Here is a 65613-nt window from a genome sequence, read left to right as displayed (position 1 = left end):
CTTCTTCAGCTCGTTTTTCACAAAAGTGACAATGTTTTCCTCCAGCAGCTGGAACAGAATAATAGATGAAGGAAACATCAGACTGAAATCATGGAGCCAAACACCAGATGGATGTTGGACAGACTGACAGTCCTCTGGTCTACAAAGTGCAGCATGGAGACGACTGTGAACAGAACCATGGAAAAGTAGTTGTTGTTCATGTACAGACCATAAATATGGAGTCCAGCTGTGTTTGATGCTGCTGGGCAGACGGACCACTGGGAACCTCTGAGCTCTGCTGGTCCACTCTGTGGAGGAACCAGGAACAATCAGGAAGGCAGGAAATATTCATCCAGCAATATTTACTAATAAAATAACTAAGAGTGTCACATTAAAGCAGAAAACAGAGCATCACATGAACACAATACAAAGAAGTTAGAAAGAGGAAGATGAACTACAAGGATGAAGACCAGTAACACCAGAATCACCAGTAGACATTTTAAAAAGTTGGTGCTGAACTTGGACTTCAAACTGTCCACACTGTCAGCAGATCTGATGCTGGTGGAGACAGAGTCCCAGAGCTTGGGGACAGTGGAAGTGAAGGCTCTGTCCACACAGGTCTTCAGGACAGTGTGGGACATCCATCAGGTTCTGATGACTGGATCTGAGGTGATGTGGACATGGAGGAGCTCTGAGATATGTGGGTGTGTCCATGTGGGATCCTCTCCTGGATGTTCTAGAGGATTTAAAATGGATCCTGTAGATCCTGGAAGCCAGTGAGCTCACATTATATCTGTCCACGCAGAGACAATCAGAAGGTAAAGGTCCATGAAGTGATATCTGGATGTGAGCAGTGAACCAGATGATCCAAGTAAAGATTTAATGTTCCTGCTGATCCACTAAGAACCAGCAGAACCTCTGATGGTCCACATCAGCTCAGTCTGGTTGAGTTCCAGCAGATCTCACCAACCACATCATGAAGCTTTCCTTCCTGCTGAACTGATCTCACAATGCACACAGGAACCAAGTCCTGATGAACCAGACTGGTTTACCAGGTATTTCCCAGTGGGTGGTGGAAATGTGTCCCACTGTTAGTCTGACATGGAGCCAGGAAGCAGCAGAACATCATCATCATCACCCAGAGATGAAGATATGAAGGTGTTTTCATTAGAACAGAGCAGCTGGTTTAGATAATGGATCAAAACTCTGTAAATATAACTGGGAACATCTGAAACTTACTGGTTCAGTTTACAGCAGTTAGAAACAGCTCACCTCTCTGATGGTGGAGATCCAGGAGATTTAAAGGTAATGGGCTCAGTCTTTGAAATGTTGCTCTTAAAGGACACACAGCTGGGTTCTCGTTCTGCTTCTGATTTGACCCTCTGATGAATCCTGATGAGAAAAATTCTCAATAAAATATTTCTGTGTATTTTTTCTGTAAAGTTTATTTTGAATGTGGAACATTTTAAAATACTGAGCTATGAGACCCAACAGAACCAGACAGGTCATCAACTTGATGCTCTAAATGATTCCCATCAGAACCGGTCCAATCCTCCAACATGTTCCTGATCATTGATCCTCCTGAATAAATTCCAGCCTTGTTTAAAGAGCAGAAAGATCTGATTCTCAGACAAACATGCTGGTTTAAATGACTGAGAGAAGTTTGATGATCTTAGTGTTGAGCTCTGACATGGAGAAGAACCAGGAGTCGTTTCCACTCTGACCATCCAAGGAGGATCTGATGGAGCTTCATTAAGAACCAGAAGGTCCAATAGAGACCATCTGGTTCTGAATTAGATCCAAATGAGATATAATTTAGATTAAATGCAGAAATGGTTGATAATCCTTGATGTTTGAACCGCAGAGTTGAAACTGGAATCATATAATTTTTTAATGGAGGTCTAATCGTCCACCGTTAATCTGTTTATTGTCAGATGCTCAAAATCTGATTTATTGATTCATTGATTTTGAGAACAATCCAAATATCAACCTAGAAATGAAATTCACTTATGGATTTGTGTATCTGTATTAATATTAATATTAATATTGGACCAAGTGCATGATTTTGTTTCATTTGGAAACATTAAGTTGATGCAGAACTTGGTATCGTCACATGGCCACAATGACAAAGAGATCAGCAGTTAGAAACAGCTCACCTCTCTGATGGTGGAGATCCAGGAGATTTAAAGCCAAGTATGCCATGTTTTGACCTGTCGCTCTTAAAGGTCACACAGCTGGGTTCTGGTTCTGGTTCTGGTCTGAGTCTCTGATGGATCCTGACAGAAACATGATGATTAAAACTGAATCTGTTCAGTCTGGATGAAGCAGCAAAGAGGAGCAGCAGCAGCTTCATCACCACGTCTGTTTTGGCCTGATATAGTGAACGCTGTGTGAAAAGGGCTGTGGACAGTTAGAGATGGTGACCTCACCTCTGACCTTTGCTCTGGCTCTCATCTTCCCCACACAGAGTGGTTTTAGAGGGAGGGACTCCCTCCTCTCTGTCCTCACACTGATCCATGCTGCTGAATTCACATCAGCTCACACACACTTTCTAGCTTCACCTGCAGAGGAAACACACATCATTCATCTGCACATCAACTCTGATCATCCTTTACATCATTAGTGCTGGAAAAAGATCAGCTGCTCCTCCTCTGATTGGCTCTTCTTCTCTGCTTCATATCAGTGTCAGGTGAATGCAGTCAGACAGCAGAGAGGCAGAGGAAGCTGCATCAGCTGCTGCACTTCTACTATCAGTCCACTAGATGGAGACATGGAGCAACATTTACATTCACTGGTTCAACCTGCACTTCTACTATCAGTCCACTAGATGGAGACATGGAGCAACATTTACATTCACTGATTCAACCTGAACAACAGGAAGGATTTTAGTTCATTATCTCTACAAGTGGATTATCTGCTTTAACTATTGACTATTTAATAATATGACTCAATCGAAGACAATTTAAGAAAAAAGTCATTTCATTTAGAAACGAAGCAGCAGGAAATTGTTGTGATTGAAGTTGATGGTTAAGAACAAAGTTTGATTCCTGGAAATAAAATCATGTATCAATTTGTTTAGAGAAAGAAAATAAAGAAACATCATCTGTTCATGTTTTTTCTTCCAATTGATCAATATTTTAATAATCCTGTATATTAGCTTTCAAACAGCAGGGAGATGAAACTTTCAGCTGAATTTAGAAGTGAACATTTTCTCCAAACAGAATCAAGTCAAATAGTTTCTGTTCACAAAGTTCAATAGGAAACAAATCAAACTTACAGTTTGTTCAGACGATCCAAAGAGTTGAAGAAGAACATCTGAACAGCAGACTGAGACCCAACAGAACCACAGCAGTGGTGCCACACCTGAACAGAACAAACTGAAAGTGTTATGAGAGGAAATGCGCTCAAACTGGTCTGACTGGTCAGACTGACTGGGAGTAAGAGGAAAGTTTATCTGTTGACGTCTGAAGACATAAATCTTCTCATGACTCCCAGTCCAATCACAAACAATCTACTGCTGTTATTCTGCCGATCCAGGTTCTGTTCAGATCTAATGGAACCAGAACCTGTTTTAACTTTGAACCAACTGAACTAACTGGTGGGGATTTGTCTCCCTCTGCTGGTGAAACTACAACTTGCCTGATGTCTGATTATTAAACCCAGATGAAATGTTATTCAAATATGTCAGTGATGGTCAAAGTTATCAGAACCAGAACCAGTTCTACTGTTTCATTTATCAGGACATGAATAAAGATCATTTGTTCCTCAGCAGCTTTTAAAATGAGTTCAATACAACAGCATCACAGATTATATTGAATCATTATTTATTGACCAGAATCAGAACCAAGATGCTGAAGCAGTGAGTAAAAAACTAAGTCCATCTTTTCTGCTTCCACAGCAGGTCAAAGGTCAGCAGGTCAAAGGTCAGCAGAGAAGCTGCTGGCCAGATGAAAATCTGAACTTTAACTATTTTTGAACAACAAATAAAGATCCAACAACCTGATCAGAGCCGCACCTTAACGGTGTAATTCAAACTGAAAGTAAATGTGACGGATGTTGCATAACCAATGACGTCACAGCTCACCTGGGTTGTAGTTTTTTCTTTCAGAGCAGCAGAACCAGGAAGTAGAAGGTCTGCAGTGAAATCAGAGGCAGGTTGATAAAACCTTCATGAGGATTTACTTTGTTTAGACCATGATGAATGTAGTGAATATTATAAAAAAATTAACATCAATATTTTAGTTTATCATTTCACACAGAGAAAAATGTGGAAATGCCTTTGGTATAAAACATTTACTAATTCATATTTAACTTCAAAATAAACATTTATTTTGCAAATGTAATATTTTCTAAATTAACATTTGATTTTCAAATTAAATATTTATTGTCCAAACTAGATATTTAATTATCTATTTCTGGACTAGATATTAATGTCTAGTTGTTCAGTCAGACGCTCCATCATGTTGTCATGTTTTAGTTTCTCCTCCATTCATCAACAGTTGGTGAACAGGTTTAATCCAGTTTAGTGTAATGTGAACAGTTTAATCCAGCTTGGTGTATGTAATGTGAACAGTTAAATCCAGTTCAGTGTAATGTGAACAGGTTTAATCCAGTTTAGTGTAATGTGAACAGGTTTGATCCAGTTTAGTGTAATTGTCTTTCTTGCTACTAGCAGCAGAATGTGCATCAATATGTAACATTGATCTTTAGTGAGTAAATCCTTGGTGTTTCTGTCCAGCAGAGACAGAAGAGGCTCCATGGGGACATCTGTCCTTAGAATGTCCTCAATCTGCTGCTTCATTTCCTCCAGAAGGTCTTTATTTGTGCTCAGTCCCAGAAGACGTGTGTGATGACCGACCATTCCTCAGATTCCTCCAACATCTATTTGTGGTTGGATCCTAGAAATGAAGGTTTTAAAGGAGTTCTGCTTAAAGGTTTGTCTAACCAGATTTATTTCCTCCAGTTCATTTTGTTGACTCTTTATTCTGCAAGCATAAACGTTTCATTTCAGCTGTTTGGTTCCTGTTGCCCCCAAGCTGAACGTTGATCCACATGAATGTTTTCCTCCAGTCCCATGAACCTGAGCAGAGACATTTATGACCTTCATGTTGAGTCCGAGCCTGAAGAGGAGAGGCTGCTGCTGTCGCCGTTCTGATGTCTCCAACCAAACACTTGACCCTCAACATCAACGCTGGAGAAACGATAGTTTTAAAAACACTGAAGGAAAAATGTTTACCTACTTTCACACTGGAAACAACTGATGAAACTATTATCATTAATATTATTATTGTAATAACAGTGATAGTAATAACAGTGTTATTGTAATAACAGTGATAGTAATAACAGTGTTATTGTAATAACAGTGATAGTAATAACAGTGTTATTGTAATAACAGTGATAGTAATAACAGTGTTATTGTCATTCCAAGCTGCTGGTTCATATAATCAACGTTTCTCTGTCAGACTCCCTCAGGTCTCCACAGCAGAGAGATGAATCACGGCTCTTCCTCGTCATCCTCCACCACCTCCACTGAGTTCTGATGGGTCGGTTCAGATCGTCTCTGAAGATCAGACACCAGAACAGAGGCGGATCAGAACCAAAGCCAGCAGCTCTGCTGAAGCTCAGGAGAACTCTGAGTCCAGATGTGGACCCTGGTCTCCTCTAGAACCTCCTCTGTTCTGCTGTGGAGGAGGAACTGTGTGGCTTCAGTTCTGCAGCAGGACCTTCTCAGCTGCAGCAGAAGAAGAAAGGATTTCCTGTGTTCAGGTTGATAGAAACCTGGATCTTTTTCTAGCTTGTGGCTCTGCTTCCAGCGTAGATGTTCTCCAGGTTCTGGTCTGGATCTAGTGGACTGTAGAGCTCATCAGGTTTCCTCTCATCACTCTGAGATCTTCAGCTTCTTTAGATTCAACCTGAAGCTTCTTCTGACAGCTGCAGCTAATATTTAGCATGATGTTTATTATTCTAGCCTCAGTGTTTCTGCTCTTCATGTGACTCCACTGAATCCAACTCTGATGTCGTCACTTCACAAGTGATGAAGATCCATTTTTCTTTCACTTCCTGCTCATTTCTTTCCAAAGCTCCATGTTTTCCAGGAGGAGCTTCAATGTTCTCCAGCTCTTTAGATGATGAAGGAACTCAGACTGACTCCACCCGGCTGGAGCTCCAGGTGAGCAGAAACAAACAAACCCTAAAGTCGTCCCTGCAGACCAGCTTTAGATTTGGATCAACTGAACATCAAGCTTCAGTAACATCTCAGTTAAAGTTTGTTTTCCAGATCTGAGGTCATTTTTCAGTTTTCCCTAAAGCTGAAAGTTTTTACATTGTCCAACCAGCTCCAAGAGTTGCTCCAACATGGTGAATTGTTTTGTTACCTTTAAAATGATCTGCAGCTTTTGCTCCTTGGTCCTAATGATGCCACCTGTTCACCAACGTTCACTAACTAATACACTTCTAGTTGCTGATCAGCTCCATTACCAAAGCTTATAAATGATCAATGCAAATCTTCTGTATGTGTTAAAAAGGATCATATAGTCAGATTAAGTAAAATATCAATAAACTCAAATCAAAAATATTTATATTTTCTCTAACAAGTAATTTCTCCTTTTCAGCCTAAACCGTATGAACAGAATGATTGAAATAAACTATGAAAATATTTAATTTACAGAATCCTGATGATAAACTTCAGTTGTGAACTGAATGATTAGATTGACCCCTCAGGTTCTGGTTCTGGTTCTGCTCTGCATCCCCAGAACCAGAACCAAACGAGGAGAAGCAGCATTCATCTTCTATGCACCACAAATCTGGAACAAACTTCCAGAAAACTGTAAACCAGCTGAAACACTGAGAGCCTTTAAATCTGGACTAAAAACCACCTGTTTAGAGTTGAAACATAATTAATTAGTTTTGACTTAATGTGATGTTTCTGATTGTTGATTCTCAGCTGCATGACTTTGTGTTTTGTGTTCAAAGATGTAAAGCTCTTTGAAATGCCTTGCTGCTGAAATGTACAAATAACATTTGGTTTGATTCTGCACTGAGAGTCCAGAGTTTATTCTGAGGGAACAGACAAAGTGTCATCTTTTAATTTTACCACAATGTTTCTTCTGATTGGAAGTGATGTTAGTGAATCTGATGGATTCAGCTAAAGATGAGGCTGAGCTCAAAGATTTGAAGCTTAAAGATTCAAAATATCAACAACATGGAAAATCTGGACAGCTACTATAAGAAGGTTTTGATGGTTTTCATATAAAAGAAAGAAGTGATTACTGAGAAGGATATAAAATGTTCAACATGGCTGTTGAATAAAACCTAAATAAAAGCCACTAATCTGGTTTTTATTTAGTTGATAATCTGTAAAACTCTCCAGTGTTTCCAGATTTCAGGAACCGTTGGGAGTTTTTTCTATTTTTGGTTTAAGTTCCTCTTTAAAACCTGATAAACTTTGAATTTTAACTGTAAACTGTGAATTTTATCAGCCTGTCATCAGATGTGAACCAGTGAACTGATGTATTAAAAATGTGATTTTATTGAATGTGAGCAAAATTAATCCCATCAATGTGTTCAGTTTACAAACAAAACATTAAATTTTAAAGTAAATATTTATTATCCAGACTAAATATCTACCTTTGAATTAAACATTTAGTTTGTAACTTTGACATTTATAAATAAATGAATAACATGGTGAAATTATGACTCTGAAAAATGAACATATATAAAAATATTGCTGTTATTTTTGTATTTTTACAAATGAGGCTCCATAAATCTACAGCTTGTTAATGATTAACTCCACACTTAATATTTAGTTTTATTTGGGATGATTTTATTATTTTTTGTTGCGTATATTAATTATTTAGTCACATTTAGTTAAATGTCTCCTGCTCTTCAGGCCAAACAGAGTTTTAGACTCTAAATGTGAGTTTGTGAAAGAAAAACTGAATGTTTGTTCTGATGAAAGTGGAGGAAAATGTTCTGTTCACACTAAATGTTTCTGAGCTCAATTCATTGTCATGTTTAATAAAATTCATCATCACATCAGACATTTTATTCATTCAATTTCAAACAAGAATTAAATGAATCTAAAGTAAAATAAACTTATTTTAACTTGATATTTTGACTGAAACAATAGAGAAATGTTTGCTCTTCCACCAGGTGACGACAGTTTTTTCTTACATATTGTGAAAAAATTATTTGGTTTAAATTGCAGCATTAAGTTAAAACTGAAAATTCAAGATTAATGAACTTAAAAACAATGTTTAGACAACTTGTCTCTAGTTGTTGAATCAACTTCATGAACTTGAGTTAAAACCAAAACTAATTTCTTGTCGACTTAAATTTCATTTTCAAGGCAGCAGGTGGATTTTTATTTTCAAGTTAAACCACCTTCAAATGTTTTACAGTGCAGCTGGTTGGTTGGTTTGATGTTGATGAAACTTAATGAGACATTTTCCATGTAATCCAGTTTGTTACTGGTTTGACCTGCTTATAGAAACTGGGATCTGTTATATTCATTCATCTCTATGCTCTCTAAACCTTGACAAGTTGACTTTACTTAAAAACTGTGGAAACCGATTGAACTGAAAAATGTGAGTAAGTTTAACTACTATTCTTATGTTTTGTTTCCTTAACAGATTCTTGTTCAGTTTACTTAACACCTTGTTGTGTGAACTTAATTGTGTCGAGTTAATTTAACTTAGTTTAGTGAATTTGTTTCAACTTAGAAATAGAAAGTAAATTATCCTCTTCTTAACTCGACTACATCAAGTTGGTCCATCTTACATGAACAGTTCAGTTTACTGAGCAGAATCTAGGAAACCAGTTGCCTTAATAAGTTAAGTCACCACAACAAAAGACTTTAAGTTCACAAGATTCAACATTTTATTTGAACAAAATGATGAACTTAACATAACAGTCAGTAACCCCACAGGAACCAGGATGAAGTCGCCATGGCATCTGGATCCTGTGGATAATAAGAAAAGCACAAATTAAAAACAGATGAAAGTTTAGATTTTTGACAAACAGAAAAGCAAAACATAGCAGAGACATTGTAGAAGTCTGTCCTCATCCTGGAGGACAACTGAGAGACATGGCAGGACAGCAGGCGTCATGGCAACAGCATCTTTGGTCTACAAGTAGAAAAACAATAAAAGCTCAAGCATATTCTGAAGAAATCACTTTTTCACAATAAGTGGCCTAAAATAATTGTTCACCATTATTTGTTGTCTCAGCCTGATTAGACTGTTGATGTTTGTCCAGTTAAAGGAGAAACAGCAACGATCCAACCTGCTATCAGCTGATTATTAAAGCCACAGGCTGTTGCTCAATCATTCATTATTTCAACAACTAACTGTGTTTTTTCTAGTCTCAATCACCCAAATATCATCGATACAAATTCCCCCCAAACAAAGTGACTCAATGTCCCTTTAATGCAGCATCAAACTGGCTGGTTATTGCAAATGACAGGATGTGAAGAGGAGTCATGTGCATGTGAGCGCGTCCAACTGAACAACATATGAATTAAAAACATGCAGGATTTTCTTCACCTGGAACAAAATCCTTCATGAAGCTCATCCTTGGTTCAACCTGGACACGAATCTTGGGAAGTGTGTCGTCAACGACTCGTTTCCAGAGCTGAAAGCAGCTCAGGAGATCCCAGCATGCACTCTGGTGAACTCTGCAGAAACAGGAACCATCACATCCAGCTCCACAGGACTTTACATCACTTTGGGAAGGCATTTGGTTTAATATGGATACATAAACAACCTTCAAATCAAATGCTGATTTTGCTTATTAATATAAAAACTAATGAAGTAAAAACTCACATACAGAAAATGCTGATCAATGTTTCTGCTCAGATTTGCATAAACATTTGCTGATAAGTTGCAGAAGTCTAAGAATCTCATGTTTCCAATCACTGAAGTCTATTTCTTTATACAAAGTCAATCTACTCTAGTATCAATAGTTCCTAATATTATTAAAACTACTATTAGTAAAAGTGAAAAGTTCACTTCCCCCAGTAAATGACTCATGTAAATGTTTCCACTAGCTTGAAGAAAACCAACAAAATGAGTCGCCTGTTCTTAACGAGCTTCACCTGATAAATTGTAGATAACATTGTTTGCCCAGCAGCTTTACTCTACTTCCTCGGTTTGTTTAGAAAAAAGCTGCAGTGCAAAGATTTTAGTCTTTTAACCATGACTTATGAAATACTCTTATTAAAATCTTCATTTGGGTTTCAGACGGTGTTCTGAAAAGAAACCAAGAATAATCCATCACTCTAATGATTTGATGCCAAAGTTACAGTTACTTGTTTTACTTGTAGGTTTTCCCACAAAGTCAGTTTTCTTCTCAGTAAACCTGCTCTGATTCTTGTCCATGCTGTGTTCAGCTCTCATCCAGCTCACCTGCCACCCTGATTGCTCACCTGTTCCACCTTAAACTCGTCTCAGTCTCTGCCTCGTTGCCAGATTATCTACAAAGTCCCTGATGTTGCGTTTTGGATCTCCTGGTGCAGATCTTCATTGCTCCCACTGAAGCCTGTTCCTCTGGTTTCCTGCATCTCCCTGTTGTCAGACCCTCAGCTCCTCTGCTCCACCCGACTGCTGCTCTACAGGCCCGTTGAGATGAACATTTCAAAGATACCCTCCGTTATCTGAGCATCACCAGCTTCTCCCCTCTCTCCTCAGTGCTGTGTTTGACAAACTCTTCCTGAACCAGAGTCTGAATATTAACTAAACTTGTTTTTTCACTGCTTACTCCTGTGTGTGGTTGAATTTCCGGGTCCCACTGAGTGTCCTTACAAAACCAATATTAATGTAAGTATTTCACTTTAGGTCTTATTCAATTACTCAAAATGTTTAGACTTCATTCTTTAAAGCTTTTATGCTTTGAAATAAGGAATAGTTTCAACTATTTCTATGAATCTATGAGCTGGAAACTTCCTCTTCTCTCAGGAAACCTGCTGTTCCTGTTTCATGACTCTCTTTCTGCCTGACTTTGTTTTTATGATTAGATAGAAAAAAGAAAGTAGAATTAAAGCAAAGTTTGCAGGAGACAAAACGACAGACAACCTGATTGATTTGATTAAAGTTTGACTGTTGGGTCTAAATGTTACTTGTGTGATTAACTTTAAAGGAAACTTTATTTATTTATTACTATTAAACTAAATCTCCAGCTTGGGGAAGTGGGATGATCTCGGCTTTTGCTGTTGCTAGAATAAATTAAACTACAGGGAGCGTGATCTGACAGTAGCACGTTACCATGGCAACAATCAGTTACATTTGAGAGAAATTTGATTGGAATCAATAAATAGTCAAATATGTTCTTCATTGTGTCAAGATCTGTGTTTTTGTGTGTTTATTTTTGAGTTTTCTGTGTTCAGTCCTGTTTCTCTGTGAGTCTCTGTCCTGTCCTCCCCGTTGATTGCTCCCCAGGTGTGTCTCATTCCCTTTATTACCCCGTGTGTATTTAAACCCACCTGTAGTCTGTGTTCCTGGTCGGATCCTCGTCGTATGTGTCGTAGTCAGTGTCTAAGTCACGTCTTGTGTTCGCTCCAGTAGAACTGTGAAGTCCTGGAAATCGTTAGCTCTCGTTTCAGTCCGGTGTTTCAGTTGCTACCGGTATTTGGCTGTGTGCCTGTCTTTCTGCCGTGCTGCCTGTTTTGGACTGTGAGCATCATCATTAAATTCATCATCTTCACCATAACCTGGGTCTCAGCGTCATCTCACCACCACCTACCACACACCTCATGACAGATTGTCATGAGTAGATTATTTCAGCTGGTTCTAAATGTCTCCAGATATCTACCAGATTTAATTCTCTCATAAAATCTCGGACTGTTTCCCTACTTCAGCTCAGTGTTTGGTCAGATCCTGATCCCAGTCCAGACTGGGTCCAGAACTCGGTTCCAGTCGCCACAGAACGGATTTTCCTGTCAGCCATGAAAAGGCAAGTGTAACGCCTCGGGTTATATGGCTCTTTTCTCCTACACACCTTATTCTTAAATACAATGCATTGTAGGCCTTTTTACTTTAAACAGTAATAATCGCCTGTTATTTAACCTGGTTAATGTTTTACACTCACATATTGGAGGTTTTACCCGCTGTAAAAGTCCTCAACATTATAGTCCGCACAAGTATTTTCAGTTGGCTTAAAACACGCAGTAAATGTAGCTTTTCGTCAGTAACTGTTATTTACTACCGCCAGTAAATGCATCGTTTTTACTTGTCTACCACCTTACTGGTCAGTCAAGGGCAAAATCAAGTTTAAGCGATTTGATTGGTTGTGATGGGCTGAGAACGGGACTGGAGCTGCACGTGCCGCTGCTACGTACTGGCAGTTGGTCGGCAGCCGTTCATGGACGAGGTTGGATCTGTGCTGCTGTGGACTTTTATTAGTTAGCTAACCAGTTGGAGCTACGAACTTTTCCCTGGACGTTTTTTGGAGCCACAGAACCGGACCACACTCGTGAACCGGAAAGGACTGTTGGACTGGAGTTGGAGCCATTTTATTGCCGTTCGTTTAAAACTGGTAATCCATGGTGGGGTGAGTAACCCATTCCTTGTAGTTGTTCTGGGAGCCGCCATCTTTGGAACTAGGACGAATGCTAACTGAGTCCCTTCAGGCCTCCAACGTTTGTAAAGCTAACGGACTGCTTTACTAATTCAGGAGACTGAATAGTGTGGTTGATACATTCAGCCTTGTTTGCTTATTTCTTATGTATTCACTTTAAAGGGTTGTTTTATACAGTTCTGAGACAGCGCGGTTGCACTAAGTGTGCTAAATGCTGAAAGTTAACTGTGCTCTGTTAATGTGTATTTCCCTTGGTTTAGTACTGACCAGTACGGTTTATTAAACTGGTCAGTTCAGTGAAACACAAATTTAAATGTGTGAACATAACTTGACAATCTGAGTTTTAAAATGGTAACCGGATCTTATAAAAACTGATCACCACTGGCAATATTAATGCGAGATCCAAATAGTGCCGGAAATTCGCTCTTTATCTGATAAGGGACTAAATATGATGTAAGATTTAGTAAGACTTTATAAAGTTCTCCATCCCAGTTAGAATTGCATATTAAATGAAGAAGAGGAACACCACCTGACCAGATTAAGGACGTCGAAAGCAAAGTCGCGGATGAATACCATTTTTTCCACGACCTGGATCCCAAAGACGGTATTTTTTCGAAATACGAAGCAGTTGGAGCCATAGAAGTAAGGTAAGCTGCATTTGTCGTTTTTTATAATGCCATCCATTTTTAAAATATGTTAAGAGCTAAAAGTTCGTGTCTCTGTTACATGTTTAAACACAGGACATAAAACAACAGCTTGCTAACTGTCGAGGGCAGGAGTTAGCAGCTAGCTAAACGCAGTATGCTACTTGGTTGCGCTTATTGAACTTTTCTTAAGAGAAAATACAAGCAGCTACCACGATTTTTGTATTGTACACTTCCTCAGAATCACATATGTGGCGCTTGGTCAAAGTTTTGCATCAACGTACTGACTGCAGGCTAAAATCTATAATTTGTTGGAACTAAGGTGGAAAAATGAATATGGACATTATAGATGGTCAGTTAACTTGATAAAACATTAGGTAAAGTTCTTAATTGCCTTTAAAGTGCATTTGTTTAGTGAGATATATCTAAAGATTGTTTCTGTTATTTGTCAAAAAATGTATTTCTGTTTTTATTTCGGTCCTCCAATCAATGTCAACACTTCTGCTTCTTGGACAAATGTTTTCTTTTACCCCGCATTGGCTGCTCTGGCGCAGGAAATATGGCGGCCATCTTGGATGGGTCGTCCCTCCTACTTTGCTCAATCAAAACAGCAGAAAATGCCTCAACACTGAGGAACATTGTTGTTCGAATCGACGAACTATTGATGTGAGGGCTGGACAGACAACATTTCACAAGTAAGATGGACATGTTATTGTGTATATATTGTGATTACAATATTACTTTACTGTATTTACTTCCACTGGCGGGATACCAGCTAATATTAGCTACAGTGCTGCGCTACACCAACATGGTATTTAGCACTAGCTAATGCTACAGCACAATACCAACATAGTACTTATTATATTTAGTGGAAACAAATGTTAACATGCTGCACAAACATGGTATTTAGCAGTAGCTAACACTAAAACGCTACACTAAGGCATTTATCTTAATCTAATACTAAAGCACTACAATAACATAGTACTTAACAGGAGCTAATGCTAACGGGGTACACCAACCTGGTGTATTTCTTCAAACCTCAATAGCAGCTCAGGGAGGAGTTTGATCTATTCACATTTCATCTGTCTGATGCCATACAGTCATGACACGGTAACATTTTTCACAAATATGTAAAAAATATATTTTTAATAAAAGTTACGCACTGCAGCTATAAATGCCTGAATTTATTCAGCCAAGCTACTAATTCTGAACTGAGAGTCCAGAGTTTATTCTGAGGGAATAGACAAAGTGTCATCTTTTAATTTTACAAACAATGTTTCTTATGATTGGAAGTGATGTTAGTGAATCTGATGGATTCAGCTAAAGATGAGGCTGGCCTCAAATATTTGAAGCTTAAAGATTCAAAATATCAACAACATGCAAAAAGCTGGTTTTGACGGCTTTAAATTAGAGGTGTGCCGATCGATCGGTCACCGATCATAATCGGCCCGATTTCCGTGAAATCGGTGATGATCGGCGATCATTGTCTCTTTTACCGATCATCTCATTTCGCAACCTGCCTGTGCAGCTGGTCTCCTCTTTCCTTCACACTGCGCAAACGCGCAACAACAAATCCTAAGCGATGTGTAACTATAACGCACTGAGTGAATAGGGAAGTTTGCGTGTTGCGGCGGAAAATTGAAGCACGTCAAAATGCATCAACACAACGAAGCTAATACGACATAAAAACAGTGCCATACTTGACTGAGTTTGGCTACATCGAGGCTCACTGCAGTAAAAGACATACGGAGGATCAGATAGCAGGTAAAGCAGCGCACAGCTATTGACAGCTAGCGTGGATTAGCATGACGGTCAGAAAGCTAAACAAATAACCCGCAAAATTATTGAAGTCTTCGAGCTGCGATGTAAGATGCTGGTTCTGCTCTCGCTGTTGAACCGCTGCTACGCTACAGGTAGTAATATTTGACAGACGAAGCGTCGCTTCTGCTCCACCTGGTAGTGACTCTCACACCGAACCTCTGCTTAAAGCTGCAGCATCCAACCTAAAAAAAATACATTTTACCTACGTATTAAAACTTACGCTGTCCTAACATGAGACAGATAATCTCTAAAAAAATAATCGATCTCCTCCCTGTTCTGCATAATTACTCCGCTCAGTCAGAAACAGCCAATCAGAACTAGCAGTAATCAGCTAGCCGCCATGCTATCAGGAAGTTTTCATTCAGTAATTCTGGATTGTTTATTGTAATGGAACCTGTTTTTGCCTTTGAATGTTAAGTTTTATACTTGAACTTTTTGGCAATGTTGAGAGGTTTTATTTTGGCTCTTTGCTTTATTTAGCCTCTTCAGAGCCTTCATATGTTTTCAGTCTGTTAAAGATAGTATTATCAATAGCAGTACAATTTGCAGAATGCCTGCTTTGTTTAGTTTTCTACTTGGAAAAAGTTATTAAAAACAAGTTTTTGTCTAAATTAAGGTGAATTCATGGTTCCTTTTTCCACATAATGTAACCAGTAGTGTTTATGATAAAAAATAAATAATTATGTGATCGGTATCGGTGATCGGTATTGGTGTATCGGCCCTCATGGGTGATCGGTATCGGCAGGAAAAAACCTGATCAGCACATCTCTACTTTAAATGATTCTCTGTAAAACACTCCAGTATCTTCCATATTTCAGGAACGGTTGGGAGTTTTTTCCTGGTGTTTTTAGTTTAAGTTCCTCTAAAACTTGATAAACTATTGAATTTTGACTCTGTAACCTCAGGACTTTATCAGCCTGTCATCAGATTGTACTGAATTTTAATCCTGCATGTTTTCTGTCTTCCTCAGACGTTTCACCAACATCTTTAACCACAATATTGTGAAACTTTGAGCCAAAACACAAAAACTGAAGGCAAGAAAAGTGTCACTTGTTCTTGTTTTTAAAAACTAACAGCATATCCCTACTTAGGCCCTTGGCCCGAAAATCAGCCATCGGGGTGCATTTTGGGCCCACTTTGAAAAATCGTACCGGCCGAACCGGACCTCGTGGGGCCGCGGGACCCGGGGCGCTCGAAAGAGCACGACCCGGAGAACTCCGTTCCAACCAGACCCGATTTTTAGCGAGCGCGGCCGCCGCGTGACGGCCGCGCGAAAATCGCAAAGTCGCTCAAAAACACTTTGAACATTTTTCGAGTGCTTCCGTATGGCGGCTAAAACGGCACTTGCTGGCAACAGACACCAGGTGGCGCAGGACGGTTGGGTGCATGGCTCCCTGCTGCACGGTGGCTAACGTCCCCGAACGGCAGGGAGGCCTCCCGGTGGCGAATGCTGCCGAAACGCGCGGGGACGCCGCCCGTTGTCGCCCCGACGCCATCTGGCAGCAGCACCTCATGCCTCCGAGTGTCTATCGGTCCCCCTCCGCACTCATAACCCCTCCTTTGCCCCGCCTGTCTTTATCTCGGTTCGCAAAGTGGTCCGGTAGCCGCGCTCCTGCCCGGGATGCACGGGTTCGCGGCCCGCTTGCGCCGGTAACCCTTTTCTGTCTTTTTGGCTGACATAAAGGCTCGCTCACTCATGATCCCCTATGGCAACCACCCACCCTATTTCTATTAGTCTACAAAAAGACTTTTCGTCTGGGAATTTTAAAATGGCACAAGTCCCGTTCCACCAAATGGCTGGACCGTTCCAGCAGATGGCTGAACCCCTGCCGGGGACGGGGCAGAGGCCCAGACATTCGGCGGAGCCCCTGGGCGTCTCCTTATGTCTCGTGCCTCTGGTAAGGCAGAAATTTGGCAGCATCACCTCCTGCTTCCGCATGTCCGGACCCGGATGATGATCCCAGACGTCTACATTACTTGCTATGAGGTCATAAGCGCTATGAGCCGAGGAAACCCGTATGGCTCGAGTAGTCTTGTGGTTAATCTACTGCGGCGCCCCCCCCAGCGACCTGGGTACGATTCCCACAAGCTGCTCAGGCCTATTCTATCTTTTTGGCCGACCACAGACATAAGGAGGCGGGTGATTCTCACGAACCCAGTCATTTGAATGTCTAAGAAGATTTTAAAGTCATACTCATGAAAATTAAAAATAATTCACTTTTATTTGAACAATCATCATTTCTAATATTTGGCACAGTTAATTGTTAGTTACCAAAATATTTTTTAAAATGTTTTTTAACTAATTTTAGAGTCAGAAATTCATTACCGTAATGCGTCCACAGTAAAAAAAAATGCTTTCACCTCAATTTATCATTGTAATTATTCAAGCTGGTTTATAAAAAAATACTACCAACTTGTGTAAAATAATGTAAACTAGCTCAATATTGTAATATCTAATGATTTCCTATTAAATAATAAAATATATTTTAATAAAAGTGAGTGTCCAGAGGTGCAAAACTCATTACCGTAGCACCTTGTTCGAAGTCCTGTTAAATTTATAGAATTTTTTAAAATTGAGTTATTTTGACCCATAATGTACCACAAAGAAGAGAAGACAAAATATGGCTAAAAAACAAGATTGTTTGACATATTTTGATTATGATAATTGTTATGTTTCTCCTTGCATACGCCTATTCGCACACCATAGGCGATCATTACCGTAATGTGCATTACCTCATGTGCTTAAAAAGTAAATGATTAGATATTTTTCTGTAGAGAAGATATCAGGGAATTTGTATTGTAGGTGAAAAAATTTTAGCTGACTCACCATGGCATGCTACCATTTTAAGCTATCTCATGCGATTGTCACTCATTACCGTAATGCACAACTTTCATTACCGCGTAATTTTAGACCTGTTGTGGTAATGAAAAACAAGATTACGGTGATGAAACAGTGTCTTTTTGAAATGAAAACATAGATAAATACATAGTGCATTTAAACTTTAATGCTCCTTCTTATTGTTTTTTTTACACAATTACAGCAGTTTTTTATTTACTTCCTACTTATGAAAAATGGTTATACTATTTTATGGCAACAAATATTAATTACCTAATGTGAAGGGCAAAAGGAAGTAGTGCTGGATATCAATTAAAATTTCCAAAAATGCTTAGATTCAGAGGGACCCATTTCAACTCATGATCCAATTTGATGGTTTTTCGATTCAGTTAAGGATATTCCACTATCAAAATTTTACTTGGAAGGTGAATGAGTGAAAGAAGATGTATACTGGGGGCAGTTCTCCTGGACTGGCAGCCCGGGGGGGTGGTCCACCTACAGAGTATGCTCCAACTACAGAGGGTTCTTAGGCCTCCCTGGTAATGTCTATTCTGTGGTTCTGGATTAGTCGAATCTAAGCTTCAGGAAGAGCAGTGTGGGTTTTGTCTTGGTCGTGGAACACTAGACCAGCTCTACACCCTCAGCAGGTCCTGGAGGGTCCGTGGAAGTTCGCCCAATCAATCTACATGCGTATTGTGAACTTGGAAAAGGTGTTCGACCATGTCCTTCAGGGAGCCCTGTAGGGGCTGACAGTAAGTCGGGCTGGTTTCCGGTGAGAGTTGGACTCCGCCAAGGCTGCCCTTTGTCATCGATTCTGTTCATTACTTTCATGGACAGAATTTCTAAACGCAGCCAAGATGTGGACAGGGTCCGTTTTGGTGGCCTTCGCATCTCTGCTTTTTGCAGATGATGTGGTCCTGTTGGCTTCATCAGGTCATGATCTACAGGTTTAGTTCCCAGTATATCTGTAGTCATGGATGGGAAAATGGAGTGAGAAATTGACAGGTGGATTGGTGCAGCGTCCACAGTGAAGGATATACTGCTTTTCATTGTAAGCAGTAATGGCTTTCCATTATGGTTCAGCAATATGCAACATTTTCTCAGTTGCACTGGTCTGCCCTGGTGAAGAGAGAGCTGAGTCAAAAGACAAAGCTCTCAATTTACTGGCCAATCTACAACCCTTCCCTCATTTATGGGATGAGATTTGGGTCATCACCAAAAGAACAAGATCACAGCTACAAGAGGCTAAAATGTTTTTTCTCTGAGCTCTCCTGTAGAGCTCTCCTGTAGAGACAAGGTGAGGAGCTTGGTCATCTGGGAGGGACTCAGAGTAGAGCCACTGCTCCTCCACATTGAGAGGAGCCAGTTGAGGTGGCTTGGGCATCTGGTGAGGATGCCCGAGCCACCTCAATAAATAAATCACCCTTACATAAGAATAAATGAATAAAAATAAATAAAAAAAACACCCAGTGAAGGACATAGCCTATTATCCAGGTCTGTGTAATATCGATTTTTGCGATATATATCAATATTTTCTTTCCTAGAAAAAAATCGATATAGTAATGCAAGTATTGTAACATCCAACTGTCATCTTGTTCACTCATTGCTTGCTTCGCCGGGAGAGTGATTAGGTCATCAGGCTTAGAGTGATTCCTTCAGATGTTAAGTGTCAAGGTTAAAAAGGTATCAAACTATTCAGAGCAGGTACTTGGTGCACTTTATTTACTTCACAAATGCATGTAAGCTACAGTTTGTACTGTTTCAATTAAAAGAAACATGTTTTCTCACCACTTCTTTGATTCATTTTGTCCAGCTGTCGACTTTAAGTCTGTGTCCATGTCCAACTAGAGCCAGGTGTTGTGTAGTTGGTGCTTTTAATCAGTTTTCAGTTAAATTAATTCAATCCAACTCTAAGTCACAAAATGTCACCAAAATCACTCTGTCCCTCTAAAATCTTTCAGAAAATTGCAAAAGTGTATTGAATTGTATTGTTTGCTGAATATCGCAATATATATGGTATCGTGAGCAGAATATCGTGTATTGTATTGTATCGTGAGATTATTGAATCACTACAGCCCTACTATTCCTGAGGATTGATGAATTCGTCCAATTGCCCAACCTTACATTCCAAGCAATAAGCAGAGATGAAAAAAAGTCAGTTGTGGGTTTGTTTCCATGGCTCAACGTTGGTAAAATGTTTAATTTGCAGATGTATGTTTTGTTACATGCCATTTTATCATTTATGTGTAGTTAAATGTTAGTGTAATTATAAAGTGTTCATTACCGAAACATTCTTATTCATTACCGACATACGTTTTTTCATTACCGCTATGCTCATTTTATGATAATTTATTTAGATTAGATAAAAGAATTACATGAACTTAATTCCTCAATGAAATGGTCAGACTCTTTTATATTATGGTTGTGTTGTTTTTTCAATTTAATGATTTAACACAAAATTAGAACAAAAATAGATTTTAAAAATGTATTCATGTTACGGTAATGAAATAATTGTTTACATTAAAATAATAAATTTTGTTATTAATGACTATTCTTTGTTGGTACCTTATCCTTTGTGGACACTGAAGTCCATGGTGTCCAAAAAAAGTGGAAAAATGTTTTTGTGGTTTCATATTTCTTCATCAAAATTGTGTTACGGTAATGAATTTATTTCTTCAAAGTCAGACTAAAATGTCTAAAAATACCTTTAAAAATATGCATAGAGGTTATAATTTTACATTGAAAGATAAAATTAGATTCTATTTTATAAAGAAGGTGTGTTTTTGTGTGCATACAATGCATTTTTATTTTTGTTGTAAGTTGTACCATGTTCGTGAGAATTACCCAGGCGCTTCGGACATAGGGAAGGCTCTAGACATCCGGACATCCTTTTCCATGGGGCCTCTGCCGTTCGTTGCGACGACCAGGTCCTGCTGCGGGATGGTGAACATCCGGCAGCAGGGCCTGCTGCTCGCTAATGGCAGACTCCCTGCCTGCCGTTTGCGAGCAGCAGGCCCTGCTGCCGGATGTTCACCATCCGGCAGCAGGGCCTGCTGCGCCGTTCCGGACGTCTCCTTATGTCTCGTGCCTCTGGTAAGGCAGCAGCCGTTTGGGAGCACCACCTCCTGCTGCGCCGTTCCAGACATATCCTTATGGCCCGTGCTCCTGGTAAGGCAGACATGTGGAAGCATGGCCTCATGCTTCCAAATGTCCAAAGAAGGGTTTGGTTTTATTCGATTCCAGCTTTGGTTGTCAATCGCGTGGCTCCTTTAGCTTGGTGGAATAGCAAAAACTGCGACATCATTGGGCAGGCGGCAATTTATTAAACGTGTCTCCTGTAGTCTGGCGATTTATTTTCTCGGTTTCCACAAATGAGGAAGCAGGACGGGGAAGAGGACGAGGAGCACGAGGAGGAGGAGATGCTGCTGCTGATGATGCTCCATCTCAAAAAGCACCACGGGTACTTCTTCAACATCAGCTGGTGTTACGAGCGCAAGGGAGGGACTATGTGAGAACGTCCGTCTCCGTAGCTCGCTCTGCTTCTCCTTCTCCCCCTCCCTTTTCTCGAAACCGCTGAAGTACAGGATCCACTCAGTTCACCCTTTTCCAGAACCGCTAAACTACAGGATGCAGCGAGTGCCTGCCAGACGCAAAGGGCGCCTTTGGCACATCTTCCCTCCCGTTGGGTAGGGTCAGATCACGCTCTGCTTTGGGTGATGCGGCCGCAAGACTAACCGAGCCCGGCGCACCCGCGGAGGTTCGGGCGGGCGTGCGCGTTCGCTTGCTCGCCCGAGAACCCCCGGGGAACGAAAAACCCTAGCCCCCGAAGCTAACCCTAGCCCCAGCCCCGATAACCCTATGTCGAGTACCCGTCCGGCAGAATGGAAGCACCACCCCGTGCTTCCTTTTCCTGGCACCTATGCTTCAGCAGGTGGTCGGTGCAGTCCGCCGGCGACTGGTCGGAGATGTGTATATCGCAAGACTAATCGGGCCACTGCCGGAGCCAGATGGACGCCATCCCACAGCGGGAGTCGCTGCTGCAGGATGACAGCCCCATCTTCTTTTTTAATATTGTGTCATCCAGATAGAGCAAGCAGGTCTGGTGGTCTGGAAGTCTATTTACACGCCCTTGTTGAATCGGCACAAGTCCCGTTCCACCGCATGGCTGAACCGTTCCGGCTAATGGCTGGACCCTGCCCCCGGAACCCTGGCAGAGGCTCAGACATTCGGTGGGACCCCTGGAAGTCTCCTTACGTACCGTGCCCCTGGTAAGGCAGACAGACATTTGGGTGCACCACCCCATGATTCCCTATGTCCGGGTCCGGTTCTACGGAACCGGGACCGCTCAAGGAGGTTCCGTTCCCGGGGTTCCGTCACCGGGACCCCGCTTTACCCTGGTCAAAAAAACCCGTGGCTCTGGGACCTCCAGGGAGCTCAACCCTAACCCTAGCCTGGAAAACCCTAGGTCAAGTCCCCGTTCCACCAAACGGCTGGACCGTTCCGGCAAATGGCCGGAAGCCCTCCCCGGACCCGGGCATAGGCTCGCACATTCAGTGGGACCCATGGAAGTATCATTATGGCCGGGGACTTTGAAACGGCACCAAGACCCGTTCCACCAAATGGCTGGACCGTTCCAGCTAATGGCTGGACCCTCCCCGGGATTCGGACACTCTCAGCCCCGCTACAAGTTGTCAAAAATGCCCCTGCACGGTTCTACGGAACCGGGGGCCGGTCCCCGCACCTCCGCCGGGCCGGCACCTGTCCTGGAGAACCGGGGGGGGAGTTCCGGAGCTTCTTTACCCGGGATCGGGGCACCGGAACCCGGGCAGGGGCTCAGACATTCGGTGGGACTCCTGGACGTCTCCTTATGGCCGGGCACTTTGTTGAAATGGCACAAGTCCCCGTTCCACCGAATGGCTGGACCGTTCCAGCAAACGGCTGGAACCCGTCCCCGGGACGGGGCACCGAGCCCAGGCATAGGGTCAGACATTCGGCGGGACCCCTGGAAGTCTCCTTATGGCTCGTGCCCCTGGTAAGGCAGACATTTGGCAGCAGCACCCTATGATTCTGTATGTCAAGAGGCCCTCACACCCAAGACAGACAATACCGCCGCTCAACAGGTCGAGGCCATTTGGCAGCATCACCTCATGCTTCCGTATGACTCGCAGACATCCAGCAGCACCCCCTTCGGATCCCTCGTGGCGGGCCTATAGCTCCTTAACCAAAGGCTTCCGGATGGCAAAAGCGCTCCCCTTTTATTCCCGGGACCCTCCCCCACCGGCCCGAACGCCACCCGCCCCCGACCTGAGCTCCAAAAGAGTTTTGAGGGGCCCGACACACTCCCAGACATAGGGCAGCACCCACCCCATGACGGCTTATGGCAGGGCTCAGACATTCGGTGGGAACCCTGGGCTTCTCCTTATGGCCAGGGACTTTAAAATGGCACAAGTCCCGTTCCACCGAATGGCTGGACCGTTCCAGCAAACGGCTGGACCCCTACACGGGATCGGAGCACCGAACCCGGGCAGGGGCTCAGACATTCGGTGGGACCCCTGGACGTCTCCTTATGTCCCGTGCCCCTGGTAAGGCAGACATTTGGCAGCAGCACCCTATGATTCCGTATGTCAAGAGGCCCTCACAGCCAAGACAGAGAATACCGCCGCTCGACAGGTCGAGGCCATTTGGGAGCATCACCTCGTGCTTCCGTATGTGGAGGAGCCGTCGACATACGGAGGGCCCCTCGACCCTCCGTTTGTCCTCACTGCTAATATCAGTCCATGAATACTTTTCTTTTCTAATAACGGTGGAAAACATTCACAAATACTAACATCCGTCCCTACTAATAACGTATTTACCTCTTCGTCATCGTTTGGTGTACCATTTTGGCCTCTACCCCCCCCCTCCGCCCCAAAATGGTAGGTGGAGGCCAATTGGCAGCATCACCTCATGCTTCCGTGTGTCCGTATCCCACTCGCAGACATCCGGAAGCACCACCGTAGGGTCCCTTTTGGCACACCTATAGCTCCTCGACCGAAGGGTTCTGAATGGAAAAAGCGCTCCCCCTTGCTTCCAGGGAACCTCCCCAACCGGCCCAAATGACACACGCACCCGACCTGAGCTCCAAAAGATTTTTTGGGCCCCCGACACACTCGCAGACATAGGGCAGCACCGCACCATGTCGACTTATGGCGACCCGGTTCTACCGAACCGGGCCGCTCCAGGCGCTGACGGACCCCGGGCTTTTGTAACCGGGAACCCGTCCGACATCCGCCCCGAACCCCGCGTCTCTGGGACCTCCGGGGACCCCGAACCCGACCCTACCATCCTTTGGGGTTCCCTATAGTTCTCGCCACGCTCTGTCGTCAGAGTAACGCCTCCCGCCGGGTCCCTACCTGCGGGGTACCGTCGCCCGACCGCCCGGAGGGCGGCCGGACGGCGGGACGCCCGCCCGCGACCCTCCTGCCCACCCGTGACCCCTGGAGCTTGACCTTTGGGGCCTGCAGACGCACGACATCCGGCAGCACACCCTTCGGCTCCCTCGTGGCGGCCCTATGGCTCCTCAACAAAAGGCTTCAGGATGGCAAATGCGCTCCCCTTTTATTCCCGGGACCCTCCCCCACAGGCCCGAACGCCACCCGCCCCGGACCTGAGCTCCAAAAGAGTTTTGAGGGCCCCGAAACACTTGCAGACATAGGGCAGCACCAGCCCATGTCGACTTATGGCTGCAACCACACACCCACGGGGTCACGGATCGACCCCAAACCCGTATTTCTACAAATAACCAAATGTCCCCATATGGCTAGCGCAGCACCATTACATTATAACTTCCGACATATGGGGACATATGGGGACATATGGGGCCCTAACTAATTTAGGGCCCTCACCCTAACCCTATCCCCACATCAGACCCTTTCCTAACAGATTTTACCTAAATATTTTGAAGATGTTGCTTCTTTCAAAACAGAAAATATTCATTGAACTTCTAAACCTTCATGTTCCTCCTGCACTGTAAAAAGAAATGAGTTGAACCAACTGAATTGAATCGTTTCAACTGGTAACAAGTAATTCAATTGTTTATCCAGCCTCATTTATTAAGTTTATTCAACTCTGTATATTGTGATCATCTGACTCAATGTTTTTAGCTTTTAAAATCTGAATTCATTAAGATGGTTTAAAAACAAAATGTTTATATTTATTAAACTTTCTAACTTGTTTCCTGCAGTTCCAGGGTGAGTCTTTCTTCATGACTCTTTAAGGAACGAGAAGCTCAATGTTTTTATCCAACCTTGTTATTAATCAGTGAAATAAATTGGAGGAGAGACGTTTGGTTCCTGCTGCAGCTCAGTGTTAATCTGGTTAATCTGAGAGATGAGCTCCAGTCTAACACTGCAGTGAGGATTAAAAGCGGCCAGACAAGGTGAGGGACGGAGGAGAGGTCACCATCAGGAAGTTTGAACCTCTGCAACAAACTGCATTTTAATCACAACCAGCTGCTGATTTTACTGAGTTTTGGGATTTCCAGTTAAATCCTTTATTTTCTGGTTTGGGTTGAATCAGGTGTGGCCCACGTTGGGCTGTGGCGGGTCATATCCATGTTGGTTTATTCTCAGCTAAAATACGTTTACTGTTGTTATCAAATGTAAAAAATGTCAGAGATGCAGCGATCAGAGCTTTTCTGTCCATCACTGATCTCCAGTTTTCATTCTGCTCTGATCTTCCAGTTCCTGGATTTTTTTCTCCAGAGAGAAAAATCTTCTGCAGTAGGGCTGAAACGATTCCTCGAATGATTCGAGTACCTCGATTACTAAAATTCCTCGAGGAAAATTTACCTGCCTCGAAGCTTCGTTAATTGATGTTTTATTAGTTAGCGCACCGTGTTCCGGCCGGGACTTCATTTGCGTTGCGCGGAGCTCTCACTTCCGCCTCTTAGTTGTTGACAAAAGCTAAGTCTCAGCGGCATAAAGTCCAATCTTCAAGATTGGCCCGTGGGGATTTTATTGATTGATGATAATGCCCAACTTTTTATCGTTTTTTGGGGAACCAATAGGCATCCTTAAAATGACTGGGGGAATGCCTGGAGTACGGCAGCATTTCTCCTTCGGGGCTGCTGGTTGAAAGCGAACGGCGGGAAGAGCGCTGAGGTGAGCAGATAGACTGAACAGGGCGGGCGGCTGAGTAGCTGATGTTTACCATGTAAATGTAGCTTTACCGACGAACCGCACAATAAATTTCATATCCCGGTCTGAAGAAACGGGTGGTGGAGCGCATCGTACATGGCTGGTAGATGAGTTTCTGAGTGTGACCAGTGAAGGTGTCGTAAATATCCCGAATTGCTTCCCCCCGTGTTCGTACCCCGGTCTAACGGTTCGTCAGTCCGCTGGTCTATTTCCTCCCCTCCACCCCATCTTATGTTCGTTCATTCGCCCTCTCCTCCCACTCCAGGCGGCATTTCCCGTATTTTCAAACCCAAAGCGTGACAGGTTAGGTGGCAAGGTGTGTTTAATTAATCTATTAAACTCACTGAAGATGAATACATAAACTAAAAGCTGGATTGTAGACATTTTTATAAGCATATTTGTGAGCCTGCCTCTTTATTAAATTCAATATAATTTCAGATTTTTCTATAACTTCTGGTTAACTTAGAAAGTGAGCTATTATTGTTACAGGTTAGTTTTCTAAACTACAAAAAAGCAACTATTAGGGATGCTCAAATATGAAAAATTGGACTGATATTGATTTCTGATAGTAACACCGGTATTATGCCAGATTTACCAATATTTCATTTTATAATTTTTTTCATCCGATTACTCGATTAATCGTAAGAATAATCGATAGATTACTCGATTACTAAAATATTCGTTTACAACAGCCCTATTCTGTAGGTTGAGTTTCAGGTAGAAGTTCTGAATGAAACAGGAAATATTAGGATTTTATCACTTTATGCTTCAAAGCATTGACCTCGGACCTTCATGGGATGCGGATGTTTTACTTTAACTAGGATGTTCTGAAAGGCAGAGTTGATGAAAAATATTTTTAAAGCAAATATTTAAATTTGAACAGGAAAAGAACAGAATGAGCAGCAAATGAACCAAATGCAGAAGAAGAAAAATGTTTTTATTTCTCTAAAACACATGAAGAAAAACTGCAGCAAATAAACAAAAGGAAGATTTAATATTCAAATCTGACGAGTTTAGAAAAATAGGAGCCGACAGAAACAGAAAATGTTCAGAGAGAAAAACTGATCAACATTTCAATGAAATCTGATGAATGAGAGGAAAAATAAAAGAAACAACATCTTGATATTCAGTGTGAAGCTTTGACTGGAAACAAACAGGAAAACATGACGATCCTGGAATAATCCTGGAATAATCCCAGCTTCCATCTTTAAAGGACTGAAAGAAGAAAAAGTTTCCAAGGACTCAATCAGAAAAGTTTCACCAAGAAATAGATTGTAGAGATGAACTATCTGTTCAACAGTGAGAGAGTTTCTCTGACAGGAGGAAAATCTTTAGACTCAAATCAGCAAAGAAACACAGAGGAGGAACCAGAACTGAACAAGAACCTAAATCCAGGAATCAGAGGTTCAGTGAATGTGGTGTTGAAGGTGTGGAGGAGGATCAGTGAGTCAGAGGAGACTCTGTAGAAGGACAGAATGCCAGCAGGACAGTCCACATACACTGATACTCTGTTAGAGACGGAGGAGGAGGAGGAGAGATGAATTTCTATGTTGTTGTGCCAGACAGAGTAACCACCATCAGAGCATCTCAGACTCCAGGACTGATCATTACATCCAAACATACAGTCTCTACTGATTCCTTTCCTCCTGATTCTTCTGTAACTCACTGATATAATAACATATCCTCTCCACTCGACCTCCCAGTAACAGCGACCAGTCAGACCAGTTCTACACAGCAGCTGCTCCCAGACATCAAATCTGTCTGGATGATCAGGATATGACTGAAGCTCATCCACATAAGTCACCTTCCTGTTGTCTTCAGACAGTTTGAGTTTTCTGTTCACTGTGTTTGTGTCGATGGTGAGTTGACAGGAATCTGATGGAGAGAACAAACACAATCCAGCTGCAGTTATTGATCATTTATTGATCTTTGATGATGATCCTGAATGAGTGATGTGACAGTTTGAAGATGGTTGAATGTGAGCTGCTTTGTTGTCATGAATCAGATGAAAAACACACTTACACTTCCTCAGACCTGGTGTCAAGAATGGGCCTCCAGCAGGCTCCACCCTGAAAGGAGGAGGGGGGTCAGACCATCAGTCTCTTTCAGCAGCAAACATGGACATTACATGTCTCTCAGACACACATTGTCCTCCACTGAGACAGGAACAGTCCAACATCTGGATTGCAAACTGCAGTGGATGTAGGAAGGACAGTTGGTGCTGCTGCAGCACAACTCATTTCTCCAAACACAGGAAAAGCTCCAACAGAGAGGAGAAAGGAAATCCCTCAGTAACAACCCGAAGAAACTCACTGAAGCCTAAAAGGACATCAGGAAACTAAGGAAACATTTCTGGAAGCTCAACCTGATTTAATAATCAGCATTAAAATCCAATCAATCTAAACTCTGATCAACACCTGGATACCTGCTCCATCCACACTCCCACACACAGATGAAGGAATGAAACACTAAACAACCTGCTGCTGAAAACCTGCTGTGGCCTCACTGGAATATCCAGAAATACAAACATTAAAAAGGAGAAGCTGCATCACATTCAACAAAGAGTTCAACAAGAACCAAACATTTGATCTCTGAGCTCAGACTCACAAACCAGGGAGAGGCTTCCATCATCACACACCTCTGACAAACACCTCCAACCTTTCAGCACTTCCTCTACCAACCAGCACCACCAGGTGGTGCTATACACACTTGTGAGTTTAGTTCAAAATCTTGATTTCTCTCTCTGAACTTTTAAACATCCATCTGACCAACATGGAGTTACTTTTCTTCTCATCTTTGCTCCTTGGGGCTGATTGGTCTGGAGCTCCATCAAATATTGTTTTAAAGTCCTTTCTGTCATCAGTAGATCATCATGGAAATCTAACTGAACTTCACTTTTATTCATTTAGTCAGAGTCCCTATTAAACTCTAATAAATCCATCCCACTCTTTCATTTTCCTTGTGAGCCGTTCTTAGTCAGGAGAATATTCCAGAAAACTGGGTAATGATCTCTGCCTCCAGATGAGGCGTCTAAATATTTAATGATCAAACTAAATATTTCTCTTCAAACTAAATGTTTCCCATCAGACTAAAGACGTTTCTCCTCTTCCTCCTCTATCAGACCTTCTCTGCTCCTGCAGCAGGTTCCTCCATACCTGAGAGCTTCCAGTCTCCAGTCTGGATTCTTCAGTCCAGCCGACAGCAGCTTCACTCCTGAGTCTCCTGGATGATTGTAGCTCAGGTCCAACTCTTTCAGATGGGAGGGGTTAAAGGTCAGAGCTGAGGCCAGAGAAGCACAGCCTTCCTCTGAGACCAAACAGCCTGATAAGCTGCAGACACACAATTCATCACATGATGAGAAGATGAGAACATTGAGCCATAGGCGCCGGAATAGGGGGGGCCAGGGGCCCATTGGCCCCCCCACTTTACGGCCCTGCTTGTCCGCTGGTCCCGCCAGACATTTACAGGCTGCACACAACTCTGACAGTCCGACTGACATCTCTCTGTGTTTCTATGCAGACAGAGGTACAGATAAAACCTCCAGCACTGAGGACCAAATCTGAGGCTCCAGATCATAACAGTGATCCAAAGGTTCACCACATGAGGAGCTTCGGGTCGGGTTGGGATCAGGAACCGGTCTGACATCTGAAAAAAGGCTTTGACTCTGATCCAGTCCAGGTCTGAACCAGTTCTGCCTAAAGATTAAATGAGATTTCTGTATTTGTCCCCATCTATAGAGCTGTGACGATGTTTTCTTTCTAATGACGTTGGGATGAAAAACAGAAAAAGAGATCGGGCCCATCATGTCCGTTTACGGGTCGGACCAAATGCTCACCCACACTTTGCCCAGAGCAGATCATTTTGGCTCAGATCAAAAAATAATTGTGTGAATTTGTTTTGTTTTTCCTCTTTGCTCTTCCAGATGCCAATCAGCCATCAGGAGCCATAAATATCGATGCTACTGATGGTTTTCAGGTCTCTGTTGAAATTCATTTTTGTCTGCTAAATAACAAGCACATTAAAGTTAATGTAGGTACCGGCAGCGACGCTCTTTCCACTCAGGAATGGGAGAGAACGCACGCTGATCATAGAAAATGCCCTAACTTCCCACCATCAAAAGTCCTTTTTAGAATATTTTTTTTCCAAAAGCAACACTACTGTGTTAAAGTTCATTGATTTTCCTTCCCAATGATACCAGTTTTATGTATGTTGAAGCAAATTAAACACTTTAAATTTCCCAGTAATTTTCATAATTTTTTCGAAAAGCCGCATTATTTATGCTAATTCCAACGCCCCTCCTGACACATAGTTCAAGAAAATCAGTTGGCGCGTCACGAACATATGACCAAATGAGTCAACAGTGATATCATATTAAACCTTAAACTATAGGCTTTCTCTACATACCCGGTTTGTCAAGGATTATTTTTTTAGTTTTTTGTAAATCATAAAAGTATCAAAACTTCGTCAGATAGCGAACAAATTATAAAAAATAAACCAGACAAACCGGGTATCAAAATAAAGATTAATTTGTTAGCTTTAATATAATACAGGAATCACACTTGTAGAATTAATGTGCGTGACGCGCCGAGCATATCAACGAAAGGCACGTCGCCCCTCTAGCATGAAAAAATGGAGCCGCCTTCTGTGGACGCTGCTGACTGTTCGGATCACTGCTCTATTCCGGACGTACTAATTCCATACTTGGGTAAATTAGACACACCTTCTTACATCAGATATCTTTAAAGTAATGTAAAGATAATAGTTAGCGTTATTTTGATATGTGATTGTAGCTATTTAATCCGGTGTGGAAAGGCGGTTTCTGCCGATCTGGTCGGGCTTTCTCTAACTTCGCCGTCCTGTTAGCAAGCTGCTTGTTTTTAGCTGGGTTTCTATATAGCTTACGCTTAAAATACAAAACGGAGTGGTAGAAGATGGAGCATATATGTGTAAATTTAGATACCTGGTCAATAAAATAAATAATATTGATTGTATATTCTCAGAGAAATGGGTTCGGTCTTGGAGCGGAATTTTTTTTTTTCCATTAGTGTGCCGCTTACGCTACCACCAGCGGTTAAGAAACAAAAATATCAATGCTCATTATACATGCTAGTTATTGAAGATACGTTGTTACTTCATTTCTCATATCGGACTCTTTTTATAGACTCTATTTAATTTTACTTGTCTGGTGACATCGCAGCACAAACGTGCGAGGTTTCACAGACGAGAGTCTGTGAAATCGATCGATTTCCCAATGTCTGTGTACAGAAAAACATCCGATCCAATCCAATCCAGTGGTTCATCTCATATATGTAAAAATGAGTGCTTTGTCTGGTGAAGTGACTGGATGTGTCCAAAAAGAATAAACTCTAGACAATTTTTATGAAAAATGGCACCTTCTTTGGCACTTTTTCAGATGGTCGCTAATAGTGAATTTTCCATTAAAAAAAGGAAAAATCTATATTTTCTGTGCCAGCTTTATTAAGAAAACTACTGAAGATAGCCCTAAGTAAATGTCTTTATCTGATGCAGCAGCCTAATTGACATCTAGGAAGGAAGTTTCTATGAAACGCATAAAACAACAAACATTTTGGAGCAAGTCAAAAATTGTCTAAAATACGAATTTTTTTAAAAACGCCTCAAAATCCATCTTTCCTACCTGCAATATTAAGGAAACTATTGAAGGTAGCCAAAAATGGATGTCTTTATAATGTTCAGCAACCTAATTTACTTGTACTAAAGAAGTTTCATTGAAATCCAATGAAAGATACAAATTTGAGGAGTGGTCAAAAAATACTCAATTTTGTCTATTTTTGAAATTTTGTTCCGTCGGTCAAATTAGCTTAGGAAGCATTTTTGCAGCCAAATAATTTTTTGTTTGACTGTCCCAGACCCCTACAAAAAATTGGGCTTGTTAAAATCACATAACACCCTGGGAAAAATGGCTTTTGGGCCTTAGTTTCAATATATATTTTTTAATATCATATCCCAAATATGCCATCTCTTCTGTCAGGGTAAATATTGAAATTTCTGTTATTTTAAAAATTCAATTTTTTAAAGAACCTTCATTTTTAAAGTAAGCTAATTATACTGCACATTTTCATGTTTTACAATATAATTTATATCTATTTAAAGAATGTAATTACAAATAAGTGTTAAATTGATTTATTTTTTGAGTAATCGACTTTCAAAAACCACATCTTTTTCTACTCCAAGGTGCGTTTGTGGGAAGGTACACCTAACCCCCAAAATCTCAAAAACCGTTAGAGATAATGGGCTGAAATTTTTTCTGCTCTTTTCTGGTAATACACTTAGTAGAAAAATGCATTTAGAGTACCAAAAATCTAAAGAAAAAAAATTGGCTGCCGGTACCTATTCAAAGCGAGTGCTGACGCACAGAGAAGAGAGACTGCGCGCTGGGATGGCCATTTAGACCTCATTTTCAAAGGGTTAAGTGGTCAATTATGATCAGGTATTGTGTAGCCATCATGGCTCACTTTAAATAATAAGGCTCATTTTACTGCTGATGAAATAAAACTGTGGCGCTAGAGTAGCTAACTTTTAGACAAAGTCAGCAGTAAAATGTTGGATATGTGACTATTCCAGAATTAAAACAGCTTAACCAAAAAGATTTAGTTCTATATATGAAAGTAAACTGACAACAAGATGTTATAAACGAGCGATATTCATGGCGACATTCCTGACAGTTTACCTCATTCATACCGAGTTTCCGGTTCCGCTGCCTTTAAGCTCTGGGCTGTTCAGAGGGGGGAGGGGCCGGAAGCGCTCTGCTGGATGCGCTGTGGTGCGCCTTCAAAATAAAAGCACGCGACTGGAAAATTTTTAAATTCTTTGCATCTGCGGTGAAATTATTAGGGGGGACATGTCTCCCCCTTCCCCCCGGTTCCTACGCCTATCTCTATCCCTTTTTACTTTTAACATTTAGGAGAAAAAAGATCTACTATGTGTCCAAACGTAGCGAGTCTGTGTGAGTCCGTGGAGGTGCGCACAAAGCCTGAATCTGATTGGTCAGTTTACTTTAGTGAATTTGGCAGCTTGGCGCTTTTTCTATAAGGTAAAAATGAAGAGCTGAGTTTGAATCCTCCCGTAGATCTAAGAGCGGTCGGATCCTGCAGAGCTTTTTACTGTGTCCGGTTCGGACGTGTCTCCGGTTTATGAGCTTTGTGTGTGTGTGTGTGTGTGTGCGTGCGTGTGCGTTTGTTTGTAATACCTTGTGGGGACGATTTTCCTGACATACTACGTTGTGGGGACCGGAGCCTGGTCCCCATGAGGGGAAACCCTGGTTTTGGATCAGGGTTCAGATTTAGGGCTATGGTATGAATTGAGTTTTGGTTAAGGTTAGGGTTAGGTATGTGATGGGTAGGGTTAGGAAAAGGGTAAAGGTAAGATTTAGGCTGTAGAAATGAATGGAAGTCAATGGAAAGTCCCCACAAAGATAGCCAGACAAACGTGTGTGTGTGGGAGTGTTTGCATGCTGACATGGACTCATAATTAAGTCTCGGCTTGTGATGACTCCTCTGTCAGAGAAGGTCAGAGATGTGGATGAACATCATTATTTAGTGAATTCAGTCTGTCTTGGACATAAAGACATTTTATCAGATTTTATATCTGATTGTTTGTAGATATTAAGACATTTAATGATCCTAATATCAGAGTTTTATCAGCCTTTAGTCTCCAATCTGACCTTTGACCTTCTCTCTGCAGGTGTGGTTGGTGTCTGTGAAATGAATGCTGTGATTGTTGGATGTGATGGTGGGAGGAGGAACTGCTGGTGCTTTTATAAAACACAGAAACTTTGACTGGACCAAACCATAGAAGAAGAAAGCAGACTTTACCATGAAGATCCTCAGAGTGGATCAGTAGAATATCAGCTTCTGTCTGCAGTTTAGAGGCAACACAACTTTCACATCACAAACATCAGATCCAGAATAAAACATGGTTTCTTACTCTAATCGTTGTAATCTGCATTCAGGATCCTGTAGAAAACCACAGAGCTCCTTCACTCCAGAATCTTTCAGGTCGTTCCTGCTCAGGTCCAGTTCAGTCAGATGTTGGTTGGACTTCAGAGCTGAGGCCAGAGAAGAACAGCTGATCTCTGACAAACTGCAGTAGATCAATCTGAATAAAGAATAAAAGATGTGAGCTGAAGCAACAGGATGCAGGTTAAAGCTGAAATATGAACAAATTAATAATGTAGAAAATTAATTTGACTGAATGTAAAAGAAACATGATGAACTGATGTTTAATATCTGATCCAGTAAAACTGGTTTATAAAGTCCAAACCAGCAGAACCAGAACATGTTATTATGACGTGTTGTTAGAATATTTCAGTCGGGCCTTCAGTGGTTCTGGTCGGGAATTAAAATGGACTTTAAATGTTAAAATAGTTTCATATCGGAGTCAAAGTGAAGGTTGGTTTATCTCAGGTATCTGGTAGAAACCTATGGCTCTGTTGATCCAGCAGGTGGCGCTGCTCTGCTGGTGATCAGGTTCTCAGCTCTTTGTTCTAAAGTCAAAGTATTTACTGAGCTATGGGGACAGTAAATACTTGGAGAACTTATTCTGGTTCGGTCCAGACCAGGGATCTTCACCTTCAGGCCTCGATGGCCGGTGTTGCGCAGATCTGCTCATTAGTTCAGATGTGCGTGCATGAATAGACATTTGTGTGTGCGCACACACACACACACATTAGTATGCCACTTTGCAGCACTTCTCAGCAGGTGAAAGAAATCTTTCCCAATCAGCAGCACCCTCAACTCAGGTATATAAGGAATCCACTAACCACTTTACTGGTTTTGCAACAGAGCTGAGGAAGGCAAACACAGCCTCCAAAGCAGCATTTCATGGAAAAGGACTTATAAGGACTACCGGTAAGCCACTAACTGGGCTCAATTGAATGTAATTTGACTGTAGTTTCACATTTGAGAAATGAAATGAAGAATTTATTGAAGTAACAGTTTGCACTGCTAGTTTTATAGTTTGGTTCCACTAAATGTATGTTAAGATATCTAATGTAAAAACGTTATGTCCCAAGAAAAAGAAAAAAATGCAATTCTAAAATGTGTGGATTTGTTTGATTCAAATTCAACCAGACATGAAATTTAATAATTTAATACTGTGAGTTTATGGTTAAAATTGTAAGAGAAATGTATGGTTAAGGTTAAAAATGGAATTAGTCATTAAGATAAATTATTCACTTTGAACTAAATGTCCAAAATGTATGTTAAAATATTTTGTATGTGTTTTGTAGGTTTTTCACCTGTTCTGTTCATTGGTTCTCACTCATTGGTGAAAATAAAAGACAGAGTGAATTCCTGAAGTCCTCCTTTTCAAGTGTAGGAAGCCATGAAATTATAGGACTCAGGGGTTGAAGGTTGCGACCTGCAACCTTCAACCCCTGAGTCCCATCATGAGGTCAAAGTTCAGCAGGACTCTGGAGAACCTGACTGCGTCCTGAGGGACAATTCATCACTTCATTCAGGTGTTGAAGCAGAAACATCTAAAGGCTGCAGGACACCGAACCTGGAGGCTTGGATTTGAAGAGTCCTGGTCTACAAGCTGCTATGCTGCCTTCTGGCTACCTGCATGTTGCCATGACAACAGCTCAGCCAATCACCAGCAAGCAGACGTTGTTGGTGATCTACCTGGTGACGTCCCAGCAGAGGATGGACAGCAGAGACAGAGGACAGCTGGAGACGAGGACCAGATGTTTGCTGCAGTGAGACACAGGCCTCCTTTACCACTGATCACATCTGATCATTATTGATCATCAGAAACACGATGGATTATCTCTGAATCAGCTCTAAAGTTTCTGATCAGTGACCTGATGAAGCGTCTCTGAGGCTCCAACCGACTGACAGACTGAAGAGACGGTTCTTCTCTGACTCGGCCCAACAGAACCACAGCTTCAGGACAAAGCTGAGCTGGAGGAACTGGCTGCTGCTGCCAGTTTTTATTCATGTTATAGTTTCTGGTTATAAAACATAACTGGTCTGGTTCTGGTTCTGGTTTTACTCTGGAGGAACTTTTCATTATTAATGTGAAGAAGAAAAGAGAAATAAATCAATCGGATCATCTGAATCTTTTCAGAACAAACTGAAACATCTCCATCATTAATTATCATCATTTCACTTATTAACTTATTTTTGTTCATCAGTCCAAAACTATGGAGAGCCATTTCAGCCAAAATTAAATAAATAAATAAATAAATGGGTAAAATAAATAAAAAATGAGTAAAATAAATCAAAAAATGAAGAAAATGAGTGAAATAAATCAAAAAAATGTTAAATAGTTTAGCTTTTTCATTAAACCAATTTTGAATTAGTTTTCATATCAATTTCTCTTTTTCATTTATCTGTCATTTATCCCTTTACCCATTTTTCATTAATCTATTTTTCATTTAACCACTTTTTAATTTCCCTTTTTCATTAAGCCAATTTTTTTATTTATTTTTCAGATTATCTATTTCTCAATTTCTCTTTTATCTATTTTGTCATTTATCTATTTTTCATTTACCCATTTTTCATTAATCTATTTTAATTTAACCATTTTTCTATTTCCTTTTTCCATTAACCCGATTTTCTATTTCCCACTTTCATTAATCAATTTCTCATATATCCCATTTTTATTTACCCATTTTCTTTTACCTATTTTTCATTTACCCATTTTTCATTAATCTCTATCTATTTACCCATTTTTCATTAATCTATTTTTTAGTTTAACCATTTTTATATTTCCTTTTTCCATTAACCTGATTTTCTATTTCCCAGTTTCATTAATCAATTTCTCATATATCCCTTTCTTTATTTACCCATTTTCTTTTACCTATTTTTCATTTAACATTTGTTTGAAAAATTTTTTATTTTCCCATTTTCCAATTCCCCTTATTCATTTAGTGTTTCCTTATTTTCTTATTTATCACATTCTATTTCCCCGCAAAACTTAGGAAAAAATAAATGCAAATGAGGAGAGGCACGTCATCAGGCTACACCTTCCCCAATTGGTTGGTTAGCGTCACCTGTACTTTGCTTCAAGAAGGATGGCAACCTACTACCGGGTTATCAATAAGCTGAAGCTCATTAACTTCATTAGAAAATAGTGTTATTACTCCTCACTTTATTTTTGGTGTGGCCGCTCAGACAGAACGTGTTTCAGCTGGCGGCTCTCATGGACTCAGAGCTTAACCGTCGGGGGTTTTCATAGTTTGGACGAAGCGGCCGCTGAAGTTGGCTTACGATTGAAGGTTGGGGACGCCTTCGTAGCTACCAGCTGTGGTCCAACTATAAAGAGCAGATTTTACTGTACATCGTAAGTGAAGTACAATATCCAGAGGCAGCTCTATGGAGCATCGAGCTGAGAGAGTGAGAGTGCCAAGCCTTGGAGATGTGTTTCGGAGGCCATCTTTCAGACATGCACCGCTGCTGTCCGTCCAGGATCCTCCGGTTGCCCAGACGTTGCACGGTAAGCTAACGCTGATGGTTGTTTTCCAACTACAGTCATATTTAATCAATAGGTGCTCAATTACGATCGCGGAAGGTTTTGAGTTGATCTCGGCACTAGGTGACAAACTGAAAGCCGCCAGGATGTTGAGACCAGCACGTCCAATACATCTTATTAAGGATAAAATCAACAAAACGTGTTCAAATTAATGGCCCAACAAAATTAATAATCTCAGTAATTATTGTTTAAACAAGGTGTTGCGCCTTTCTGTGCATTTCGGTACCATTACAAAAGTAAAAAGGGACTCAAAGACCCTGATGAGCAGAGCAGAAGTTTAAATGGGCTAATCAGCCACCGCTGTGTTCATGATTGGAGAGGCTTTTTAAGGAGAAATAAATATGAAGCCTGAAAACCTAAAATCTTAATGGACTGAATCCGTTGTGTTTTTAGCTAATCTCTGCTGGGTTTGTGGGACTCAGGCGGTTGCCATGGCAACAGGTTGATTATACAGTAAAAAGGCAGGAGAGGTTTAGAGTCATTGCTGTTATTTTACTTTTGTAAACAGACAACCTGAATACAGGTAATCTGACCTTTAGTGAAGGTTCAGAATCAAGAATGGATAAAAGTTGAACTTGTGCTACAATCTTTGCCTCTCGGTTCATTCCTGAACTGTGCCAAGTGTGGGCCAAATGGATACATGTATATAAAGTAAATAGGACTATTAATTTAAGTAGTTCTTTGTGGATGTATAACTTGCCCACCTTAGTTTCCCTGTCTTTGGTAAACATAGAAAAATGGTTAAATTAAAAAATAGATTAATGAAAAATGGGTAAATAGATAAAGAGACTAATGAAAAATGGGTAAATGAAAAATAGGTAAAAGAAAATGGGTAAATAAAAAAAGGGATATATGAGAAATTGATTAATGAAAGTGGGAAATAGAAAATTGGGTTACTGGAAAAACGAACTAGAAAAATGGTTAAATTAAAAAATAGATGAATGAAAAATGGGTAAATGGATAGAGATGAATGAAAAATGGGTAAATGAAAAATAGATGAATGAAAAATAGATAAAAGAGAAATTGAGAAATAGATAATCTGAAAAATAAATAAATAAAAAAATTGGCTTAATGAAAAAGGGAAATTGAAAAGTGGTTAAATGAAAAATAGATTAATGAAAAATGGGTAAATGGATAAAGGGATAAATGACAAATAGATAAATGAAAAAAAATTGGGAAATTGATAATATGAAAAATAAATAAAAATTGGTTTAATGAAAAAGCTAAACTATTTAACATTTTTTCTATTTATTTCACTCTTTCTTCATTTTTTGACTTATTTTACTCATTTTTTATTTATTTTACCCATTTACTTATTTATTTAATTTTGGCTGAAATGGCTCTCCATACAAAACATTTTAAAGTGAAAAATAAAGATCAATATTCTCAAAGTCTGAAAAAGGAAAATAATTCATTTACAAAGCAAAAAGATTTTAAAAATTATATTCTGACATTAAGAGAGCAGATTGTTTTGAAAGAGAACAGAATAAATGTGAAGATAAATAAATATTAATGAAAGATTTTATAGGATAAATAGAGAAAACAAACCTCAGACTCTTCACTTTACTGACTGAACTCTGCAGGATCTCACACAGATGATTCAGTTCAGAGTCTGTAATGGTTTTATCTTTAGCTCCATTTATGTGGATCTCACTGATTTCCAGTTCAGTCAGATGTTGGTTGGACTTCAGAGCTGAAGCCACAACTTCATATTCAGCCTCTCTGAGTTTACAGCTACCAAGTCTGTGATTAGAGAAGAAATAAAGTCAGTTCTAATTAAACCAGATCATCTATATAAACACATATGATAACATTGATATCATCTGATGAATATCTGCTCTTCACATCAATTTACTGAGTTTGATCATTTCATAACTAACATCCTGGTTCTGGTTCTGTTCAAAGATCCATTTAATAGAAAAGCTGAGCAACAGGTTCCAATAGTTCAGGCTTCATGTTCTCAGAACAACTGAAGGTTTTAGCGGCGGCCATCTTGGCTAACTGTTAGCAAACCTCCCTGTTTCTTCCTGCTGAGCTCTGACTGCTGCAGCAACAATCTGGACCAGAAGCTCTTCATCACATGACTTTAAACAGGATTTTCATTGGAAGATGAAGGAACGGATGAAACCAGTGGAGCTGATATCCTAACAGACCCAACATGGTGGAGCAGATGGTGATGATCAGAAAATAGTTTCTATTCATCCATTTTCTAGACAAACTTCAGCTTCTCTAGTTTGTCTGTGGCTCATTACAGCTGCTGTAGTTTCTGAACGTTCAATAAACGACAGAATTGGACTAATTACCTCGTTCATTTGTGAGTATGTCATTCACAACAAACATCAAAGGACAAATATTTCATTAAGTATTTAACAAACAAATCACTCATATGGTGATAATTATGTGGAATTAAATTAATTGTCTAATATAAAATATTAGTTTGGTTCTCTGGCATCTTGCTTTGAGCTCAGAGTCTGAGAGGCTTTTCCTCCATCAAACATGATATTTATATTTGTCTTATTTAGTGGAAATATTGATTTTGATGAGATTTTCTCCAAAATAATAAAATTTTTCAACTTTTATAGCTCCACTGTTGAAAATGAGGCTCTAACATTCATGAATGACATTGAAATAAAATCCCGTCCAACGTCTGGTTTGATTCCTCTGGATCCTGTTGGAGGAAAAATATCACAAGATTTTAACTCAACTCTTTGGTTCCTCCTATCAGTCTGTAGTTTCTCATATTGAGGTCAAAGTTCAGATCTACCATGACTGATTGATTCCTGCTGGCCTCAGGTTTACAACCAGCTTCTGACTGAGGAACCAGTAACCTCCTCCCAGTGTCAGAATCTCACTGAGGAAGAAACTGCATCAGGTTTTCTATCACTTCCATATGTCTGCTATAACTGATGTATATCTGCATATAAAATAGTTTTATTTCCAGTTTCTGTGGGTGAGTGGTAGATCTCAGCCGGCTGGTGAGAGAAAAAGTAGATCCTGGTCTCCAACAGTTTGGTCAGCTGCTCTAGAGTGATGCAGCTCATGTCTCTCCAGGTCTTTATGGACATTAACAGCTTCATAAAGGCTGCAGATGAAGAGCTGATGAAGAAAATGGTTCCAGCTCTGGAAGCAGATTCTCAGAGCTTTGGGAGGATCTGACAGAAACCAGGACTCCTCCAGAAATGACTTTTTATGACAGCAGACTACAATCACTAATTTATTTATTTAACCTTCATTTCACCAGGAAAATCCCACTGAGACTGAAAATCTCTTTTGCAAGAGAATCCTGACCAAGACTGGCAGCAGACAGAGGATACAGAACCATCCATTCATGTTGCTCTCATTTATAACCTCAGAGGAAACTAGTGGGCAGAAGAAAAGTCGGTTCACAAAGTTTCCAACTAGATTAAAGGGCAACAGTTTTGATGTAGGAGTTTAGTTTAATGGTCCAAGTTTCCATCAAACCTAAACAGGGATTTTATAGAAAAGAGTCAAAGATGTGAATTATGGGGAAGCGGCCCAATGAGTGAAAGTTAAAAAATTGTTTGTGATTCATTGGATCTGTCAGAAAAAAAACAGTTTTATAGAATTTTATACTGAAAGACTGATAAAAAGTGGAATATTGTAAAAAACCTGTAAACATTAAAAGCTGCAGCAATGCTGTCCTGGAGCAGCTGAATGTTTAGATGGTTGAAATCGTCCAAAGTCACTTGCAGTTTTCTGGTTTTCTTTCTAAACATTTGGGCTTGGAAATTAGCAGAGACACATAATAAACCCCAGAATTTGTCTGACATCCAGGTAGTTTCAGTCAGACTCTCCCTGTCCATCATTTCCCAGATGATCCGTCCTGCTGTGTCTTTGTTAATGTCAAGTTAATATATTTGCTGTGAATGACATCAAGCTTTGCTTTGCGCTCCAGAAAACTGCAAACATTGAGACTAATATGAACAGCAATAAACATGAAAACAGCCACGAATGAACGAGTCTGTAAAGTTGTGCAACTAAACACCATTACAATCATTAATATTAAGATAAGTGTCATAAATCTATGCAGAAGGTGATCTGAGCTGTGGAGCAGCAGGAGAAGCTCTGTGTGCTGAGCTATGACAGCAAACACAGGGCCGTAACACAGAACCTGGAGGCTGGGGCGGGGAGGGGAGGGGGCTAAAATCCTATTTAGAGTTTATAGACAATAGAGGAAAGCACAAAGATTACTACAGTTATTTATGTTGTTCTAACCATTAAACAATCTTCCCTTAAGTTCAACCTTATAAGTGAGACACATTGTTGATGTTACCATCATAAAATAACTTAGAATTAAGTTTTGGCAAAGCTTAATGTAATTTTCACAGGTGGTGGAGCATTGTTGTTAGCAGCTGCTGAAAGTAACTAGAAAAGTTACTTTTCATGTAACTTAGTTACTTTCCACATCAGGTAATGCCCTTCAGTTCAACCTTATAAGTGAGACACATTGTTGGTGTTACTATTATAAAATAACTTAGAATTAAGTTTTGGCAAAGCTTAATGTAATTTTCACATGTGGTGGAGCGTTGTCGTTAGCAGCTGCTGAAAGTAACCAGAAAAGTTACTTTTCATGTAACTTAGTTACTTTCCACATCAGGTAATCAATAATCTGATTAAAGTTACTTTTTCAAAGTCACTAAGCCATCACTGATCTGGACTCACCGAGCCTTTCTGCAGTTCCTCACAGCTGGAACCAGTCTCAGTCGGCCCAACTCTGATATGTTGTACTTCTCCAGGTCCAACTCATCCAGAACCTCTGACATCTGCAGCATGAAGGCCAGAGCTGAACACTGGATTTCTGAGAGTTTATTCCCTGATTTCAGGAGCTGTTGGATCTCCTGAAACACTGAGAGGTCGTTCATCTCCACCAGGCAGTGGAAAATGTTGATGCTTCTGTCAGGAGAGATTTCATCAGAGTTCATCTTCTTCAGATTGTTGATGATTCTCTGGATGGTTTCTGGACGGTTCTCTGTCCGACCCAGCAGGCCTCCTAACAGACTCTGGTTGGACTCCAAAGTGAGACCATGAAGGAAGCGAACAAACAGGTCCAGGTGGCCATTTTCACTGCTGAGGGATTTAGACATAACTCTGGTCATGAAATCATCCAGAGATGTTTCAAAGTAATTTCTTCCCAGGAACTTCTTCATCACTTCTGTTTTCCTGCTGGTGAAACAGTAGAACATGTAAACTGCAGCCAGAAACTCCTGGATGCTCAGGTGAACAAAGCAGTAAACTGGTTTCTGGAAGATCAGATTCTCTCTTTTGAAGATCTCTGTACAAACTCCTGAGTACACTGAGGCCTCTGTGACATCCAGACCACACTGCTCCAAGTCTTCTTGGTAGAACATGATGTTTCCTTTCTCCAGATGTTCAAACGCCAGCCTCCCCACCTTCCGAAGAACTTCCCTGTCAGCCTCCATCAGCTCCTCTGGACTTGTCTCATGTCCTCCATGGTATTTGTTCTTCTTCCTCTTTGTCTGGACCAGCAGGAAGTGTGAGTACATGTCAGTCATAGTCTTGGGCAGCTCTCCTCTCTGCTCTGAGGTCAACATGTTCTCCAGAACCGTAGCAGTGATCCAGCAGAAGACTGGGATTCCACACATGATGTGGAGGCTCCTGCAGGTCTGGATGTGGGAGATGATTCTGCTGGACAGCTCTTCATCACTGGACCTCCTCCTGAAGTACTCCTCCTTCTGGGCATTGGTGAAGCCTCGTACTTCTGTTGCCCTGGAAACACATGAAGGAGGGATCTGATTGGCCGCTGCAGGTCTGGTAGTTATCCAGATGAGAGCCGAGGGAAGCAGGTTCCCCTTGATGAGGTTTGTCAGCAGAACGTTGACTGATGATGTCTGTGTGATGTCAGAAACTAGCTGCCTGCTGCTGAAGTCCAGTGAAAGTGTGCTTTCATCCAGGCCATCAAAGATGAAGAGCAGTTTGCATTTAGCCAGCTGCTCTGCTGGGAGCTTCTGGAGTGTTGGATGGAAAACATGGAGCAGCGAGAGAAGACTGTGCTGCTGATCTCTGATCAGGTTCAGCTCCCTGAACGACAGCAGAACCACCACACTGACACCCTGGTTCTCCAAGCCCTCGGCCCAGTCCAGAGTGAACTTCTGCACTGAGAAGGTTTTCCCAACACCAGCGACGCCGTTGGTCAGAACCACTCTGATGGCTCCATGTTGGTCAGGGAAGGATTTAAAGATGTCCTGGCACCTGATTGGAGAGTCATGGAGGTTCTGGATCTGGGAAGCTCTCTCCAGCTGCTTCACCTCATGCTGGGTATTAACCTCTTCACTCCAACCCTCTGTGATGTAGAGATCAGTGTAGATCCTGTTGAGGAGGGTTCTACTTCCTGTTACATCATTTCCTGTTACATCACTTCCTTCAGTCACACATTCACATCTCCTCCTCAGACTGATCTTATGTTCCTTTAGAACCTCCTGCAGACCAACATCTGCTGAAACAAGAAACAACTGCATTAAAAACAAAACCATCTGGTGCAGATTAGAAAGTTTTATACGTTCTCCGACGTCACATGATCTGATGCTAAATGATCGGATCCATTCTCTGAAACAGAATGTTTTTCTGTTGTCAGACAATTTATTTCTGTCTCCGTTTTGTGACCAGAATTTGTTCTGTCAGGATCTGATTCACAAAGCACAGCAGATAAAAAACCTTACAGAAACATGTGCATTAAATGCTTTAAGCAACATGAACTCTTCTGCATCATGTCACCATGTCCTCATTTTACTGTTTCTATCTGAGCTTCTCCCACAAACAGCAGCTGCAGAGGAGGCAGAGAAAAATAATAATGCTTTCTCTTTTTCCAGCCTGAATGTAGGAAATCTAGAGAAAAACCTTTTATCTGCCAGAGAAACTGATTATCTGATAATGTTCACATTTAAAATGGTTTTTCACCATCAGATCTCTGGATCAGATGTTTTTAAAGAAACATAGTTTGAAAATGACATGGATTTGATTTGGTCCTTTAGATGTAAACAACAAATTGTTAGAATTATTACATAATTTACAAGGAAACATATAAACTATAATCTGTGCTATATTAGAGTAAATAAAGGTTTCTGTCTCAGACTTTTTTTCCTCTCTCTGTAAAAGGAGCAGGTTGCTTTTTCCACCTTCTTGTCTTCATGCACTACAGGAGGCAAGTATGTGATAAATTCCCTCTTTGGTCACTAGGTGGCACTGTAGGCTCAAGAATCTGAGTCAGGGAAAAACATGTAGCAGGCAGGTGTTGAACTCAGAAGAGCAACAAGTTTTTTGAGTTCTGAGTGATCAGTGTTGTCGTTTCCTTTTGGAGGTACTGATTCTGTGCCATTCATCCTGAGACTGACTTTTACCACCATAATAGGTTAGGGTTGCCACCTATCAGAAAATAAAATAAGGGACGCCGCTGCAGTGATAGACAATATTTTATGGTGATGTTTTTTGTTTTTAAAAAGTGATCCACAGATAATAATCATTCATACTTACATTACTCCAAAACTGTACTCCAATCAGAGTAGCACACCTTAAACAAGTTTAAGCAAAGTGTAAAAAGCATTTGGTAAACTGTTCAAATGCTGAGTAACTGATCATAACATCTAATTTAATAATCAATATGTGTCCTCAGACAGCCAAAAGTATAAAAGTTATGTGAAAACTCTGGTACTGTAAAGAGTATTACTGAAATATTCATAGAAATAAATAGCTAGGCTTGGAGGCTGCTTCTTGACCAAATTTACCACATGGGTCAAGATAGTCAGTGTTATTTCACGGGGACACTTAAAAAATAATGAAACAAAAAAACAGAGCAATATTTCATTATTTGATATATCAAATGAGCCAAAGAGCCACTTGTGTCTCCAGAAATCCAGGTTGTAGATCCTGATCTAGTAGATGGAAACTATGATCCTATACAGCAGCTAAAAGTGCAGCACTACAATTTTTAATTCATTATTAAAGTAAAATTGTGAAGATAAAAAAAATCCACCTCTGAATATTAACAAAATACATTTATTTAGCAAAATTTCTTCTGTATCCTGTTGGCTCCCATCTAGAACCGCCCTTGGGCTGGAGGTCTGTGTCTGACATTAATGTAAGATGATTTATTTTTCCTTTTCAATTAATATGGTTTTATGTGAGATTGGTTATATGCTGGGGATGTTCCATGGATGAGTGGGGGCGCTATGCTTTTCAGAGGATATATTTCTTCTTCGAGGGTTTTTTTTTTCTTCTTCGTTGGGGGCTTCTTCTTATGAGGGGCGGAGATGTTTGGCTGTTCAGTTAGACGGTTGAATAAAAGTCTGCACAGCTACGCTATTCCCTCTCAGTGTCTGCTCTTTTTCTACCCACGACCTCATATTTTATGGTGACACAGATTTAGATCACTACGCAGTGTTACACTGGTGGCAGCGGGTTGTGGACGCTTTCAGCGATTGAAGAGGTGAGCACATGTTACGCATGCTAACCACAGATAGCTCATGCTGCACGTGCTGAGCGGCGTATATAGCGGCTGCTGAGGATGGACTTTTTCTTTTTGCCCTGTCTCTCATCCTACTGCCGGTTACGAAGACGGATACACAGCTATGGCAAGTAGTTTTTGGGATCAATTACCTTTTCATTCTACAAGTAGTCGAGCCAGGCCTCACTACAGCCACATTTTCATGGGGGATGGAAAAGAGGATTTTTCAAAATGGTGCAGACGTTTTGACTGTTGCTGCTGATCTTGATACCACTGAGGATAGTTTGGTGAAGCTACTACCTACATGTTTAGGGGGTGCTGCTTTTAGTTACTGGGATAGCCTATCTGATGCAGTAAAAGCTGACTATTCAGCCACAAAGGAAAAGCTGAAGAGTGTTTTTGGACAAACTGCTTATTTGTTGACTTTCCAGAGCTACGTTAATGCACGCAGTTGAAGCCCTTCCTGTGTTTGCTGCTGAGATTTGCCGTTTGGTTGAAGAAGCTTTTCCGACTTATGGTGATAATGCTAAACAGGGCGGAACATTTTGATGCTTTATTGCTGGTCTTGACCCATACCTTCAGCTGCGATGTCACGAGCAGGGTGTTGACACACTGGAGACTGCTCTAAAGTTTGCTATGCAGATTGAAACTGCTCACCAAGCTAGTAGAGTGTTCATTACCACACCTCCTTTGTACTCTTTGTCTTCATCATCAGTTTACCCTGCTGTGTCACCTGCGTGATCTACTCAGGTTCCTTCACCCACTCCTCTAAAAGTCCACTCAGCTACTGCAGATGATTTAAAGACAATGGCAAAGACTATTGAAACACTGTCGGACAGAGTTCAACAGCTGCAGTTGACCGCCAGCGTGAGAACGCACATAGCCAGGACAGACGAGACTATGGATTTCGTCATTGGAGCCCCACTCCAGGTGTACGCCGGGATGACAGATATTCATCAGATGGCTACTATGGATCTCCTCCACGACGTAGAGACTCATCAAACGACCGAAACACACCTCACCACAGTTCCAGTTATGTGAAGGATGAACACAACCAGTGGGGTCCACGTACCCTATCTGGATCATCTGAACGCTACACGCAGGGCTACAGCTCTTCAAACAGAGGCTATGCTAGTCGTGGCCGCTCTCCTGACCGCTATGAAAGTGGCCGACGTAATCACTCTCCCAGCCCAGGGTGAGTACGTTTCCGGTCTCCTTCACATTCGAACCATGATCAGGTAAACTAGGAGTAGCTGACATTGAGGGCAAATTGCCAGCTACTGACTTCTTCCTAGCCCAGACACACAATGACACCTACCATGACACAACTGTTAGTGACGTTACAGGTTTGGCTGATGTAGAGAAGAGATATGTGTCAGTTGTTATTGAGGACACTGTAGTGCATGCTTTTCTTGACACTGGAGTGAACATTTCAGTCATTTGTGAGGACTTTAGAATGGCTACACCTGCTCTTCACAGGAAGTCCATTGTAAAACGGTTTATTCCTCTCACTGGTGTCACAGGTGACCCCCTTGACTCTGTAGGCTCCATTTATGTGAACCTAACTATTGCAGATAAGTTCATGACACACAACACACAAATGCCGATGCCATGTCACGGATACCATTGGAGCAGGACTCAACTGAGGTGACAGTTTCAGCACTGGCTGATGGTCACTCTTCTCCTTGCGATACAGAAAAATCTGTTTCACTGGCCGAGTTGCCATGTTCAGGCCCTGAACAATCAGAGATGACCAATGTTGTACCACAAGTGTGTTGTGTGGACAATGATAGGACACATGTCAATATGGGGTTTGCCACATTACAACAGACATTATCCAATCAAAACATGGACATTGTATGGGCACAACTCTCTGATCCTGTTTTCTTTGAAGTGTATACCTGGGTGAAAAACAAGAAACGTCCCTACCTCAGACAGGTAAAAGGTAGAGTTCAGAGAAAACTTTGGTGGCAGTTTCCTAAGTTATTACTATATAATGATTTGCTTCGTCGCAAAGGTCAGAGTGCACCGGGGAAACCCGAGGTTTATCAAGTGTTAATTCCACCTGCACTTGTTACAGAAACAATGCATTTTATGCATGGTAATCCTTGTTCTGGTCATTACAGTGCCGAGCATACATTTAAGAAGGCATTGACGGTGTGTTATTGGCCAGGAATGAGATGTGATTTGAAAACTTCTGTAAACTGTGTAAGACATGTGAAGCTTTCCGAAAAGCTGTACCAAAGCGCAGAGCCCCTTTGCAATCTATTCAGACTGACAGACCATTTCATTACTGAACTTCCGGTTACCTCTCTTAGTAATAGATATGTGCTTGTGGTATAGGACCATTTTACCAAGTATGTAAATGCCTATGCCATGTCTGACCAAAAGGCTGCCACAGTAGCACAGTTACTGTGTGAACGGTATATACCTGAACATGGTGTTCCTGAGGAACTGCTGTCAGATCAGGGACGACAATATGAGTCTGAAATTAGTCACACAATTTGTGACTAATTTCACAAATTGTGTGAAATTTGTGAAATTTCACACAATTGTGAAATTGTGTGAAATTGTCATTTGTCCTACAAATGACAAAGAAAAGAACCTCTCCATATCACCCAAGAGGGAATGGTATGGTTGAACGGTTTAATCAGACTCTGAAAGAGCAGTTGGCCCGACTCATTCAGGACTATGGAGGTGAATGGGACCACGACCTCCCGGCTGTGGTACTTTCTTTCAACTCTACTCCTCACTCGAGCACAGGGTACTGACCATATTTCCTTGCTCATGGACGAGAACCCCGACTACCTGCTAATGTCCATATTTCATCGCCAAAGGTTTCTGATTGCCCACAAAGCTATGGTTCAGAACTGGCTACACGGATGGACGCTGCTTTTGAGACTGTTGTTCTCCATCGTGAAAAACAAAAACAAGAGTACTATTACAACAAAGACACACGGGTTAGGCCTTATGCTTGTGGTGATCTGGTATGGATAGATGACCCCATCACACAACGACAAAAACTTTCCCCAAACTGGACTGATCCATTTAAGGTTGTATCTGTGGATGAAAAGGGACTCCTTTACAAGATGGTGGATGTTAAATATCCTCAGGCTGCGACCAGAGTCATTCACTATGATCGTTTAAAACCTTATCGTAGCTCCACAGACACGTTACCCACAGATGTCTCCCAGTCTGTATTTCCTCCAAACAGGGACACCCTGCCGAGGTATACCGCTTTGTCTGGTTCATTGCCCTGCCTTTTAGGCCAACCAGCGGCAGCCCAGACATCAGGAACCGCTAGGTCATTGCCATCTTCACCAAGGAACCCAACAGGACTCATTTCCCATCAGCCTGCACAACCACCCCTCAGCTTGCCGCCTTCTGGGGGTGGAGTTATTACCAGGTGTGGGCGTACTGTGCGGAAGCCACAACGACTGCTGTTATGAGAAAAATGATCTACAGTTGTTGTTCATATTAGGGGGTGAAAAACTGGTTCACTTAAACCCAAACATGTTGACCGTTGTTCTTTATAAAGGTCTTATTGTGAGTTTGTATCCTTGGTTTTGCAACCTCCCCAAGTGATATGAGTTACTGATGTGACAGTCTGGACAGATTGTGCTTTGGTGAAATTATTTCTTTTTTATGTAACAACTTCATTTTGAAATGAGGACATTTCATTTAAAGAGGGGGAAGTATGTAAAATGATTTATTTTTCCTTTTCAATTAATATGGTTTCATGTGAGATTGGTTATTTGCTGGGGATGTTCCATGTATGAGTGGGGGCGCTGTGCCTTTCAGAGGATATGTTTCTTTCTTCTTCAAGGGTTTTTTTTTCTTCTTCATTGGGGGCTTCTTCTTATGAGGGACAGAGACGTTTGGCTGTTCGGTTAGACGGTTGAATAAAAGTCTGCACAGCTACACTATTCCCTCTCAGTGTCTGCTCTTTCTCTACCCACGACCTCATATTTTATGGTGATACAGACTTAGATCACTACTCAGTGTTACATTAATAATACATCAAATGAACACTGAATTAATAAAAAAAAATGTCAACATTTCTTAATAAACAAACAGAAAGCCCTAACAAATCTTTTAAAGTAGGAAACATTTATGTACCGTATTTTCCGGATTATAAGACGCATGCTAAAACATACGGTCAATAAAAATAAAAGGTAACGGAAACAAAACAGTAAGTTTAATTGAACTTTATTCATGTTGTTTTTTATTCTTCTTCCACAAATCCATCAAAGTCCTTGTCTTCTGTATCTGAATTGAACAGCTGGGCAATTTCTCCATCAAACATGCCAGGTTCCCTCATCATTGTAAGTCAGTCTCGTTTCCAGGCGGCTGTTCAGCAATGATGGCGGCTTTCGTGAAGCTCAGACAGTTAAGGCAGATACATCAGCCCAGGCATCCACCATCCATCCACACATGATGGCATAACTCGCCCGGCGCTGCCTCCCCGTCTTAGTAAACGTGTTCAGTCTGTCATCCATCGCTCCCACGCTGCTTAAAACTTCTTTTTGAACGCCCCGTTTACACCAATGTCCAGCGGTTGGAATTATTTTGTTAATCCTCCCAGAATGATGGCAAACTCCGAATTAGTTTCTCCACTTCCTTTTTCACAGTAGCAGTGAGATGGGCACGCATGGAGTCGCAGGTGAACAGGGACGGTGATGCATGGAAAAACCTGTCTGGTTTTTACCGGAGGCGTATGCTGCAGAACTCTGACAACAATTCTCTGATTGGTTTATTGCTGTTGGTGTACAAACTTTATGTATTATGTAATGTCCTCTGATTGGTTTATTGCTGCCAGCGTACGAACTGTACACTTTACGTCTCTGTGTCAGGGACAGATTTTGGAATCCGGTGCACACATAAGGCGCACCAGATTATAAGGCGCACTGCTGATATTTGAGAAAATTTAAGGCTTTTAGGTCCGGAAAGTACAGTATTTACTGTTAATCTTAGTATGATTTGTTCTTTAAATGGCCATTTATATTATTTTGGCTGATACTACTATACAATAAATAAGAGGATGTTTTAAAACCCGGGTGTCCAAAGTCGGTCCTGGAGGACAGGTGTTACAGGTGTTACAGGTGTTATGCCAAGAAACGCAGGCCTGCTGAGAATTGCATCCCCTGTAGCAGGAGCGCGCATCGCTCTGAACTCTCGCATATTGACGAGAAAACGGACTGAAATATGACCGAAGAGGAAACTTTTGAAGATATTCATAACATTATCATGCTTCTTAACCCTAAAATGGTGGGTTTTATTTCACAGATTAACTGAAATGAATACGGATTTTACACTTTTGAGACACATGAGTCGAACGTTTTTCAGTCAGTGTCTAATGAAAATGTTTTCCACAGATGGTTTGAAATCCCCGCTTTTTCTTTTAACACCATAATAGCTTAAAGCATCATAAAACACAGACCCATTATGGAGAACATTTTATATCGTCCTGAACTGTCTAGTCCAGTGGTGGGTAATCCTGGTCCTGCGACTCTTAGACGTCTCCCTGGTCCAACATACTTGAATCCAACAGCTGAATCACCTCCTAAGTGCAGACAAGGTGACCAGAGTCCTGCTAACGACCTCATTATTTGACTCAGGTGTGTTGAAGTAGAGACACATCTAAAAGTTGCAGGAGTCCGGCCCTCGAGGCCTGGAGCTGCCCACCGCTGATCTAGTTTATTAATGTAGGAGGGGATGCATTTTAATTTCTGAGCCTGCCAATATTAGCATCCCCTGTCTGTTGTCCTGTTGATATGAAACTTATAGCAGAAGCTCAGAGAACAAGTGTCATTATGTAGAAAAGGTGAAATTCCTCTTAACTCTTCATTTCTCCATGTTAGCAGGGGGAAGCATTTTATGGCAAAGCAAATTAACAGCCTGCTGAAATCTGCATGCCCTATATATTTTCCTCAAATGTTATCCTATTGATGTGAAACTCATACCAGCAGTTCAGAGAACTACTCGGATTACGTAGAAACAGTGAAATCACTTAACTCTATTTGGCTGAGTTAGCAGGGGACTAATGTTTTGGCACAGCAATTTATGAGCTGCCCTGTTTTTATTTGATCTTATGAATTCATAATGTCACAACAAAGGGTCAGACAGCAATAAGTGGTTCCACCATCATTGTGTCAAGAACAGATTGATGAATGTGAACTACTTAAAGAGTTAGATTTGAGTAAAGTGGATTCTTTGTGAATATTTCTTACTGTGTTGTGAAATAATTAATCCATAAGATCAAATAGTCCAGTGGCAGGTGAGGAAGGTCACCAGCAGCCTCCAAATGTCCCTTGGCAGAAAATGCAATTTGAAGATTTTGGATAGTAATGTGATATATGACATGTTCTAGACAATGACACACATCCTCTGAGCTACCAGAGAGACTTTCATATCTGTACCACAGTTTTGAGCTGAAAAACAGGGCATGCAGATATCAGCAGCTTAACATTTGCTCTGTGCCAAAATATGCATCCCCCTCCTAGCTTGAAGAAACGAAGAGTTAAGAGTGAAATAACTTTTTTTATTCATAATTGCACTTATCCTCTGAACTGCTAGTATGAGTTTCACACCAATAGAATGATATTTGAGGACAATATATAGGGCATGCAGATTTCAGCAGGCTGTTAATTTGATTTGCCATAAAATGCATCCCCCTGCTAACATGGAGAAATGAAGAGTTAAGAGGAATTTCACTTTTTCTACATAATGACACTTGTTCTTTGAGCTTCTGCTACAAGTTTCATATCAACAGGCCAACAGACAGGGGATGCAAATATTGGCAGGTTCAGAAATTAAAATGCATCCCCTCCTACATTAATAAACTAGACAGTTCAGGATGATATAAAATGTTTTCTATAATGGGCCTGTGTTTTATAATGCTTTAAACTATTATGGTGCTAAAAGAAAAAGCGGGGATTTCAAACCATCTGTGGAAAACATTTTCATCAGACACTGACTGAAAAACGTTCGACTCATGTGTCTCAAAGGTGTAAAATCCGTATTTATTCAGTTAATCTGTGAAATAAAACCCACCGTTTTAGGGCTGACATGGTTAAGAAACGTGATAATGTTACGAATATCTTCAAAAGTTTCCTCTTCGGTCATTTTTCAGTCCGTTTAGAGAGTTTAGAACGATGCGCGCTCCTGCTACCGGGGGTGCAGTTCTCTGCAGGCCTGCTTTTCTCGGTATAACACCTGTAGCACCTGTAACACATGTAGCACCTGTAACACATGTAGCACCTGTAGCACCTGTAACACCTGGCCTCTAGGCCTCCAGGACCGACTTTGGACTCCCCAGTTTTAAAACGAAGCTGGTTGATAGCGGCTCACCGTGGCTGCATAGTGTCCATCTCTAGGCAACTGTGATGGCAGCATCGGTCCGTAGCGTTCTGGGGTCCTTTAGCTCCCACCACGACAATTTAGCTGAACTTAATATTTTCTGTGTTTTATTCTGGCCATTATTGTTATAATTAGTGTTGATGTGTTAGGCGTGTCTATCAGACATTTATAGAAATACGGAACAAATCGTGACCCGTATCGGTTCAATCGGTTCATTTAACAGCCAAATACGGGACGGTTCTGTATTTTAAGGGACGGGTGGTTAGCCACCTAGCATGTCACTAGTGCAGAACTAGGCTGCCTAGTTCATACATCAAAATGACCATCAGATTTAATAAAATGTTCAGTTTTAATGCAATTAGCACAAAGAGTTGAGAACAGAGTGACTTTAAAGTAAAACTATTTACAGCAGCTGGAAATACAGAGATTTAGTTGACAGGAAGATTTATAAAACCTTAAATGTCCAAATCCCAACTAAAGACGTTTAATTGGTCCAACAGACGGCAGAAGAAGCTCTGATTGGACGAGTTCAGTCTCACCTGGAGCACAGCTGCTCTGATTGGCTGTCAGCAGTCCAGCTCCTGTTCTGGGTCTTTCTCCACACTGGGGGCAGGAGGAGGGTCCAGATGGATCAGACTGGTCCCAGTAGGACCTGATGCACCGTCTGCAGAACCAGTGACCACAGCTGGTAGAGACCGGATCCACCAGAACCTCCTGACACAAAGCACAGCAGGACGGCTGCTCCTCCTCACCAACGCTGCTCCTCTTCCTCCCTCTGTGAAGACATTTCTTCATCACTGAAATGGTTCACTAACACCAGGCTGGAGCCGTCCTGGTACCAGAAGCTTAGTCAGAACAGAACCTCAGAACCCTGATGATCTCTGGTCTGAAGTGTTTCATCATATCTGGTGTTATGATGGATCTTTCTCTGGTTGTTTTTGTCCGTCTGAATCTTTATTCTGTCTGAGTAGAAAACTGTTTCCATCAGAGGCTCAGAGACCAAAACCTGGTTCTGATCTGGATTCTAGAAACATGGATCATTATTTACTGGTGGAGCTCCAGGAAACTGGATTCAGGTCCAGTTTGCATTAATCTAAGAACTTTATAAAGAGCCTTGAACTGTGGCAGAACATTATTTGGACATGTTAGCAGAGAAACAACAAGTTATTAAATTTGTCTAATTTTTTGCTAAATCTGACTTCATGATGATTCTTTGGACTTTGGTTCTGTTTTCACTTTGTAGTTTTATTGTCCTGATTAATAGTTTATAGTTGTAGTTTAGTTACAGTCCATCTTTATTGGGTCCAGTTCCTGTTTTATTTAGACGGTCTGGTTCCTTTAATGCACTTGGTTCTGGTTTCCATCTGGTTCTGCTCGTTTTGCCTGTTTCTGGGTTTATTTGTCACCAAAGACATTAAATACGTTGATCTGTTGAGACGGATCATCCTGGATCTCTGAGCAGAACTTAAAGAAGGAGCCGAGCGGTACCAGTAAAGCTGCAGCCATTTTCCAGTCGAGCCGCTTTGTGAATGAGCCTTATGGACATAAAGCATCTTTATTCTGTAAATGTAAACTTATAAACATGATTCTACTATTTAGAATAAACGTCCACTTTCCCACTCAGAGACTTTCTGTCTGTCTTTAAATCCGGCTCAACGATCTGCTGCTCAAAGAGCTCAAACTTAGAAACAGCTCACCTCTCTGATGCTGGAGATCCAGGAGATTTAAAGTCAATGGGCCAATCCTTTGGCCAGTTGCTCTTAAAGGACACACAGCTGGGTTCTGGTTCTGGTTCTGGTTTGACCCTCTGATGAACCCTGATATAAAAATTCTCATTAAAATATTTCTGTGTCTTTTTTCTTTAAAGTTTATTTTGAATGTGGAACATTTTAAAATACTGAGCTATGAGACCCAACAGAACCAGACAGGTCATCAACTTGATGCTCTAAATGATTCCCATCAGAACCGGTCCAATCCTCCAACATGTTCCTGATCATTGATCCTCCTGAATAAATTCCAGCCTTGTTTAAAGAGCAGAAAGATCTGATTCTCAGACAAACATGTTGGTTTAAATGACTGAGAGAAGTTTGATGATCTTAGTGTTGAGCTCTGACATGGAGAAGAACCAGGAGTCGTTTCCACTCTGACCATCCAAGGAGGATCTTATGGAGCTTCATTCAGAACCAGATGGTCCGATAGAAACCATCTGGTTCTGAATCAGATCCACTTTAGGTATTATTTAGATTAAATGCAGAAATGGTTGATGATCCATGATGTTGGATGATGTTTGAACCGCAGAGTTGAAACTGGAATCATAATTTTTTAATGGAGGTCTAATCGTCCAGCGTTAATCTGTTTATTGTCAGATGCTCGAAATCTGAATTATTAATTCATTGATTTCGAGAAAAAAAAAAGGGTTAGAAATGAAAATCACTTATGGATTTGAGTATCTGTGTTAATAGTAATATTGGACAAAGTACAGGTCCTTCTGAAAAAATTAACATATTGTGATAAAGTTAATTATTTTCCATAATGTAATGATAAATATTAAACTGTCATATATTTTAGATTCACTGCACACCAACTGAAATATTTCAGGTCTTTTATAGTTTTAATACTGATGATTTTGGCAAACAGCTCATGAAAACCCAAAATCCCTGTCTCAAAAAATTAGCAAATTAGACAATAAAAGACCTGAAATATTTCAGTTGGTGTGCAATGAATCTAAAATATATGACAGTTTAATTTTTATCATTACATTATGGAAAATTATGAACTTTATCACAATATGCTATTTTTTTCAGAAGGACCTGTAGATGACATTGTTTCATTTAGAAATATTAAGTTGATGCAAAACTTGGTATCGTCACATGGCCACAATGACAGATAAACAGATCAGCAGGTAGAAACAGCTCACCTCTCTGATGGTGGAGATCCAGGAGATTTAAAGTCAATGGGCCAATCCTTTGACCTGTCGCTCTTAAAGGACACACAGCTGGGTTCTGGTTCTGGTTCTGGTTCTGGTCTGAGTCTCTGATGGATCCTGACAGAAAAATGATGAATAAAACTGAATCTGTTCAGTCTGGATGAAGCACCAAAGAGGAGCAGCAGCAGCTTCATCAGCACGTCTGTTTTGGCCTGATATAGTGAACGCTGTGTGAAAAGGGCTGTGGACAGTTAGAGATGGTGACCTCACCTCTGACCTTTGCTCTGGCTCTCATCTTCCCCACACAGAGTGGTTTTAGAGGGAGGGACTCCCTCCTCTCTGTCCTCACACTGATCCATGCTGCTGAATTCACATCAGCTCACACACACTTTCTAGCTTCACCTGCAGAGGAAACACACATCATTCATCTGCACATCAACTCTGATCATCCTTTACATCATTAGTGCTGGAAAAAGATCAGCTGCTCCTCCTCTGATTGGCTCTTCTTCTCTGCTTCATATCAGTGTCAGGTGATGCAGTCAGACAGCAGAGAGGCAGAGGAAGCTGCATCAGCTGCTGCACTTCTACTATCAGTCCACTAGATGGAGACATGGAGCAACATTTACATTCACTGATTCAACCTGAACAACAGGAAAGATTTTAGTTCATTATTAATCTCTACAAGTGGATTAAATGCACCACTAAAGATGAACTATTTAGTAATTTGACTGAATTGAACACATTTAGCTAAAATAGCATTTAACTTTGAAAGGAATCAGGACAAAATTGTTGTATCCTAATTTATTGGTGGAGATCAGAGTTTGATTCAAGGAAATAAAATTATGAATCATTTTTTTCAAAGAAGAATAAAAACATCTGATTAATCTACAGGATTAATCAATAATCCTGTAGATTAACCTTCAAACAGCAAAGATGAAACTTTTAGCTGAAATCAGAACTGAACCTTTTCTCCAAACATCAGAGCAGAAACAGTCAGTAAAGTTCCTGAAGACAAAGTTCATGTAGAAAACAAAACAAACTTACAGTTTGTTCAAACGATCCAAAGAGCTGAAGAAGAAAATGTGATCAACAACCTGAGACCCAACAGAACCGCAGGAGAACCAGACTGGTGCCACACCTGAAAAGACTGTAATGGGACAGGACTGGACTTTTACCTGATCTGAACGATTCAGAGTTCAAAGTCAAGGTGTTATAAATGCTGAATAACTGATCATGTGACGGCTCACCTGGTTTGTAGTTTCTTGTTCCAGAGCAGCAGAAGGTTTGCTGTAAAATCAGAGGCAGGTTGATAAAGTCTTCATGAGGAAGGAGAGAAGTTCTGATGAAAATGTTTCATGATGGTTAATGAGGATAAAGCTGCTACCACCACCTGATTGTTTTTCTTTGTGGTAATAATCGTTTATTATGTTCTTAAGTTTTTTAATCTTTGTTTTCATTGTTATGTTTGCAACTTAATTTGAGGAGAAATGAGTCCAGAGAAAAGAGCAGCTGGTTGATTCCTGCTGCAGTAACTGGTCTGACTATGAATACAGTCAGAATATGAAGATAAAGTTAAACAAACTAAACTGTAGTTCTTAACATCACCACATTACTGCAGCTGAAACCACACGTTGTTATAATATAGATTATTAATAAAGCTCCTATATAATCATTGATCATCATGTCAGTGAGGTGAGCAGAGTGAGGACAGTCTCTGGTTAAACCAGGATCAGCTGAGCAGGTTCTGCTGATCCAGGTTCAAACCCTGATTTCATTTCAATCATCAACCTGAATCTAAAGTCAGATCAGCAGCAGAAGGTGGCAGCTTGTTCCAGACTCATTATTTACACATGCAGCTGTTTTCCAGCTGTTCTCCACAGCTGGAGGGAGGGAGGGGGGATGTTTGGAGGAGAGAACCTGAACATTCAGCCTCCAGGTTTTACAGCTGGATTCTGACCTCAGCAGCTGGAACAACGACACAGATGAAACCAGAGACTCCTGGAAAATGGATGTTTGGATCTGATCAGGTCTGCAGATTCACTGACTGGGATTTATTCAGAAAATGTCTCAGAGCTGAGAAGAGCTGAGCTTCTTCAGACTGAATGCTGGGAAATCTTCACTCCTCCCATTCAGGGATGTTCAGGTTCTGAACTTTAAAAACTAGAATCAGTTGGAAACATCAGGAATTTGGTCCATTAAAGTGTTAATAATAAAATCAAACCTTCTGCTGTTAGTTGAGTAAAGTCTGTTTCCACTAAGAACTGTGAGCGTTTCCTCCAGTCTGTGTTCGGCTTTAATCTCCTGCAGGAAACCAAACCTCCACGTCTCGACTGGAGTCGCCGTGGCAACGCCTTTCAAACATCAGGATGGTGGGTTGAGACAGGATGAGAGCCGATGAGTTGTTTTTATTTAGTGGCAGAGCTGCATTCATCCATTCATCATCCCAGTTTTCCTGCCATGCAGATTAATCTCCACTAATCTGAAGCTTGGAGACCAAAATGTCACAAACTGGGATTAAGAGAGTTGAGATGTTGAAATCTGTCACATTTAGAAAAGAAGCTTCATGATGCTATGATTTGTTCATCTGAACAACTTTTTAAAATATTTACTCTTTATAACAAATCAAACTGATCAGAATTATTATTTTGAAGCAACAACCATCAGTTTAATTGATCAATTATGTTATTGGCAAACTAATATAGAGTAAACTGATGTATGGAAGAACAAACATGCCTCAGTCAAGATAATCACCATTCATATCATATTTATAACCACATTAGCTAACAAAGCTAACATCTTGTATTCCACATATGTAAAGATTATAACCTTTAGATTAAAATGTGTAGAAAATTATAAACTTATGTCCAGTTTTATTTGCTACAACAGAGTTTTAGGGCCAAACTAAGGAAAAAATATCAAATAAATGACAAACTAAGTCTGTCTGTGTGGTGATAAAATGATCCTAAGTTACCATCAGCTGATCATGTTATATTAATGCTTGTGAACTCTGACCTGAAGATCCTGTTTGGGTTAAACACACACAAGGTTGGAAGTTGTTTTCCTGCAGCTGAAGGGAACCAGACTGTCTCTGCATGTTCTGGATCCTGGATATAAAACCTACATGTTGACTCTTCCTGTTGGAGCTTTTCATCCTGAACTGATTCATTACTGATCGTCTTACAGGCTCTCTGCATTCTGCACAAGATACAAATAAACCTGATGGACTGATTTCATCTAACAGCTTGGAAATTAATGTTTTCCTCAACAATTTGGTGCCGACCTGGACACTCGGCTCCAGCCTCAAACCTGGATTAGGATTAAAGAGACGAGGGCTGCTGGTCGGCTCCACGGCTCCAGAGCTGAGATCAACGAACTCAATCCACTGATATCTGCTGAGACTCACTCAGGGAATAAACTGACTTACTAATTATAAATTATAAAGTACTAAAGGATCCTAATGACCTTTTTCCCTGAGGATTGAGATTGACCAGATTAATAGAGATTACAAGAGAAAGAAAAATAAATAAAGTAGAAAGATAATAACAAAGAAGAAAAGTAAGAGAAGAGAAGACAGATCTTTGTAAAGATTATTTTCTTGAAGATTCCTGCAGGGTGTCTGACAAAGAAATTGATACTTATAGAGATTTTTTAGTTTTTCTTGTAAAGCTGAATAAAAACCTTTACAGAGTTTTGATGGAACCACAGGTTCTAGGATGAGTCCTAGTCAAAGTCCTTATCGGAGGATAAGGCAAGTATTTACTAGAGTTTTGGTTTTAAATTCAGGGAACCAAACCTTTAGAGAATCCTAAAGACTTTATCAGAAATAAAAACCTGTTAGAGGATGAAGAGGCAGAGCGACCTCAAAGCTGATTGGTTGGATTCTGTGGAGACGTTTGCAGTCTAAAGAGGAAATCCCACCTATTCAGAAGAAATGGGTCTGAGTGGTTCCTGGGTCTTTTCTCCTCCTCAGGGTGAATCGATTCACTATATAATAATGAAATATGGAGAAAAAAGTTTGCATGATGTGAATGAATGGATGAAAAGTGTCATTTCTCCTGTTCATTGAAGCTGATGGTTTAAAAGGAAAAGAAAGATAATTAGAAGCAGAGGAAGAAACTGAGGCAAAGAAACGAGAAACGAAGAGTCGAGTTGATCCTGAGAAACAAGGAAAGTTTGGAAAGTTGGATGAAAGAGAGAAAGAAGAGAAAGACAGAAAAATGATGAACAAATGGAAATGCTTCTATTTATGAACATAAATCTTTAGTGGATAAATTACAGGCCTTAATATGTTTTAGTGTGTTTGAATCAGCAAATGATTTTATTTTGAAAAGGAGGATAATAAGTGACTAAAACAATCATGAAAAGGAAAAGTAAGATGTAAATATTTATATAAACAATAAAAACAACAAAACAAACTAATGGATTTCTATTTGCTTCTTCTTCTCTCCTCTGTCTGAGCCTCACTGTGGTGCATCTGACCTCTGACCTCAACTCCTCAGCCCTGTCCTCCATGGACCAGATGACGTCCCTCTCACACCACCAGCTGATCAAAGTGATCCAGTAGATCCAGTGGATCAACAAGATGAGGAAGATGAAGAAAACCTTCATCACCTCCAGGCTCTGAAGTTTCTGTTGATCCTGATTTATTTGACACCAGAGAACTGATGAGACATGTCCATTCAGGGGACGACTGTCTGTCTCCTGAAGGACATTTGGACTGAAACTGTGTGTGACTGAGCTTTAACAACCTCCACTGGTCTGCTGTCCAGGATCAGAGCAGAGAAAGAAAAGATCAACCTGATCAGAGCTGAGAGGAGAAGACACCATCTGTGGACAACATGGACATATTGTTGCCATGTGAAGCTGGACAACATGGACATATTGTTGCCATGTGAAGCTGGACAACATGGACATATTGTTGCCATGTGAAGCTGGACAACATGGACATATTGTTGCCATGTGAAGCTGGACAACATGGACATATTGTTGCCATGTGAAGCTGGACAACATGGACATATTGTTGCCATGTGAAGCTGGACAACATGGACATATTGTTGCCATGTGAAGCTGGACAACATGGACATATTGTTGCCATGTGAAGCTGACAGCTGTAAATGATCATTTGCTGACATTTATTCTCCAAAGTCATATTTCTCTGTAATCTTTAATCCAACATGCTGTCAGTGAGCTTTACTCAGTCACTTGTTTTTTACTCAGTGCCTGAGTGGGGCAGACAAAATGAGCCACAGCTGGATAATCTGGGGACAATTAAAGGCTCCCCAAAATGTTCCATGTTGTCCCAAGATGACAAAATGTAACCAGTTAGATTAACGACGTCTCATTGGAGATGAGACTGAATTGATGTCTCTGACTTGATGACATTAGTCTGATTTCTCCTCTTCACCAGCCACTGCTTCAGGGATTTTTGCTGTGTGATGATGGTTGAAGCTGTTGGGCCTTTAATTTGAAAGGTTCCTGTGTGGCTCAGACAGCGATGCTCTAGCATTGCTCTGTCTTTAATGGCTCAGTTAGGATTTGAACACATTTTACACAATGTTGGCACTTTTGACAAAGGTTGATGTAGTTAGTAAATCAAATGCTACTCGTCCTTTTGTTGCTGTAGATCTAGTAAAACTAGATCTTGTCTCCTTCTCTTCACATATTGTTCATCTTGGCAGTCATCAAATAAACAGGTATTTTTGTATTTTTATGTTTGAAATGTTTTTAACATAGATATGTATTTTAAAAAGACAAATGTAATAATTTCCTGCTATCAGGTTCCAGGTGTTTTCTCAGCAAACGTCAGCATGTGAACATAAAGAGTCTCTATTAAATCTAATCTATTAAATATCTCTCATCATGTTGCTTTGAATTAAATCCAGTTTGCTGAGCGTCTGCAGGTGAAGATAAAGACGAGTTATGTTGTGGTCGTTTGGACTAAATCCATAAAGTCTCAAACCAGCCTGGACACAATTTGTCAGATCAGACCAAGACGGAGCCAAAGACGGAAAAACCAGTTTGAGACCGTCTGGATCCCTGGGAAAAAGGGAGGTTCTGGTTCTGGTTCTGTTCTGTTCTGGGGATGACTGTGGGGCTACTGGAGATGATGGTCCAGAGGAACTTTAGATCAAATCAGGAACATTATGGATCACCCTGACCATCCTCTTCATCAGACGGCCTTAGAGAAACAATGTCTTCAGTCAGAGGCTCCTAGAAATGTGCTGCGACACAGACCACTACAGGAGACTTTTCCTGCCCACAACCATCACCACCTACAATAAGTCTTTGAGGAGCCTTGAATAATATGTGTTACATTTAATTTCCCCTTGGGATCAATATGTTTGAATCTGAATCAAGTGTTAAAGTCGTCATGATTGTAGTTCCTTATTCTCACTTTTATACTTTTTATCTTTGTGTTTATATTCTTGTTCAAACTGAAGTTGCTGCTCTGACAGCTGCATTTCTTTACCATGGTACGATAAGCTATACTTTGATTAAACTATCAGTTTTTATGACACTTTTATGTCCCTGTTTATTTAAAGGGTCCAAAGTAAAGAGTGATCCCTTCTACCCAAATAATGGAGTCCAGGACTTGAATCTTTTTCAAAATCTTTGTTCATCAATTAAAAATCCCACATCAGATCCTTGCAATGTCATTTCTTCCCACTGAACACGTAGTATTTCCTGTCTGTGTCCTCAGTTTCCCAGCATGCCCTGCTGGAGTGGTGGAGGTTAATGAGGGGGCGGAGTCTGTCCTCCTGAGCTGCCGATACTCTGATCATTTGCCTGAAGAGCCTCACTGATGTGGAACCGCAGCGATCTCACTCCTAAATCTGTCCACCTGAGGAGAGAAGACAACGATGAGCTCAAAGGCCAGAACCAGAACTTTACAGGCCGGACCTCCATGAACCCTCTGGACAGCAGAACCTTCAGCCTGACTCTGAGGAAACCTCACCTGTCTGACAGTGGAAACTACACCTGCATCATCTACGACGGGAGAGAAGAACTGGAGCTGGCAGCCGTTCACCTGGAGGTCAAAGGTCAGATTAACACCAGATTCTAAAGCTACATGTTGTGAATGAATCTGTTGCAGTGAGAAAACTGATGATGATGGTTGTTGATCCTGGTCTCTGTAACCATGGAGACCAGCAGCAGCAGCATCCCAGAGTGAATGAGTGAAACCCATGGATGGATGAATGAGACCAAGGACTCAGAGGGAATCTATCAGCTGCTCTGTTTGCAGTAGAAACTTGATGTTCATGAAATTATTTGACAACAATTGTGGATAATTAGTAGAGTTGGATCAGGTGGTTTTATAACGAGCATTTTATTAGACTATGTAATCATACAAATCTAATAAAACAAAGTCAAACTAAATCAGATTTAGATGCTCAGATTGGAATCAACTGTAGAAAGACTTGAAGGAAATTCTCTCCTCTCTTGTCTCTTCATCAGTTTATGATTTGTTTTGTAAGCTTTGATTAATATCAAGTTGTAGTTTAGTCCTATTTCTACATTTGTGTTGCTTTTTTCTTCTTCCTTTATTATCTACATTTGACATGAATTGCATTTTGATGTAGTTTTGATCTGTAATTGTTTGTGTATTGTCTCGGCTAGGTCTCTTCAAAGGTTGATTTTTCATCTCACTGAGACACAATTGGTTCAATGAAGATGATATAAATAAATATACAGTAAATGTCATGTAAAAACAGCTGCTTGGTTTTATATCTTTAAATGAAAATCTTTTCTCTACTTGTGAAATTGACACAAATCCTTCTTTAAAAATGTCTGCCTGCTGATTGTGGACGCAGTAACCAGAGAAGACATGGCATCTCATTAACAGTCATCAGATATTTGCCTCTAATTTTCCAGCACAACACAGAAACTCAATGATATTAAATGTTGTAATAATTTCATGTCAGTTTCCTCCCCACTGGTTACATTTGATGTTTCCTCAGATGATCAGGAGGAGGTGGCGATGAATGAAGGAGCAGAGTCTGTTATCCTGCCCTGCAGAACGTCTGCTGACCTTCCTGAGGACACTTCAGTGGACTGGACCCGTCCAGAACCAGAACTCATGATGGTTCATGTGTTTTCAAACAGCAGCAGATCTGACAATAAGCAGGACAGCCTTTATGGCGGCGCACAGAGATGAATAAAGAGCTGCTGAGGACCGGAGACGCCAGTCTGACCCTGAGGGATCCCACTGACAGAGACAGTGGAAGCAACATCTGCACCATCTACAGGGGCCAGGACATCCTGAGACACACAGTGGTTCTGACACAGGTCAAAGGTCACAGAGACACAGCTGGAACAGAATCAGTTACCAGTTCAATGACTTTATGTCATGTTTTGCTGATTCTATGTTGCAGGACTTTGTGTTTAATGATGTGAAGCTCTTTGAAATATCTTGCTGCTGAAATGACAAATAACATTTGATTGATTTGATCTACTGATGAAGGTCAAAGGTCAGAGGAAGGTCAAACCTGATTTGATTTCCACAGGAAGCTTTCCATCCTGGGCCACAGCTCTCCTGGTTCTGCTGGTTCTGCTGGTTCTGGTTCTGATCGTCTCTGCAGGCCTTTTATTTCATCTTCCACATTATTTCATGTCAGGTGAGTCTCTAAACTTTTCTGCCTCTAAATGCAGATGGATAAAATGTGTCCTGTTATCAGAGGGTGGTAACTTTTCATCCTGTCAGATTAAGTCTGGTGTCATTGTAAAAATTCATGTTTATGACTCTACATTCAAAATAACATGTTTGTATTTTGTTGAAAAGCAAAGATCTGCATATTTTTCTCCTGGCATGGATTCACAATCTCAGACTCCTTCTGCAGGTCGTTTGATTCACCAACCAAACATTAAAACTCACCAAAAAATAAACGTCTCACATTTCTAGTCATCAAGAAAATTGTCACGTCTTCAGAAAAGCTGAAAAACTCCAAACTTTACCTGATAGCAATTCCTCATTAGATATAAAGAAAATCTGAGTTTTTGATGGAGATTCACTTCAATATGATTCTTTTATTAAATCATTTGAAAACAGCATTAAAAGCAGAAACAAAAACCAGGAGATGCTCTGGATTGTATTGCAAGATATTCCACCAAAGTCTGGATAAAAATCCCAAGTCAGCATTAAAATCCTGAGTCTAGTTGAGTAGAAGTCATAAAATGTTACATTTTACTTTGAATCAAGTCATTTGGTCAAATACGCAAATTATTAAAAGACATTTTTAGATGAAAAATATATTTTAAAAGGTTTTGTTTGCTGGAGCAAATATCCAAACCCCTCTAACCTCCTGTGGCCT

At 40.9% G+C, this 65613-nt stretch overlaps 1 protein-coding gene and 2 long non-coding RNA genes across 3 annotated transcripts in view; 1 reads left to right on the top strand and 2 right to left on the bottom strand.

Annotated features, from left to right (window-relative positions):
* Positions 1-1071: 1071 nt before the first annotated feature.
* LOC148156069 (uncharacterized) lies at positions 1072-2846 on the bottom strand. Its single transcript, XR_015764760.1, has 3 exons — positions 2409-2846; positions 2136-2255; positions 1072-1371 (listed from the first exon to the last, which is right to left on the bottom strand). It is a non-coding gene; the product is annotated as an uncharacterized LOC148156069 (long non-coding RNA).
* A 26132-nt stretch (positions 2847-28978) lies between these two features.
* On the bottom strand, positions 28979-56951 carry LOC148156068 (NACHT, LRR and PYD domains-containing protein 3-like). The gene is made up of 7 exons (XM_088010634.1): positions 56576-56951; positions 56297-56422; positions 53919-54154; positions 42225-44013; positions 39090-39284; positions 33993-34163; positions 28979-29356 (listed from the first exon to the last, which is right to left on the bottom strand). The coding sequence occupies exons 1-7, from the start codon at positions 56662-56664 to the stop codon at positions 29116-29118; spliced, it is 2847 nt and encodes a 948-aa protein (XP_087866760.1). The 5' UTR covers positions 56665-56951; the 3' UTR covers positions 28979-29115.
* Positions 56952-64854: 7903 nt separating this feature from the next.
* LOC148156067 (uncharacterized) overlaps positions 64855-65613 on the top strand; it is a 2496-nt gene continuing 1737 nt past the window's right edge. The window contains exon 1 of the long non-coding RNA XR_015764759.1: positions 64855-64920. This is a non-coding gene — a long non-coding RNA (uncharacterized LOC148156067). The remainder of the gene's footprint in view (positions 64921-65613) is intronic.

This window comes from Poecilia mexicana, unplaced genomic scaffold (genome assembly GCF_051168715.1).
Source record: "Poecilia mexicana isolate PSO_F unplaced genomic scaffold, ASM5116871v1 scaffold_12, whole genome shotgun sequence".
Taxonomy (NCBI): domain Eukaryota; kingdom Metazoa; phylum Chordata; class Actinopteri; order Cyprinodontiformes; family Poeciliidae; genus Poecilia; species Poecilia mexicana.
Note: the sequence above shows the minus strand (reverse complement) of the source record. Positions and strands in the feature narration are given on the sequence as shown.

What these genes read in the sequence shown, in the direction of transcription:
- LOC148156068 (XM_088010634.1), bottom strand. Translation starts at nt 56,664, where the DNA reads ATGGATCAGTGTGAGGACAGAGAGGAGGGAGTCCCTCCCTCTAAAACC. An exon ending in AGCCAGAGCAAAGGTCAGAG is followed by an intron (nt 56,423 to 56,575) that starts GTGAGGTCACCA and finishes TTTTTCTGTCAG; the next exon opens with GATCCATCAGAGACTCAGAC. An exon ending in AGGAACTGCAGAAAGGCTCG is followed by an intron (nt 39,285 to 42,224) that starts GTGAGTCCAGAT and finishes CTCTAATCACAG; the next exon opens with ACTTGGTAGCTGTAAACTCA.